The sequence below is a fragment of the Vigna unguiculata genome, chromosome 6, assembly GCF_037176805.1.
Source record: "Vigna unguiculata cultivar grain cowpea cultivar isolate G323 ecotype 2 chromosome 6, ASM3717680v1, whole genome shotgun sequence".
NCBI lineage: Eukaryota > Viridiplantae > Streptophyta > Magnoliopsida > Fabales > Fabaceae > Vigna > Vigna unguiculata.
In genome coordinates, this window is record NC_140797.1 from 44,594,307 (window position 1) to 44,662,749 (window position 68,443).

The following is a 68,443-nucleotide window of genomic DNA, read 5'->3' on the forward strand; positions in this document are numbered from 1 at the left end:
TTCCTTTTACTTCAAAATTACTGTTACTTCTATGTCAGACTAGTTAAACATTATCATCCAACTCAACTTTTATGTTCCAACAAGTTATTATGTCTGATCTGTGGTTTGGTTAGATAAAAAATCATAAACTGTTGTTGAGCTGTGTATATACAAGTTAACTACACGCAGAAATAAGCATCTGGTGGTGTTATACCATTATTCACCAAAATTATTTTGAGGATGAAAATGTTCAACTTTGGTAGTAACACAATGATGAGTGTTATTTGGATGTTTTCTGAACCAAGGTTTTAAAACTAATCACTTGGAGGATAAAGAGGATCGTTTTTAATTTTGATGCTGACACGGTTAAGAAACAAGTGTGCATGCATGCTTTGTTAAATGCAGAAACTAAATTGTTAATTTAGAGAAAAATAATGATAATGCCACCTAGCTACATGAAACTGCATGAAGAATAAATATGATGCTGGTGCTTTTCATTTCATTCACGTACGGGGCTCCCCAATTCAAGGATATTTTCATTATTTACCTGACACGCCTGATTTCTTTTGTTTTTTTTTTCATTTTGTTCCTTCATAGTTCTGCCTCTGAAAAATAATAATTATTGTTATTCTAACGCCAAATATGGATGATATTTTGAGCACGTCAAGATTTTGGTTAATTAACACTTGCTATCCCAGCAATAGACAAAGATGTCTCCATCAACTGAGGTGTCTGCACTTTTCCATTATGCAGTGGCCATAATCTGCATCAGAGTATGCTCATATCAAACAGAGTCCCAAGTGATTGGGTCTTTTACTTCTAATTTTGCTTTTTGGTCACAAAATGTTCTGTTAACCCTGTTTTTAAAAACTAGACCTCTAATCAAACCGCTCCATTAATTATCTCTAGAGAGCTCATAATTGTTGTTTAACGGAACAACAATACAACACCTAGCCCCGGTTTATGATTATTATGTCTCTGTTTTAATGGAATTATCATTGAAATATTTAAGCTGAATGCCACCAAATCAAATTCCTTTGAATGAACAAGGTCTTCAACTCTCTTACTAAATCTCCAGTTTCTGTGACTGAAAAGAAGTGTATGATATGGTTTCAACACAATTATTTCTGGCATCTTTCATCATCGGTTCAACCAATCATTCTGGTCAAATTAGCCCCACATATCGTTCAAACTTCAAATTCAATTAATTTTACTTTGAACTAAATTTTTAGTAGCAAAGCAAGGGACGGAACTAACTTTGTATACCAGAGTCCACGTCGTAGAAAATATTATATGAAATGTTAAACCACGATAATCCGCTGTTAAAGAAAGCATATAAAAACCGTATTAAGAATAAAAATAATAAATGGTTAAACTAAAATATTTAAGAGTGGTAGTCAGTGTAACCATCTAATGCCATCAAATCTCGAAAAGATTTATCTGGAAAAGCAAATCTCTTTTAAAAACTGATTCTTTAAGAAGATCTGATTGTGGGAGTGAATCTTTTAAATGTTTAATTGTGATTTAAAACTATTATTACGAGTTTGAGTAGAATGAGAAGGTAGAAGAGATGCAGAAAATAATAATATTTGGAAAAGCAATTGTTGTATAGGATTGGAAGTTACGTAGATGTTTAGAAGATTAGGGTGGAGGCAATGAAGGAAGAAGAAATGAGTTAACGAGCGTGGTGTGTTGTTGGTGTCTGTGAAGGAAGGTAGAGAAGAATGAAGTAAAAAAACATAACAAAATTGTTGCATATAATCATCGTATTCACTTCATAATGGCTACTATCATCATTCTTGGTTCCATCACCCGCATGCTCACACCTCTCTTCTAAACCCTACTTCCTTATCACTCTCACACACCTATAAATCCAAATCACCTTCCTTCCTTTCCCTCACCTTTCCCTCACCACCAACAACGCAAAAACCATTACCTTTTTTTTCACCAATGGCATTCGCATTCTCAGGTTTCGAAGGCTTCGAGAAGCGGCTCGAGCTTCATTTCTTCGGTGACGACCCAACCGTGCTTCAACTGGGTCTCCGAAAGCTCGACTTTGATTGCATACAGCAAACGCTGCAAGAGGTTCAATGCACGGTGGTTTCAGCCGTTGGAAACTCCTACTTCGACGCTTATGTCTTATCAGAATCGAGCCTCTTTGTGTACCCAACAAAGATCATAATCAAAACGTGCGGGACCACGCAGCTTCTCAAATCCATGACACCATTGATCTTCTACGCCCACACCCACCTCGGCCTCACGCTCTCCTCCTGCCGCTACACTCGCGGAACCTTCATCTTCCCTCTGTCACAGCCCTTCCCTCACACAAGCTTCAACGACGAAGTCACCTACATAGAAGCCACGCTCCCCCCAACCTTGTGCTTCCGAAAAGCCTCCATCATGCCCTCCAAGTCATCCTCACACGCCTGGCACGTCTTCACCGCCACCACCGACTCCCACGCGCTCTACCACCACAACTACACGTTGGAAATCTGCATGACCGACCTCGACCCCCTACTCGCAGGGAGGTTTTTCCGCCCTCCCGGCGACGGCAGAAGCGGGGACTCCGCCGGGAGGGAAATGACGGAGCTGACGGGGATCGACGGGATTAACCCGCACGCGTTGGTGTGCGACTTCGCGTTCGACCCGTGCGGGTACTCGATGAACGGCATGGATGGGGAGTGGTACTCGACGATTCACGTGACGCCGGAGGAGGGTTACAGCTACGCGAGCTTCGAGTGCGTGGGGTCCAGGTCGAGTGACGTGGACGTAGTCCACGTGTTGAGGAAGGTGGTGCAGATTTTCCGACCGGGGACGATGTCGGTGTCGACGACGTCGTTGGGGAACGAGGTTTGGAGAAAGGTGGCGGGTGCGGTGGAGCCCATGGGGATGAAGTTGAGGAGTTGCGCCATGGACCAGTTCCCGGATTCTGGGAGTGTCGTGTTTCAAACGTTTTCGCCGCTTCGTCGGAAAAGTGCACATTAGCTGCAGTAGTATGCGGTAGGGTGTAGGCGAAAATTTTAGGGGTGATGATGTGGCAGGAAGTGATTGGTATTGGTTGGTTTATTATGGTGGTGAATAGAGGTAGTCACAGAGGATTGGTTTTGGAATAGTAAGTGGTGGAAGATCATGATAATGCACCCCACTTAGGGTTGTCACGCCTCAGATTTTTTAGCATGTTTTAGTGGGTCTAAAAGTGCTCTTTTTTTTTGAGGTTATATATTCATCTTCTTTCTTTTTTTTTGCTTACTCCTTCTCTGTTTTAGGGTTTATCATCAACAATGTCTCTTTTATCTTTTCATTACCCTCTCCTACAGTGAAATGAACCACCCCTCATCATTTTGTTCATACGTAAATTTAAACAACTGAATCACACCCTTCATATTTCTCACACTGTTTTGAAGGATGCAGATGCATGTAGTAGGGTTTTACTTACGTGGAATATGTCACATTTTCTTTTGCATGACCTTTCGTCGCGTCACATTATGTAAATCCAAAAAAGAGTAAAATAAAAGCCTTGTTCATAAAAGAAATATAGGAATGTGGATATGTGATTCTCGTGTTTAAATTTCTATCCTTTTATTATACATATTCATAAAATATATTTTATTTTATTTTAAAATATAGCTATTACTTCTTTAAAAAAAGTTTGATTAATAAGTCTATAAGGTCGATTTCACCTAAGTTCATTTAGGTTACAAGTTAAACGGTTTAAGAAAAAATAAAATAATTTAATTTAAGTCGCAATTTTTATTTACCTGTCTTGGTTCGTTTGGTTGGTTTTTTGGGTCAGTCTATTTGGACATTCCATTTTTTAAGAGCTTGTCATCGTATAGAATAAAAACATTGAGGTATAGGTATTAAAGAATAATGAATGAAGTATTAAAATGGTAAGGTTTTTTAGTTTGTTTAGTGGAATGGGTCAAATGGTTTAGTGAAAGGTTAATATATAGGCTAAATGTTTTTCAATGTTCACTCTTACAATTTTAGACTCTTTAGTCGTTTAGATTGAGTTATTGTCTTTTTTTTTTTAATTGTTCAACTGTTAAATATATTTAGGGTGATGAAAAAATTGATGGTTTTAAGTATATTAATATGGTAGATAACATATTTCATGTTGTTTATAGTGTTTGAAAAAGTTGAACGTGGTTGGTTCATTCCATCGGGTTTATTGAAAGGTTTAATTGGTTTCATTACAAAGCTAAATTTGAAATCAAAACTCATCTCTAACTTTTCTTCAGTCAACAAGTTCACCGTCAATTTCTTATTTAAACAATTGCATCACGTATTTATCACTCAAACGTAAAATTATAATAAAATAAATTAATCAGTTTAATAATTAAAATTTACGTAAACACTACTAGAAGTTTTCATATTATATTATATTTTTTTTTACAAATTTATTAAAAATATTTGTAAGAAAATAATTTTTTCTATTATTTTTTTAAGAATTTTAATTAAAAAATAATTCTTTTGTGAATAATTATTTCTTACAAAATTATAAAATTTGTAAGTATTTTTTACAAAAATTTATTATGAAAAGTGTTTTATACAAAATATTTTGAAAAAATATTGATAATAATTTTCTGCAATTTTTTTATAAGAAAATTTATAAATATTTTTTTTAAAAGAAAATTCAAAATTAAATTGATAGAAAATATAAAATTTTTTAGTAGTGAAATATCACTCCCACCATGCAACTTCCTTTTACTATAGCGTAAATATAAGACAAAATAAACAAAAGTAAAATAAAAAATAAAAAAAAAATACAATCGTTGCATCTTCCCAGCATTAATTCAAATTTCATAATTTTATAATCAATAAATATTTTCCAAATGTAACAAATCCACATAAATCAAGTGAACATTTGGTGACATTTGGAAAATGAAAAACTCTCTGCTCCATTAGCATGGAGTGGTGGTCCTTCAACAAAGTTTCAAAGTACCCACAAAAAGCCCATTAGATTCCTCAGTTATTTTAAACCAGACCCTGCTACTTTCACTTCTCTTTTTTTTTTTTTTTTTTTCTTTCTCCTTTTCACTCACTTTTACAAAATGAAGCAAATGGTTATTTTATTCATTGAGAAAATGTGTTTTTAAGTTGGAATACATGATAAAAAAACACATTTTTATTTTCTTAATGCATGAAAAAATATTGTAATCTATATATAAAAGAGAGTTTTCAAATAAAATTGAGTGATAATAAGAGGTATACGAAAGAAAGAACGAAAGTTTTAATGAAGCCCACTTTACAAGCATTAGAGGGCTTTGTTTTATTCCTTTCCAGGAATGTTTTGAGATTAGATAAGAAATAGAACAATAATAAAAGTATTCAAAATATAATATTTGTAAATTTAAATTTAAACGTGCAGAAACAATATATATTTTATGAAGTATGGTATGAGAAAATATAATATTAAATTGCTTTGTTTAAGAAATATACTCATCGAGCTGGTTTGCCCGAGTGGTTAAGGGGGAAGACTTAAGATCTTCTGCATATAAGTGCGCGTGGGTTCGAACCCCACAGCCAGCACTTTTTTAAAAATTTTCAATTTTAATGCTTCTGAAAACACACGTTTAAATTTTGATTAATGATAATAAATGCCAATCATAATTTTGTAATCCAACCTATTTTCATTCTTTAAAATATTACTTTACTCGATCTAACTATTTATTATCAATATTAATAACGTGATTACAGTTATAAGAATTTAAATCAAACTAAATTAAATAATTTTAATATATTGTTTCTTCAAAATAAAATCAATTGGTTTAAAATCATTTTATACTCCTGCTGAAAAAGTTTCGATTGGAAGAATAATGGATCTTTTGTTATTTAAAGTTTGTATATAATCTTAAATTAATTAATTTTTCATTTTCCTAAAATATGTAATCTTATAATACATAATCTCTTACATTATTTGACGTATTTTAGTCTATTTCTCATATTTTTTTATATTAGATCAAACGAATTAGAAGGCGATTTTTTTCTTAGATTAAATCACATGACTAGAACGATCTCAACTTAGAATAACTATTTTTTCGAGATTCATTTCTTTTATTTGCTTGTATATGTGGAAGTTTCTGTGATCCCGAGCAATAAACTTTCATAATAAAAAATCATTTGTTAAGATTTGTTTGATGATTATGCTAAATCATGTGATTGATGATCATTTTAAATGTGTTAAACGTATAAATTTGAATCCAGAATACAGTATTTAATGATTTTGATTATTCAGTTGCGATTGTTTATTTTGTTTATTAATTAAATAATTTAGAAATGGTCGATTTATATACGTTGAATGATCTTGACAAGCTTCCTAAACATACTTAACTTGATTATAAAACGTCCATTTTTCTATTGTTTCGCCAATATTTTTTATGGACTTCATTATAATGTTGGATAATTAAATAATTGGAAATTGAATGAGTGGTTATTCTTCTTTTTTCTACTCCCCCATCACTATGTGATTTATTGTGGATAATTAACATTGCAATTATTGAAAATGATTTTTATAATTGTAATATTAAAAAAATCTCACAAGTGCGAAAGCATAGCATTTTGAAGCCATGATAATAGGAGGCATGAGATGGAAAGCTTATTACTTTGAAATATTTTTGTTTTGGAAAGTTTACTTTCCAACATGAAAGTGATTGATGTCTCAATAATTTGAGATTCAATGTGACATTGCAAAATATGAGGCAAGAAATGACGCAGCTCCTACCGTTAGTGAATTGATTAGAGAATGAATCAACGATATTAATTAATGGCTTCATTTTTTTCAATATATCTTCAACTGGTGACAGTTTTAGTGCAAATAAATGTATTTTTTTTTAAACAATTTTTTTAAAATAATAAATTATAGAGTTAAATGTTTATTCATCGGCAATTTATAGTAACTTTTTCTAAATGTTTTAAATCGCCAAAACTGTATAAATAAATACATGGTATATGTTTTCAAATTGACCAATTAATACCTATTGGAATCAACGCAACACCGTTAGATGAACTTAAAAAAGGAAAAATAATGAATACCCGTTAAGAGCAAAACTATTCTAAAAATGATAAAACTTTGATTAAACATCTTAAATTCCAAAAACCACTAAATCTTTTCATTACTAAAACGTGAAAGAAATTTTAATCACCCTTTCAAATATAATGTATGAATGTGTTGCCGTTAGAAAGAGTGGTATTTTGAAATAAAAAAACAAAAAAAAATTATAACTCATACTTAAACTTCAATAAGAGATTCTTTAACTAAATATAATAAAGATTTAACACTGATATTTGAAATAAAATTCTCACCTATTTCAAATAATTGACACGTGATTAATTTATTTAGTAATATTAATTTTACTAACAAACTGTATTATTTTTAAAGTCGCTCTTAAAATAGTATTAATACTTATAGTCTCACTCTTCTCATTTATTACACAGTAATACACTAATTAGAGTAAACAACTTTCGGAGTTTTTAAATTTATGGTATTTATTATTTATCGAGTGAAAAAATTACGAACGGATTGACGAGATTTAGGTCAAAGAAGTGAATGAGAAATAATTTATAAGAAGGAAAGAGAGAAATTTTGGTTTATATAAGGAGAAAGAATAATTGAATCGGAGAAGGAGAGGGAGAGGGAGAGAGAGAGAGAGAAGAGAATCGTGTGTTTGCTTGGAAGAAGGGCTTTCTCGGAAGAGAAAGAAATCCAAGCATGCACTCATGGAATGGGAATAGAATAGAATAGAATAGAATCTGGAATGGTGTCGCTGTAAGTGCGTGTGCGTGTGTCACTTTCGTTCTCTCGGGAGAAGAAACCACAAACCCATTCCCTTTGGAGTGTTGCTTCCTTCCACCATCTTCCTTCGATGCTATGCTCCCTCTCTGCTCCCAAACGAAAAGTACAATTCTTTCTTTCCCTTTCGCAAGCCCCACTCCACACGTTCTCAATGCCAACCCACACATTTTCCTTTGATCGAACCCCAAAATGTCTCTACCTTTTGGTGGGGTAACCCTTCCTCTCCCTCTAGGGTTCTCCTTTTCTCACCCCACACCCCCTTTTCACTTTGTGTGGCCTCCTTCAAATCATTCCCATTTTTTGTTCACTTCTTCATAATTCCTCACTCACCCTTTTCTTTTTTTGTCGCCCTCTCACCACAATTTTCTCATCGAAATCCCAATTGCCCCCCCTCCTTGTCACTAGGGTTTGTTTTTTGTTTCTTCTTGCTTCTCCAAGTTTCGACCTTGGAGCCACATTGACCTTTGCTTTCTGTTTTTTAATCTCCGGGCTTGTTTTTAGCTTCTCTGTTGTTCAAGCATGGGTTGTGTCCATGGCAAGTGCTGTACCCGTTACCCTTCACCATCAGTGGGTGGTTCCAGGGACTTCAGGGAACTTGGCCCTTACAGTACCCAGAGGAAGCACATTCTCACTCAGAGTTCGCTGCAATTTGTTCCTGTTCCTTCCCATAACTTCACTTTAGAATACTCTGTGCTCACTCAGAGGGGGTACTATCCTGATTCACCTGATAAAGAAAACCAGGATAGTTTCTGCATTAGGACACAGTTCCAAGGTAACCCGAGTGTCCATTTCTTCGGTGTTTATGATGGGCATGGCGAATTTGGTGCCCAGTGTTCAAATTTTGTTAAGGATAGATTGGTAGAAAATTTGTCAAGTGACTTTACATTGTTGGAGGACCCTGTTAAGGCTTACACTTCTGCTTTCTTGACCACAAATGAGGACTTGCATAAGAATGAGATTGACGATTCCTTGAGTGGCACCACTGCAATTACGGTGCTCGTCATCGGGGACACCCTTTATGTTGCTAATGTTGGTGATTCGAGAGCGGTGTTGGCTGTTAAGGATGGGAACCGGGTTGTTGCTGAGGACTTGTCCACTGATCAGACACCATTTAGGAGAGACGAATATGAGAGAGTGAAGCTTTGTGGGGCAAGGGTTTTGAGTGTTGATCAGGTGGAAGGGCATAAGGATCCCGATATCCAGACTTGGGGTGATGAAGAGAGTCAGGGTGATGATCCTCCTAGGTTGTGGGTTCAGAATGGGATGGTGCCTGGAGCTGCATTTACAAGGAGTGTAGGGGATATGTTGGCTGAGACTATCGGTGTAATTGCTGTTCCTGAGGTCTCAACGGTTCAGCTTACACCTAATCATCTTTTCTTTGTTGTTGCAAGTGATGGGGTATTTGAGTTCCTATCCAGCCAAACTGTTGTTGATATGGTATGGCCTGCAACCTCTTTCTGATTTATAAACTTTAGTAATTATTTTGATAATATCTTCATTGGTTGAATTGTACTTGTATTTATTGTAAGACCTATTTTGTGTTCCTTTTGAAGTTTTAATGATGTTGTATGTTTTCTTCTGAGGCTTGAAGCGTGCAAGTTGCAATTTTGTTATTATTTTTTTTTCGTGATGTAATTATGTTTTCTTGCTGTACAAGACTGCTAAAGATTTCCTGTTATGGTGTATTTTTCTCTTTTTATACTTATTTTTATTGGTTGCGTTGCGGGGAATAATGTTTTTAACCCGTTGCCGTATTCTGTCTTACAACTCAAATTGGTGTTTGCTAACATCATCCAACCACATGTCCTTTCACTCTTATTCTGTTTGTCATGCTTCGATTTTAGATCTTATGACGACATTGTCTTTTAGTGGTATTTAATGTGTAGTTATTCTTACGAGAGAAGGGTATATTAGTTAATGTAATCTCATAACTTTAGTGTTGTATTCTTTTTTGAGATGAATTTTTATTTTGAGGTTTCTCTTTTAAGGCCTATTGCTTTTCATGCGTATTAGCTCGCATAATTATGTAAGATTAATCTGTAAATGGCTCACAGGACTAAATATTAATTGTTAATAATTCATATAACTCAACCTGTCTAGGTTGTTTAGTGAGAAAAAAAAATCCATATCTTGCTTTTGATCATTTTTATTATTTGCATTAGCATACACAAATATCCAATGTTTGTTGTCCTGTTTAATACATTTTCACATTATTGTGAGTTGTAAGCACCTTTATTTTTAGTAAATCTTATCTTGATGAATTCCATGATTTCTTTTATCGCGCAGGCAGCAAGTTATTCCGATCCCCGTGATGCATGTGCTGCCATTGCTGGAGAGTCATATAAACTATGGTTAGAACATGAGGGCCGAACTGATGATATAACAATTATTATTGTTCAGATCAAAGGCCTGTCTAATGTATGATTACTTCTTTTGCCTTATCTTTTTCTTTTCTTCATTTAGTATTGGGTACAGATTTTAGACTTACAATGTCTCTAAACATTCTCAACCGCTCACTGCCCTAAGCTCCAAAATGTTTAGTGGTGGTAAGAATTCTGTGGAGCCCCTAAAGAATTTTCTCAGGTTATTCCTATTCTGTAATGAAGGTTTTAAATGTGTGTAATAGTATATTTAGATGTTATCAGAGGTTTATAAATGACCGATGATTAAGTTTAGTCAGCTTTCAGGTTTGGTTACTCATGACTACCATATGGGGATCTATAATTTACCAATCTCTAGAAACTTATACTTCTATCAACAAAATACTCAGCAATATTTTACCCTTTCGTGACTCAAATGCTTTTCCTTAATGAATGCTATCTTGTATTGAAGAGCCAAACTCCCTTTTTGATTAGATTCATTTGAATGTTTCTCATCTTATAACCTTTTTACCTAATTTTTTTATGTTTTTTGTAGTCAGGTACATCTGGACTTGGATCAGGAGAGGTCAATGTCAGCACTGTAACAAGGACCAAGAGCAAGAGGGTAAAGGGAGCATCTGAATTATCTGCCACAACTGGGTTAGATGTTTATCGTTCAGTCAGGAATGGCTTCTCTGATTTACAGTCCTGTCCACAGCATGTGGCTAGAAGCCCAGCCATAGTGGTCCCTTCTCCAGCTTGTCCAACATCTGTTACATCGGTACACTCACACTAGCATTGTATCATATTGATCAGTTAAGTGTGCTAGCAACACACTCCTTAGTGGTTAAATTTTTTTGAAAACTATAAAAGTTATGAATTAGGTTCATCTTGTGACCTTCACAATTTTCATGATTTTCGATAAATTTCAACTTGAGAATGTGTTAAAAAGAAGTTATGAAGGATTAAGTTGCTACCATTTCTATTAATTATTTTGGTTAGTATTTTTGTTATAGTTTCATTTCATTTCTCCGTTTTTCTATTTACAGTGATTGGAGAGAGGCTTTATGGAAGCTTCAGTGAGTATGCTTATACTTTCTCCTTGAAGGTACATTTCGCTGTCTACTCTTCTTCAATCTTCTGTGCATTACAGCCATAAACATTGTTTATTTGCCACTATGGTTCATTAAACCAAATTGCTGACCCAATTTGTCAGGCTGCTGAAGGTAACTGGTTTGAGGTTCATTATTTTGGCAGCTGAAGGATCCTTTTCAGAATGTAGAAAGCACAAATGATTAATAGTCATTTTTTTTTCTGTTCTCAATCTCTTGCTAATTCAAGTTGCCTGTCATGACCATACAGAAGCACTTCAGGAGTAACACTAAAACTTGTCCTCCTGAGTAGCTAGCTCTACACCTCCACTCCCCAAATTTAAACTTTGGAATGAGGTCTATAAATAACTTAGGAGAAAGGAGTTTAGCTGGTGACTAATTGACTACTAGGGTTTGTATTACATTGTAGTCAATGGTCAACTTGGAAGACAAGCCATGTGCTATTTAAAATGTAAATCCATTATCCTCGCTCTCATGCTGGATCCTCTGTATCTCTTAGAAACATCTGAATTCTTTGTATTGCTTTTGAAGATTAGCTTCACTTTACTGCAAATTAGTGACTGACTCAATGAATGGTTGGTATTACGAGTAATTAACCCATTTTAACACCTAAATTGTTGTAATTTACTGTTTCATTGTGTTGGGTTCCGTAAAATGAATGCAAGAAAATTGTTAGGAATATGCTTTTTAGTAATGACAGTTTTTTATTAGGTAAAGTTATTTTAAGAATTATTTTAAAATAATGGATTCTTACCTAAAGAATGAATTTTTATCCTGATGTCAAATTTTCTTTTACATTAGCATTGCATACCATTAATTGATATAATAATGGTGGATTTGTAGATTTTGATATTTTATTTATTCTGGCACTGAAGGCCATTATTGGATATAATAATGTGAATGACACTGGGGGAGAAACAGTCCTTGTTCAGTGTTTTTGTTGTGCATGGTTTAATGTTTACTTCTTTATTGGGAAATTCTTATATTTGAAAAATGGTTAAAAAAATTATTAAATGCAATGCAATGAGAGTGATGATGAGTCCCTCTGGCATGTATGGACCATACTGCAACATTCATGAACAACATCCTTAAAAAGAGTACCATGTTATTAGGTGTACACCATTATGGAAGGATTTCAAAGACACACAGGTGTTTTTTAATATGCATATTTAAGAACCCTTCTTTTATACTTCAGCTGTCTAAAATACCCCAATATTTATTTCAAAACAATTGTGGTTTTATAGATGACAAAAAAAAACTAATGTAAAATTAATAGGGAATGAAGAACTCCTTTAATCCAACAAGTATTTACAATTAACTTTCACACTTAACAACTTAATATCAATTCAATTCTTTTTAACTGGATTATACAGATTAATAATAAATGGATTAATTTATTTGATCATTTACAATGTTAGATACTATTTTATATATTACAACTAATATTATTATGTCAAAAGGATTTTATGATTGCTGAATTAAATCATATCTTCTTTTAAATTGATGGATGAAGTCGATTTTATTTATAAATGATTATATGGATATATTTTACATACAATATTGAATTAATATCGTTTTTCATATCTGAGCAGTGAAACTTAGAGAAATCCAATTTGAGACGGTTGTTTCAGTCATGGGTGGGTATTAGAAGAATCAAACACCTAAATTGTGTATAGATGCTAATAAATAGATTCAACGAAATATATAATGTAATACGTACTTACAAGTAGAAGAAACTTATCTTAATATATTTTCGGAGATACATAGGGTAGACAATGTACATTTCGAGATTAATTATAAAATTTAAAAAAAAAATGTTAGCAAACATAATTTTTTTAGGAAAAAATATTTTATTTTCTCATTTTATGAATACTAATGATTGTCATGGTTAGCATCACAATTCCATAAATTTTGATTTTATCAAAGGAAATGGAAAAAAAAATTACAATTAACTATTGTACAAAATTTCCTATGATCAAAATTTACTTTATAGTAGGATAGATACAAGAAATGGTAAGTAGAAAGTGACGTGGCCATTAGTAGTATACAAAAAGCTTCTTATCGATGCTATCCTGCAGCAAGTTACATTGCTCCAATAGCTTGCTTAACTTGTCGGCTTCTCTATTTGGTTTGGCATTAGAAAATGTTGTAGCTGAATCCATGGCAGGTGATTTATCAAGCGGAAGATTGTTTTCAGAATCTGTCTGGTTAACAGTTCCATGGAATACATCATTTGAAACCCTCCTTGGAAGATGTTGAAGTGGTTGATCCTTAACGGGAGGAGGAGAGTTGCAGCTAACACTGATTATTTCATCTAAAGAAGTGTCTGGATAATAAGAAAGCCATGTTTCAGGACTCACATTTGGAAGAGTAACATGATGATGTTCTGAGATGTAAGCCATGGAGATTTCCCTGCTAGATAAACCCATTAAACGCCAGTTGAAAATTCTACGAAAAATCATACCCCAGTGAGGAACTACATGGTAATTTGAGCCACGTAGCTCAAGCCTGGCGCAGCTTTGCATTGTGACAAAAGCCTCTTTTGTTGCCAAAGCAACTCCCATAGTCTTGCTAGTATGAGTCAAGTACTGTATCAAGCAATTCTCAAGCTGTTTTCTCTGGTTCTCAATCTCCTGTCCAACTTTAGAACCTCTGGCTAACCAGGATAAATCACCAGGAAAAGTAGGGAGCTTACAGTTTTGCAAAGCACGAACAATTGGTTCAGTTTTCTCGTTTGAGCTCCATCCCAAAGTTGGCAAGCACATTTTTACTACTCTATCTTCATCACAAAACTTGTCAAGTAAACCAATTTCTGGACAAGGCCAACCAGTGGGATTTGAACTGGCAGTAGCAATAATTTCCTTTATTGAGCGATCTAAGGCTTCATTGAACAATGATATGCAGTCATTGGGACCCAAGTTGGAGTTGATAACAATGCCCTGCATACCTGGGAAGGAATTAAGATGGGCGTAAACAAGTTCTCGTGGTTTCACACAGCCAATGTTGGGTTGCAAGGGTGATTCACATGCCAGCCATTCCAGTCCTTCCCTTAATCGTGTATCACTGAAAAATCCACTCAAGTGTTCCATCCGCTGGTTTTCGTAGAGGAAAACAAGCTGAAAGTTACTGATCTTCAATTTATCAATGTTTTGAAGACCCAGCTCATTAGTTATAGCATAAGAGAACCTTTCATCGTATGAGCTGCATAGAATCAGAAGAGGCAAGCAGGCCCCAGATGGAATTGACCTCAGAAGAGTATGAAGATGAGACCTTTGAAGCTCCCATGGGATGCTCTCAGACACAAGAAACATAACAGCACCTGCCCCAGATACTGCATCATCTAAACTACCAAATGCTGTATCCCTAACTACAGAGAGGCAGCAGGAAGGATTGATGCCAGATTGATTAGAAATCCATTTCCTCCATATTACTGAGCCAGGCGATGAAAAAACCACATTTTCATCACTTGAAGGCATGAACTTTGAGGTCAACCAAGTGCCTGCTGCCCCCATTTCATATCCAGTGTTCATCTGAGAGCATAGAATAATTTTCCAGCACAAGCATTTAGCATCTGGATTTCTTCTGCCTAGTATACTGGCGACTACATCAGAAACATTAAGTCTTGACCATGATTTCTCCTGTTTTTTATATCTCTCCCTCATAGCTATATCAATGTCAAACTTATCGAAGTTGCCAGGTCGCTACATCAAAAAAGGGAACCGCCGAAGTCAAAAATAAAAAAAACCAAGTCAAAGATACAAGTTCATAAAAGAATCACAAACATCCTGTCGTACTTACATCTATATAATGTTGAATTGGGGGACCCAACGGCATAGAGTCTAGTGCAGCATTTGATGCTAATTGCCTTCCTTCACGCAACATTCTTAATTTTGATGCTCGCCTCCTCCATAACCTGACAAGAAGACGTCAGTAAAACAGCATAAAAATAATAAATAGTACAAACATTTCATATGTAAGTAAAAATATAAAATTCTGAAATGAAAAAGGCATAAAAACCTTAAGAACAACTTCAGCTTGGCCTCAGCAATTTCTTCATCTTGACAATTTTCACTAAATTCATTAATGTCGTCTTCATGCTCTTGTTGAATAACCAGAGGCTCATCCTTGAATACACCGTGGGACACAGGAGGTGGCACTGAAAAACTAAAACCTAATGAATTTTCTGGTGGAGCTGCATTTGGTATAATCTCCAGTGGCCTTTGTTCAACACTAAACTGAAAGTTCGTATTTGGAGAGCCTCTGGCAATCAAATCTGAATTGGTACCATTGAAAATGCCAAATCTAGGAAGTTGTTGTTCAGGTATAATATTAGGAAAAGGAGAGCTCAGCGGTGATGGACGAGGACCAGAGATATCTTTATCTTGTGGACTGTCTGGAACATCCTTAAATGCCTTTCCTGATACCTCAGGGGAGTAAATAGCCACCGCGTCTGGAATTTCCTCATCAGGCTTCCGGACAGAACTATCATTTTTAACAGGTGAAGCTACCTGTGGTTCAGGCTTCCTCGTCTGAATCTCTTTCATAGTCTCAACATGTGGTGATTCTGCTTGAATTGAGAGTGAAATATCTTCAATTATCCTTCCAGACCTTTTCTTATGCACAAGTTTTGAACACTTGGTGGGATAGTCAACATCAACATTGAGAAATGGACCTTCCTTCACCATGTAAGGTTCTTCAAATACTTTTAGCAAGAACCCGTGATACTCCAGGAGACCCTCTATGCCTTCATCCTAATTAATACAGCAAAGGTGAATCTATGAGAAAGTTGGAATCAGGAATGCAATTTCCTGTCGTGCACCCTCACACCCACATTTCCCCTTGAAACAAGAAAAATGGAAAAATGAGACACACATATCCAAAGCTATCTAATAAACAAACCTCCATAGCAAGCCAGTTGGAAACATGAGCAACAGGGATTCCTTGGTTATTCTGTAGGCCAGAATGTAGAGAAGCAAGTGCCTGGGTACGCAACTGGTAAAGTAACACAGGACATAAAGGTTAGGATTTCTTATACGAAGTTGCTTATTCACATCATAACCAAAACCACTAATAAAGTGACTTCCACAAAATCATTTCCACTAATGTATTGCAGACTGAAAGGGATTGCATAAAAATAAAATGAAATTAATTTTACTTGGTTTATCATTTTGACATGTATCATGTATCTAGACAAAAATGAGCAAGATAAGATAGAGTAATTTTGTCTCCAATCAACTTCAGCAATTTCCTAATTGCCTGCAATGATTGAGTAATTAGATTTCCAGTCTGAGTGGCAGCCCTAAGCTTTACAAGGACAAGTCCAATCATAAGGTTTTTATTGAGCACAAAATAGAAGACATATCACATACCTTTGCAAAGTGAGCATGCATTAGACATGCTTGAAGATAAGTTGCTTTTCTTGCAAGACGAAAGAAGGCAATAAAATTACCAGTTCGGCATGCTCTGCAAAACAAAATCAGGGAATGGTCAGATTAAAAACATGATAATACACACACACACACACACACATAAACCTCAAAGGGAATTACGACCTTGCTACACTGCGAGCAAATAGAATTTCCGGAGTCTGCCTTATCTCTGGAGTCATCTTAGCAATTTCAAGGGAGAGTTCGGCAGGTTCAACCTAGCATGACTAGATTAGTTCCTTGGTGTTCTTCATAGCAAATGAAATCAGACAATCAAAAGCACTACAAAGGCTACTTACTTTATAACCAGGGTGCTTATCCAATTTAAGAAGAGCATAATAGCCTCGAAACTCTTTTTCAGTCAGAATATTCATTCCTTTCTTTCTATGATCATCATACATCTGGAACAGTTCAACTGAAGTTTTGTTCATCTGCTCAATATTGAGATGAGCATCAAAGCCCTCTGAAAATCCTTCTCCCTTAGTGTAATCACATAATTCATGCATTGCAATGATATGTAATTTTATCTGGGACCACAGAAATCCACAGCTCATTAGCCTTCATAATCATCAGATACTACTTTGCAACAAGCATATGCATGTTCTATATAATATAACCGATATTTCAGAGGATATTCTACCAATACACAACTATGAAAGTGATAACACCAAATATATACATTGGTATTGTCATAACCCACATAATTTTAATGAACTACGAGGAGAGAAACATGACATTATCACTTAAATAAGAGTAATAATGTGCCTTTTGTATGTATTATTGCAAGAAAAACATGAATATTTGTTTTAGCATGTGATCTTGGTTATACTATCACTATACTAAAAATGATTAGCCTAAAAAATTGAAAATCAAGTCATCTGACAAGCTATGCACGCTGCAGTGAGTCAGTGACTAATAACTCGTGGCAGTAATGTTACAGCACAAGACATGACTAAACCAAAAGGAAATTTTCGGAAGGAAAAAGCTAACAGAGGCTAAAGTTAAAAAAATATATAACGGTTGATACAACAAATCAAGATTAATTCAAATGTATAACTTTTAGACTAACAAGAGACACTTGACTTTTAGTCCAAACCATGGAAGGTCTTTAAGTGATAAGTTCATGATGCTAAAATTTAATAGCGCACAATAAAAGGGTTACGAGTTTCCATGTTTTAGGTTGATAATGGGATATGTGTATTTCTATTGGGAAGTTGTGAATCTGTATAATCTTGCCCGAGGTTTTTCATTCTATGCTCCTTACTGTGCACACCCATTCATAAAGGAATGACTAGAACCAATGCTTAAGAACATGTATGGAAAAAATAAATAATGATAACATGGCCACAAGGAAGTACCATCTGCTCCAGCATAGTAATAGCCCCTTGATTGAAAATGTGCTGCATTCTCAGGTCCATCCGAATTGCTCTCATTCTATCCCACAAGAAGTTATACACGCCAAGAAACCTCTCATCATAAGGCTGATCTAGCAATGTGAGTAGATAATCAATTGTATTCTGCAGGATGGGCATAGGCCGGATCAAACTGGCTTCCCTCTCAGCTGTCCTAGTATACTGACATGAATAACGATTTAAGTAACTAATAATACTTAAGGAGTAGAGAGCAATTTCATAGGAAAAACAGTACTATTTAATAATATGAGAATCACCTTCTTAACTGCAAGAAGTCTGCTAGTTACATTTCTATCCCCATCCACACGTTCATATTGGTCAAGATCCCCTTTTCTTTCACGCTCTCCCCTTTCTGACTCTGAAACACAAATCAAAATTTGGACTAAACTTTTCAGGCGATGTAACATTTTTTCCCTAGTAAAAGAAATACCAAAATGAAGTTACCATTGTGGTTCTATGAAAATACACTTCCCCATATTAAAAACAAATAAGGAATCCCAAATCGTTCTTGAGATCAGATCAAAATATAACAATTCTCACAGGTTCACTCTTGGATTTAAAATCTGAGAAAATATACCAGGACACATATCTGGACATAAGCCAATAATTACATTGGATGTTTCCAAGACTTCATTATCAGCAACAACATGGGCACCGCTAAAGTTGCTAGCTGAATCCACTAAATGCCCCCTCACATATTTCGGCTCTAACACAGACTGTTCAGGTCTACTAGCAAATGCCTTCTGGTCGGGAATATCAGCATTATTTTGTTCAGATCTGCTTAGCTCTACTTTGAACCGGGCTAAACGCTTGGCCTTGGCTAAAATTTCACTGCAAGCATACGAGAAAAGATACTTTAGAAATAAATAATGTAAGATAAAGTAAATGCATAACGGACAAAAAATAGAGCCAAGTTAATATTATACCGTTCAGAGTTATCTTCAGAGGAAATTGAGTTTCCTTCAAGGGTTTCATTGGTTGCAAATGACGAAGCAGGTGATCTTGTTCTTTTAGAAGCAGTGGAGCTCATGGGTTTGCTTACAGTGGCTTCAGGAACATTAAACCGAAAAGATTTCTGGTGAATTTGAGAATGAGGGACAGTCCTTGAAACAGTTGATGTGCTTCCCTGTCTAGGAGGAGACAAAGAAGGCCTGAAAAATGAACCATTAAACAGGCTCAGATAATTACAGATGGGACTTCACATTTTTCTGGGAAGTCCTGGATTTAGGATGATTCTACACATGCACATGAGCTTGAAGAGTCTAAAGGATTGTCGTGCTGACAACTCAATACAAGGAAACACCAAAAAGGGCAAAGCAATCCATTTGAATTACTCATTTTAGTTTATATAAAACCTTGAATTGAACAAACCGAGACTTGTATAGTATTTTCATGGAAAAAGGTTGTTCATAATAAAGTTCAAAACAACAGGGCAACTGAGATAATTGCTTAAACGCCATCCCAATTTCGGTTGGTCTTAACATATTTCTGCTCTATACATACCATATTCCAATCAAAATTCCTGATAAATAATAAATTTATAGAATCATGATAGTATTACAGTTTATAGGTGATATTGTCTTACTTATTTATCGTAACAGGTTGATCAAAATTTCCCAAATCTTCAACATCTGCATAAGATATAGGAGGCGATCTTCTCTCCGGATTTGGAAATCCTGAAGTTCTGGCTGTAAGACCAGTAGTGGAATCACGAGGCGCAACAAATGTTTTGACTGGGGAAGGCCCTTGAGGGATATTGGTCTCCAAATCTTTATAGAATATTTTCTGTCCATCACTCCAACTGGAAGAATCAATGGATCTGAAAGAGAATGTGAACTATGAAAATGCATCACGCAATGAACATTTTAAACATAAACTACATCCACAAAAAGAATGTCTAGTCTAAAATAAACATTCGTTGAAAAAAAAAAAGATGGTCAAAAAGTGCTCTTAGTTTTGCCATAACATATGGAATGGAACTGTTTCAGTGTCTGAGAAGAAAAAAAAAATGAGTATCACCACCAAAATTGTACATGGAATTGTTTGGATTTTATCCAAACCTAGTATTAAATATTACTGTAACCATATTATCCCTGACAATATTTTCAGGGTTTAATGCATTAACAGAAGTCAATACAAGGACATTAACCTGGACTTGAACAAAACAACGCATGCATTAATGGCCAAGATTTATCTCACTAGGCTGTGCTATTTTAAACGATGTTATAAAAAGTATGGGCTATTTAAATGGTTTACACAGATCGAATTCAACAAGTTACACTGATATTTCACTCCGGTAATATACTATCCAACATTCACTATCCCGAGAAGAGTACCATTAGTGTTTTAGTTGAACAAAAGAAATTCCATTCACAGATTCACTGATAAAGACACTACACTATCACAGATTACATCTGAAGCATTTCTCTATTTTATCTATCCAGCTTAAATCCTACCTATGTTTAGCACTACATCCCCATCAGTTGAAGGGTATTAACTCCAGATACCTAAATCATGCAATTCGTGGTATAATGTGATGTGGATCCCCAATTTTCACCTCCAAAACACTGATAACATATAACCTTTCTTACTTCCTATTCAATAAAATAACCCGAATGCAACAAGCAGCCAAAAACGCTTGAACCCTTCCAAATGCAAGCAACAAATTACAGATGCCAGACACCTTCGCTCTTCTTTAAGAAAAACAATTCAAATCAAAATATAACCCTTTGCGGAAGATTCACATATTCTAATATACAAGAAACTCTCGTAGCTACAGAAAACACGCAAGGGAAAGGGTTAAAGGCTAATTGATTCAAATTCCTCATCCCATTTCAACATGAGTACAAAACCCACTAAAAAGATAAAGTTTTTAGGGTTTAAATTCAATATATCAATGAAATGGAAAAAAAAAAAAAGTTGTAGAAGAATTGACGTACCTGGGCGTGGATTGTGACGAAAAAGCAGGAACAGGTGAAGAAGTGGGAGGGGTAGAAGAAGGATTGGTGAAACCAAAAGAGAATGGAGAGTTGGAACGTGCGTTGGGTCCTGAATCCTTCCCGAATCCCAAATACGACATTCTTCTTATTCTTCTTCTATGAAACAACTATTCTGCTTTGGCACAGAGCAGAAGCTTCTTCTTCTAATGACCTTTTCACCTTCTTCCCTTGGATTCAGGATAAAGAAGAAACCTAAAAACCAGGTACCGTTCTTCTTCCCTTCCCAGCGGGAGTGAACTTTTAAAACTTTGATGGGTCTTATGAAAACTCGATGTAGTGATTCCAACACGATCCTCAAGGTGATGAAGCGAGTGAAGGAATGAAGCAAGACTATTCAGCCAGGTTAAAATTTAAATTTAAATTCTTTCAATTTTAATTAAGTTTATTTAGAAGAGTATTTATTTTATACACAATGTGATTTTGGAGCTAAAAAGATAATCCAGATAATTTTGAAATGAAGATAACATTAGGAGGTAGGGTGAGAAAAAAATATATAATCCAATTAGAATAAGATAAAATATAATCTGTATTTGACGAAAAAGTAAATAAACAAAACTTATAGTAAAACAAGATAACAGACTAAAATAATAATAAAATATAAGTTTAATTATTATGATGGAACCCACTTAGGTAGAGGTGTATCAATTTGGTATCCGTTCTTAAATAGATATATCAAAATGGGTTTCAATCCATGAGTCAACCTGCCTCACCACGGGTTGGAGCTATGTTGGATTGAAAAAAATTTGATTTTTTCAAAAGTGAGTTGAATTCAACTCGGCTTACTTAGCTCACGTGTTAAAGAGCCGAGTTGAATGTGAATTGACCCACTTAACTCACCAACATTTTTTTACAGTTTTTTTTATTTTTATTTTTATTTTTTAATAATTATTTACTACTCCTATTATATATGTCACAATTTCATACTTTTAAATGCTATAATGTTGCTCAATAATATTTGAATGGTTTGAATGTTTAATTAATTTGATCGTCAAGTTATATATGTTGATATTTTAATCTTTAACTATAATTTTTATAATAAATTACTCAAACAATCGTCTTATAAACATTTTTTTCTAAATTAGCATCACAAAAATGTATAATTTTTTTATTTATACTTTGTTGAATATCATGACAGAAAACATGTAATATTAGTCATATTTTCTTAGACTGTATAGATACTTTTTTGGAAACAATTCATCATATATTGGTGGTAAGCATGATCAAGACATTGGTTATTGATTTTATTATGATTGTCATCTTATGGGTTACTTAAATATTTGAATACTAATAAATAAATAAATAAATAATTTTTTTATGTGGATTGGTGAGTCAATCCACTTAATCCAATAATCCGTGGTGGGTTGAGCCGGGTTAAAAAATTTTAGCTCACCATAAAATGAGTCGGATTGGGTTCAGTCATTTTCAACCCGGCTCGTGGTGAGTCAACCCATGTGAGTCGGGTTGGCTCACTCTGACATGTCTACTTTTAAAAAAGTGTCAATGCATCCAAACTTTTGAAAAAAAATGCTTCAATTAAGTCTCTTTCAAACATAAATTATTAACGTTAACGTGTCATGTGTCATATTATGTTTTTTTATCGCTTTTATTCTTTTAATTTTTTAAATTTTTTTAAATTTTTATCAAAAATAAAAATAAAGATGTCAGGTATTAAGTCTATGGTGTGACACGTGGCATTCTCAGTGTGATGTAGCAATGCAATGTCACATGTCAATGTTGCTGTCAAATGTCATTGTGTTGATTTCAATTTAGTCCCCATATAATCTTTTTCACTCAATTTAGTCTCTACTTATGTGTATTTGATTAAATTTTGTTCCAATTTAGTTCTTACATACATACATGAATGCATCAAAACATACATAGATTCATCCATACATCCATCCATGCATGCATGCATACATACATCTATCCATACATGCAACCATTTATCAATCCATCCACACACCTATACATCCATACATACATATACTCATCCATATATACATACATACATACATATATACATACATACATGCATGCATAGAACATCCATGCACACATAGATACATACATGCATACATACACACATACATACACACATATAGACATCCATCCATACATGCATACACACATACATGCATGCATGCATACATACATACATACATCCATACATACATGCATACATACATACATCCATGCATTCATACATACGTATATCCATACATCCATTCATCCATACATACATACATCCATATATACATACATACATTTATACATACATGTATGTTAACGTGGCGAGTACGATATCATTGTACCCGTATCCGTGGATACACATACTTATGATACTCTGATTTTAATTAAAAAATATGATTAAAATATTAACACATTGATTTTGAATAAATTATTTTTTATGAATTGGTTTTAAAATTCGTCATTTATTTATAAATGAGTTATTTGGATTTTGTTTGAAATTTATAAATGTTATATATTTTATTTTATTTGAATTTGTGGTTAAAATATATTGTTAACTTTTTGTAAATACTCGCGGGTACCTATGAATATCCATGAATTTAAAAAAAACATTCGATTACCCACATGAATACGTGACGTATCCGAAATAGATATCTATCAAAGAGGTAAATTACAAAGAGCTACTACTCGTATCACGCCTCCTTTGACATCCCTAAATGTGATTATCATTTTTTTTTAAATTAATAGAGGTAATTCACTATTTTATTTTAGAATTAGTAAAAACATAAATGTCATTTACCATTAGAAAAAATTATAGTATTACTTGTTGTTATTTTTTCTTTTTTTATTTTTATATAATGAAATTATTTTTAAATACTTATTTAAGTGAATTTATTGTTTGAAAAACACAATTTAACATCAATTTTGTGCCTTTTCGCATTAGCAAAATTATTCAAAATATTAAAAATTTGTAAAATAAATATTATAATTATTTCTTTTATTATTTAAAATATTTAAATACTGAAAAAATAATTGTTAGTATTTTAGTGACCACTACAATTAATAACTACTTTGCAAATATTAAATATAAAAAAAATTATTCTATCAAATTAAACCTAACTCATCTCCCTTCTAAAGATAAAAAAGTTATACGATGTAATAAAGGATCAGATGATATGATAATTTCATCTTCAGACAACAAATAACAAATAAAAAGGCTAAAATAGGATAGGAAAACTTTGTTATTCTATCTAACCTTTGATATATATATATATATAAATTCACTTTTAAATTTTAAAAACAATATTCCTAAGCATATAGGAATAAAAATTACATATTTTAGTATTTTGAAACCATTTGTTTAACTAACAATTATAATTTGTCCAAAGAAAATTTCTGATATGTTATGGTGTTTTTATTTATTTTTTCTTCAGGAGTAGAGTAACTCGTGCTGACACAAGCAAGAGAAAGTAAGCGCAAGACCGTGTCACTACTCTTATCCCATCTGTCCCTGTCTTGACCCAATTTTCTGTCCAAGTTCATTCTCCTGGAAAATGTTTATAGTATATATATATATTCCCCTGTTGTTGCTTTCCAATGGAACTGGGCTCTGTAATTTGGGGATTTCACCACTCTTAGCATCAGCGAAAAAAATGGCAGCACCAACGCCTATTAATAAAACAGAAGAGGAATGGAAGGTGATTCTCTCCCCTGAGCAGTTTCGGATCCTTCGCCAGAAAGGAACTGAGTAAATTCCTAATCTTTTATTTTCTTAATTTTTCTCTATTTCTTTCATCCGCTTTTGGGGGAGAGGGGATTTGAAATTTTGGGTATGAATTGAAGTGCACGATTTTTCAAAAGGTAGAAATTGAAGGTCGTGTTCATGGAGAAGGAAGATCCTTAAGTGTGAAGTGTGGATAGTATATTGAGCACTTCATGGTTGGTGATGCTCTTTTAGGGGTAAATGAACGTGATAACTCTCGTGTAGATTCGTTTCTGTTTTATGCAGATTTTAGTTGGTTTCATGAATTCCTTGTCTGTAGTGTTTAATTTGAAAAAGACAAATGGTAAGCTTTTGTACATTTAGTTCTCCTTTTTAAGTCATTGGCCTTAAGAAGAAAGGTAACATTTACTTTCTGTACAATACTTTTGTAACAGTTTATCACCCCTAAAAAGTTTGGAGCTGTGTCAAGGTTTATCATTTTGGTGTTAATAGCAGGGACAAAACTTATTTTTTATGCAGTGTAGGAATTGAAAATTAAGTTATCTCGGATAATATTTTGTACATATGTGTATTGCATGACATTTACGCCTACATGATTCAATTTTGTGAGCTTAAACCCCGTTTAAGCTCTTAAATTGGTTTACATGAGTTGGATTGTAAATTTTCTTGCACTGAGAACTTGTGCAGATTGAAGGGTACGGGAGAATATAACAAATTTTACGAAGAAGGAGTTTACAACTGTGCTGGCTGTGGAACTCCTCTTTACAAGTCTTCAACAAAGTTTGACTCTGGTTGTGGCTGGCCTGCTTTCTATGAGGGTTTTCCTGGGGCCATCAACCGATCTGTGAGTGGCTTTTGAAAGTTTATTATTCAACACTCATTTTTCCTTGTGACTTGTATTGCAGTATAATTTTTGGTTGGACATTGTATTTGTGTTGAATTAATGGAAGTTGTGATTTTCAGCCTGACCCAGATGGGAGGAGGACAGAGATAACTTGTGCAGCCTGTGGTGGGCACTTGGGTCATGTTTTCAAAGGAGAGGGATTCAAAACCCCAACTGATGAACGCCATTGTGTGAATAGTATTTCTGTCAAATTTGTTCCAGGAAATGCTACTGCTTCAATATGAAACCTTCTACCTTCTTCTATTCGAGGTGTTTATTGAATAATTTGTCTTGTTTGTGTAGTCTTTAGTTTGGATTTTAAAGATAGCTAGCTTAGCCCAGTGGCTAAAAGCTTGAATAATTGAGCATGAACTGTAGTTCTTGAACCAATAAAATCCTGCTTGTGTTTAGTCTTCTACATGGCTTTCTGTTTCGTCATTCGTAATGATTTTGGTAGGTCTTCGCATGAGTCATACATATCAACCTTAATCATTTACATTGTACACATATTTAAATATAAAATACATTATACGGATTAACTAAAAACTAGTTTCAATCAAATTTAATGATTCTAGATTATTTTTTGAAAGAACTAAAATAAGCATACTCTAGCCTATTTGACCTCAAAAAAGTTGAACCTGTCTCAGTTTAAGAGCAGGAGCTTCTTGCATCTGAAAAATTTCTGGGATCATCTTTCGTCAATTTCAAAACGAGTTTTCCTTAATTGAAAAAGCCATCTGGGAAAGCTTATACTAAAAGATAGCATACGACCTATCACTAGTTTTTATTTGCGATTTGAAATTAACCTCGTTTGAGGCCATGAAGTAAAGATTTGAAATTTGTGCCAAAATGTTTGATAAAATAGCTATTTTATCAAGTCTTGTAATCACCCTGCTCCTTGCACTTAAAGCTATAATTTCACTTGTACACTACTTCATCAGCCTCATGCAAAATAAACACATGAAATTAGATCAAGATCAGGGTGCCAAATTGCAAGGTGCTTGCCGAGTCATTCATGTTTCCAATTCCTGTTTGATCGAACAAACAATCCTGTAAAATAAGGGCAAAAAATAAAAATAAATCTTTGAATCATAAATTTGAGGGTTTAGGATTTTAGTTTAGTGGCACAAATGACAAATTACAATATAATAAGATTATATATTATCCAATCCTATTACATCATGTTCTCGAAAGCCTAGCCGTTATGTTCAGTTTTTTTATTTATTTATTAAAACCTCTTTAATTTTATTCAATTTAATATTTATTTTTACAAATATAAATTATAAAAATATTCTTAAGAATACAGGGATAGAAACTACATTTTCGAAAAAAAAAATGTTTTACTAGCAATTAAATTTTCTTCAGAGAAATTTGAAAACAAGAATGAAGTTAGTAACCCTCTGAAATATATTATTGAATAAAAAATGACAAAAAACATGTTAATGGCCCAAAAGTCCCCTTCAGTTTCTCTTCGAGCCCAAATACTCGCCCACTCGACCTTTTGATTTTTGTTGTTATTTTTTTTACCAAAAATCTGTTTATAATTTTTTTAGCAGGAGTGTAGTAATTTTTAATCCTTACCTTAAACAGAGGTCTCAAAAGTGGATTGAATGAAACTCACGAACCACATTATGGGTCTAAGTAATTTAAATGAATTCGAATCAGATTAAAATTCAGTCACTAACAATATATTTTTTTATTATAATTATTTATCATTTTTAGTCATATAAATTGGTAATTTTTTTTTCATACTAAAATATTACTTTATAATGTTTAAATAATTTAAAAACTTAAAATTTTTCCAATTATTAAATATGTTGATTATATTAAATGATCGATGAGATATGTAAATATTTTAATTATTATATGGTAAATATATTAGTCGAGTTAATTTTCTTAATTATATTATAATCAACATATATAAAATAGATTGAGAAAACAAAACCATGCCACCTAACCTATTGATATGTAATAGATCAAACTAAATTATAAAATTTCTTACTTACTAAAAATTAATGAGATTAAATTAACTAATTTTTAACTTATATGCATGAGAAAGTAAGCTCAGAAGCTTGCAAACGTGCCATGGTGCCACTCCTATTACCCCATCTGTCACTGCTCCCGAATTTTCCATCCAAATTCATTTTCCTGGGAAATATTTCTGCTATAGATTCCTCTGTTGTTGCTCTTTTCAATGCAACTGTGCAATGCAACGAGGGGCCTTCCCGGTCTGTGTTGTTGATTTTTTCAATGCACCTGGGCACTGTAATTAGGTGCCTTCACCGGTCTGTTGTTGCATTTTTCAATGCAACTGGGCACTATATTAAGGTCCTTTCTGCAGTATTACCATCATCAGTGAAAAATGGCAACACCAACCCCCATTAATAAAACAGAAGAGGAATGGAGGGTGATTCTCTCCCCCGAGCAGTTTCGAATCCTTCGCCAGAAAGGAACTGAGTAAATTCCTAAACTTATTTTTTAATTTTTCTCACTTCTATTCGTCCATATTCGAGGGATTGGGGATTTGAAAATTTAGGGTTGAATCGAATTGCACGATATTTTAAAATGGTAATCTCTTTTGTGGATTTAGTCCCCTTTTTGGCCAAAAAAAACGGGTGACATTTACACAATTTTTTTTTTTAACAGTTTGTCACCCCTAAAAAGTTTTGTAGCTGTGTCAATGTTTATTCTTTTTGGTGTTTAGGGACAAAGTTATTTTTTTATGTTTGTATTGGGATTAAAACTTCAGTTATCTCGGATAAGATGTGCATATATAATGTCCAATCTTGTATTTAAGCTATGAATTTGATTTACTTGAGTTAGATCGTAACTTGCATGAGAAGTTGTGCAGATTGAAGGGTACGGGAGAATATGACAAATTTTATGAAGAAGGAGTTTACAACTGTGTTGGCTGTGGAACACCTCTTTACAAGTCTTCAACCAAGTTTGATTCTGGTTGTGGCTGGCCTTCTTTCTACGAGGGTTTTCCTGGAGCCATCAACCGATCTGTGAGTGGTTTTTGAAAGTTTATTATTCAACACTCATTTTTCCTTGTGACTTGTATTGCATTAACATTTTTAGTTGGAGATTGTATTTTTGTTGAATTTATGGAAGTTGTGATTTTCAGCCTGACCCAGATGGGAGGAGGACAGAGATAACTTGTGCAGCCTGTGGTGGGCACTTGGGTCATGTTACCAAGGGAGAGGGATACAAGACCCCAACTGATGAACGCCACTGTGTGAATAGTGTTTCTGTCAAATTTGTTCCTGGGAATGCCACTGCTTCAATATGAAACCTTCTTCTATTGGAGGTGTTTATTGAAACGTTGTGTTGTGTTGTAGTGGTAATTTGGATTTTCAAAGAAACCTTGCTAGCTTAGCCCAGTGCTAAGAGCTTGAATAACTGCGCATGCTGCACTTTAGTTCTCAAAGCAATCAAATCCTCTGTGTTTTAATCTTGTACATGCCTTTCTGTTTCACCCTGTATTGATTTGGTAGTTCTTGGCACGAATCATATTCATCAACCTTAATCATATATCAATTAGTTAAAAACTAATCTCAGCACGTTAATGGTTTGAAGGGAGTTGAAAAGTAAAAAGAAATTGATTAATGAATTTCAAAATAACAATTAAATATTTTGGAGAAAAGATATTAAAACATGGGGAGTTGTCTACAAAGAAGGATGTTTGAAGGTGAGTTGGTTAAAATTTAACAATTGAAAGGAGATGTGAATATCATTTAACACAATCTTATTCGTACAGTTTCTTCTAATATAAATCATTTTTAAAACATCATTTACCATTAAAATTACATATAATTTTCTAAAAAAAAAGTTTTAGCTTATATTTTTCTTACAATTTTTTAAATTAGAAAAATATTAACTTGGCACAATAAATTACAAGTTAGACAACAATATAGCATAATTTATATTATCCAACATCAGGTCAACCGAAAATTAGCTAATAATTTTAATTTTCTATTATTTTATGCTTGAAACGCCTTTATTTTTTTTATTTAATTTAATCTTTAATTTTCATAACTAAATTTTAAATTTTAAAAACAATATTCTTAAAAATACAGGATAGATATTACATTTTTTATCATTTTGAAAATAATGTTGATTAACAATTATTCTTTTCTCCAAAGAAAACGTGACAATTCAAACGAAGTTAAAAGGTGAAAAGAATGTAAGTTTAAATGAAATTATTGAATCAAAATAACAAAAATACGTTAATCACCCGACATCTATTTGGGTTTTTTCTCTTTGAGCCCACATTACTCGACCACTGGGCCTTTTAATTTCTTTTTTACCAAAAACCTATTTTCTTTTCCTATAATTTTTCTTCGGCAGTAGCGTAGTCATTATCGCGCGGTGACACAAGCATGAGAAAAGAAGCTCAAGAGCGTGCCACGTGCCCTTTAATAAAATGGCAGCACCAGCTCGATTTATAAAACCGAAGAGAGGGGAATTTCCCCCCGAGGAGTTTGAGATCCTTCGCCAGAAAGGTACTGAGTAAGTTCGTAATCTTTTTTTCTAATTTCTCTCTTTTTTCCGTCCATATATTGTTAGAACAGGGGATTTGAAAATCTTGGTTATGAATTGAAGTGCATGATATCTTAAAAATTGAAGGTTGTTTTCTTGGAGATTCTTTTTTGTTTTGTGAAGCTTTACTCAGTTTCATGCATTCTCTTGTTGGTATGTTTTATGAGTTTTGGTTTTTGTGAAACTGTTGCAGTTAAAATGGAGCAATTGCCGGAGAACCTGAGCGAGACAAAAAGATTGGCACCATCGCCTCCGCCGCCGGGAGGCATTCACCACCAGAGGGATGTGGACGACGATGACGAGAACGTAAATCAGCTCGATGAATGTTCTTCTCTCTATCGCTTGATGCAGGTTAACTTCATTGTCTTTGTTAATTACTTATTTTCCCTCCCTAAAACCCTAAACCCTCAGATTTAAGATTCTTTGATCTGGCCATTCCTAGAGGATTCCTTTTCTTTATTTTTCAGGATTGCGTTGTTCGATCAAACAGGAATTGGAAAGTATGTCAACCAGGTATCCATCTTTCAAACTTCTCTGTTCCTTTCTGCCCACGTGACATGTTATCCATATCTAATATTGCAGTTGAGAGTGTGTAAGAATGATTGTTGGAATTCATGGAAATTTTGTTTTGAAATCCAAATAACTAATTATTCAACCTTTTTTTATTCAGAAAGTTTAAGTTCCATAATTGTATTTGAATTAACCATCGTTGAACTCTTAACAGAAGTACATGCTTTGAGGGAATGCTTTGAAAAGAGAAAAAACATGCAAGGAAAGTAGAACTGTGCCGAGACTGAATTTGTTTTTAGTTGCTTATGAGGTTACATCCTGTGCTTCCTAGATCTTCTTAACAATTATGTACACACACTTCCCTCACCAGATGAATATTACTTCGCTCACCAGATGAATATATATATTTTTTTTAGCGTAGTTCAATTGAAAGTGATTTACGGGGGAAAGGGATCTTTTACATACAGAAATGTATAATAAGCAGGGTTTTCCGATTGAAATGCGAATATGTGTTTTTAGGTTAGAGAAATCACGTCCCTAACTTGTTCTTACTTCTTAAATTCACTTGGACTGTGTACTTGCTGTTTGATGATATTGTTAACTGCATGATAACAGGGCAAGCACTCTGCAAATTCGCACCCTGTTCTTGATCTAGTTTCATATGTTTATTATGCATGATGCTAATGAAGTACGGTAACAGGTGAAATTATTGCTTTAAGTGCAAGGAGAGGGTGGTTATTCTTAACAATAGTTGTAGCAGTAATTATAAGACTTGACAAAATAGCCTTTTTATAGTCACACATCTTAAAGGATTTGAAACAAAAAAAACTGATCTTTTAAGAAGTACAAATCTATCATATATTAAGAGTATGGATTGTTGGACTTGTGTGATGCAATTTATAGTTACCCCTCTGATGCATCAAACCGTTTGTCACTTGGGGCGCAATGGTCCAATTACCTACCACAATTCAATTAGTCCACTCAACTATAATTTGTCTCTAGGGAAAATGTCATTTATGATGACTAATATATAATTTATAAAAGAGAGATGTAGCGCACTAGTAACACCCCAATACATTTTCGAATTTTCAAGGACTATTAGAATTTTTTATTCATTGAATTTGGGAGAAGAAACAATTACACCACTATTACAAAATGAGAAGACCCTTAAAATATACTTAAAGGTGAGCTGGTCCTGCAACCAAGCTGGACGAATTGCCTGACGAACTCTCGTGTTGTAACTGCATAGGGCCTGATAGTGAACATGAAGTAGCATGAGATAGCTGTGTGTGATGCACACTTACTGCCTATGTTAGTATATGCATCAGTGACCAAAATTACGGGTCAGTTGCGTGTCTGAAGAACCACCGACTGAACTATCTTATATAGAAATTCCAAAACAGTAGATAAATTATGAACTTTGGGGTACGCTTTAGTTGCTGCATACTAAGCTTTAGTTGCTGCATACTACGTCAGCTTGGTCATTGATTCCTTTTGTACTCCAGCTCACAGATAACATGTTATATTTCGGTAACTACTGGTGATAGAGTACATGTAAAATTTTATATGACCATTGGAAGAACTTTGCAACTGTAATAAATAGTTAAAATAGTTTGTCCTTTTGTACATGGAGAAATCAAGTATGTCTTTTATACAAGGAAGAACTTGACTGCATGTTGCGATCGGGTCAACTAACCTCTCAGCATGTTCTCACTAGCTATGTTTATTGTTTATTAGCAAAGGATAAATGATTATAGATTAAGGATTACTATTCATTTTCATTACTTCTCTCTGGTCTATAACTCTAACCTATTACTAATGAAAGTATATGCAGTTTTGTGGTTATGTATTTTTATTAAATTAAATAATATAGTTTTAGAAAATAAGCAATTCTATAGAAATAGTTTAAAAAATTGTTTGTGAATTTTATTTAAATTAAAAACGTTAGGTAGTTTTTTTTGTTTTTTTTGTGGCAAAGGTGTCCAATGTATGTATATTTTATTTCTTTTATTTATTAAGGTATAAAATTATTTAAATAAAAGGTGAGTTATTAAAGGATGTATCACTTATATATATATATATATATAGTTTTTGTTTTAATTTAAATCAAATTCTTTTAGAGAATCTTCATTGTAAAACAAATTAATGATAATACTGTCATAAAACATACAAAATATTCAAATTACCAGGAGGAGATGATTTTGTCGTAAAACATAAAACTTGAAAAACATTTATCTGAAAATTCAGGGGTCTACCATACCTACCTAAAGCATCTGGTTAAACATTTTGATCTCTCTAATAGTATGGTGAGAAGAGTTGAGAAGATTTTGGATGGGATGGGATGGGATGGGATGGCATGTGATGACATTGGGCAAGTTAGAGTAGGATAAGGAATATGGTTTGGAAAAGACTAGATTGATGAATTTGCAATCCATCAAAAACTGCCTAATAGTCAGCCAATGCAAAATCACATACAAAATGCTCATTATCATTCCTAAAACAAAACTTATACGACTTTTTCTTACAGAGATCCTAAACATCCTAAATATTATAATATAATGCAATTAATAAATTTCTCTATTTATTTTCAAACTTATCACCATATAACACTACAATACTTTTTACCTCCCTTCTAACCATGGTATTTATTTATTTTTAAATTAAGTTAATTGTAAAATGGAAATAACGATTAACTATAAGATATGAACTTTATTGGGGGATATTATACTTCATAATGATAAATACACGTTAAAATCTCAATTTACAACATGCATATCAATTTTTAAAAGAAAACTTGCAAACTACTTTTGCAACATAGAAGAATGATCATTTTAACATGTATTTATTATATTAAGTTACTGTCTATCATTATAAATCTTCATATTTACATCTGTTAATTTATCAGAACTTTTTTCCTATTTTTTATTCACCACTCTTCACTTTAGTCCTGTAAAATATCCTTGAGAGGATAATAATAGAAAACAATTTGGTTTCGATCTTTATTGATGTTACTCACAAATGATTTTTGCTTTTAGTTTCTTGTTAATTTTTTCGTTAAACATGATGAACTCAGAATAATCACATCAAAAAGAATGTTACATCAATATATCATATCATTAAAGGCAAAAACAAAAATATATCTATATTGTGTGAATTATTTTTTTCTTTTGTTGTGATTTGTAAACATAATATATTAAATATACAGATTTAAAAAAAACTTAATGTGTTTGTATTATATAGTTTATACTTTATAACATATTTGAATTGTGTTTAAGTATTATATTTAAGTATATATATATATATATATATATATATATATATATATATTGCAGAAATTATAATTTTATTTTATATTATGCATAACTGTCATATAATATATAATAAACATTTATATTTTATATTTTTAATATATTGGTATAGTACATGTGAATTATATAGAATAATTGATGGTAATTAATTATATGATTTCAATCAAAATTTAATAACATGTAATTAAAATCATAATGATTTATATTTAAAATTGTGAATAGTGGATTAATGTTGTGTTGTGAGACTTTACAAAGAATTACTTTTATATATGACTAGACTTTTACATATAAATACACTTTTATATATTTATATTTTAACATTTTATGATATCAAAAACAATAGAATTATTATTATTATAATTATAAAAAAAGTAAAATGATTTTTACAATTTTATTTTTAGCTTTTTTTTTTTTAATTTTAACTATTTCTTTTAATTATAAAAAGTAGTTAAAATTTACAGAAAAATGGCCAAATTAATTAAATATTAAATTAAAGAAAAATATCACTTAAAAGATAAAATTGGTAAAATTATTATTTTTTATTTAAAAATATACATACAAGTAAAAATTGAAAATAAAATGTCCAAAAGAGAAATCTCTTTATATAATATAATATAGAAATATAATTAAAACTATGATTTCTAAATAAAATATAAATAAATATTAATACAATAGTATATTAGCCTAGTCGTATAATAAATACAAATAAGTAAAAAACTAAATTTATTCCTGCTTTAAAAAAATAGAATTATATTTAATTATAACTTGAATTAGACTTACTACAGATTTACAAGTAACATTCTTAATATACAAGTTTAATATACTTCAATTAAATAAAAGGAGGAATTACAGTTAATTTATAAGTTCCAATAACATTTTAGTCAATGTAAGGGTGTTTGTGATTTTTTACTTCAATTTATTAAATACTTATAGGAAAACACAAAATTTAAATGCAGTTGGATTGGGATGCTTCAATCCAAATTAAATCAATTTTCTGCGGATTAGATTAGTTTTTTTTTTTTATTTTTTAATTATGCAATGGTTAAAATTTAAACAAAACTATTAAATATTTTATCGTGTAAAATTGTCAAATAGAGAGTTATGTATTGTATAAAAAATTATAGTTAGAATATAAAAACTAAAATTGTTTATTATGTTTTTTTAGAAAATTATTTTATAATCATTTAAAATTTATTTCTGTTATTTTTCTCTCAAAAGAATAAACTCATTATTTTTTTAAAAGTTTAGTTATTTTAATTCAAATAAGTAGACTCCATTAACCCACTAAACTAATTTGTGCAAACATTTGTAAAATGAACCTTGTTAGGTTAACCTATTTGTTAAACCGTTAAGATAGATAAAATCCAATAAGTAAGCTTAGTTCTTTTGACAATTCTATATCTTATTTCATATGTTTTTTCTTTTTTGATATCTGAATATTATTTTTTTATATGTTTGATTTTAGGCTTATACGTATTTTAAATATGTGATGATGAAATTATTTAATAATTCATATTTAAAATTGGAAATTCTCCATTAATGATCTGAAGCTCTATCAAACTTTAATCTTATATATACACAAGTAACTAAAGTAATAATCTTTTATATATAGAGAGATTCAGAGAGATCATTAGTAATAATTTACCAATATTAGACATTGAAATGAATGCTAAAGTATTACATTATTGCAATAACCACTATTTTATACATATTTTATACATAAAATATGTACAAAGATAAGAAGCAATAATTTATTAATAAAAGTATAAAACAATATTATTAATATTATTATAATGATACGTCAAAAACATAATTACATAAGGAAATACTAAATGTATTCTCACTTAAAGTAAAAAATTATTATAGTAACAGCCTTCTTTTATACACAAATATAAATATATATCATATCTTAAAATTAGATTAAATGTTGATTCATAGCTATTTTATTTTTAATATATTTGAAATGCGTTAAATAATGAATCAAAAGTAATTCTATAAATTTAATCAATGTTTAATGACATATAATTAAAAAGATATACTTTAATGCTTACACAATTAATTTAGATTTAACATTTTACAAACACGGTCTCACAAACTAATGTTGGAAAACCTTGTACAACCCTTACTTTTATATGTACAAAAATAATTTAAGCAATAATTTATTAATTGAATATAAATTAATATTACAAAATAGTATACGAAAGACATAATAAATATATTAAAGTGAAATGCCAAATAAAGATTTGGAAAAAAATCATGTTGTGACAACTTTAAATACATGGATATTTAAAGGTTTTGTGTTAAATGAGTTAATTAAATTTGAATATAAAATTATATTTATTAAAGGTAGAATATTAAAAATGTCTAACAATAAATTTAAATAAAAAAATATCTTTATTCTGTCAAACAAATATCAATTCCACGAATAAAATTCCTCACAAAACGACAGTAGCTTATCTTCTGCATTTTTTCTTCTATGAAATTAATTGTCATCTAAAAAAAAAAAAAATCGATCTTGTTGTGTTTTTGTATTAACATTACATAGTGCTAAGCTAACCTAGTTACTATAGAGAGACGTTTCTACCCTTTAAGCCTTTTTAAGGTCTCAAGTTGTTGCAGCCTCAGCATAATAAAAAATAAAGGAAAAAGAAAAAGAAAAAAAAAAATTGTGGATTTCCTTTCTGATTCTCCAATGTTCTGAGATCAATCTTACCTTTGATTGTTCCAAATTCTGCTTCAATCGGGTACGCCCCAATCTTCCAATACTGATCATAACTCTGTTTTTCATTAACGCCTGTTGGGATCCTTTGTATTCGGGGATGCATGTGCTATAATATTAAAAACACAATTTTCTATGATCACTTTTCTGATCTGTGACTGAGTGCGAAGTATCCACATGTATTTGAATTCATTTGGGTACTTTCAGTATTTTCTCTTTTTCATCTGGGTATGTTTGTGGCTCTGTGAGTACCGGGTACATGTTTCTCGGTGACTTTTGATTTTTTTTTTTATTTCTCTTTCATGTATTCTTTTTGATAATTCATTGATGGGTTTCTTTCTATCTAAAAGTTTCAGGAAGTTATATCTCTAGGCTGTAATACTGAGATTCAGAGGTAATGGATTTTCTTCTTAAATTCAAGCATTGGATTATAATTCAGTGTTAGTTATCTCCTCTTTTCTTTTTCCTTGGTCTGTAATATTAGAAGATTTATTCTGAATTTTCCTCCTCGATTCTAATTTTCACATTATCATTTTAACGGAACTTGTATTTGGATTTAATAAAATTTGGATGATTCTGAAGATGTTAAATGAAGTAGTGATGCTTGGCGAGTATATTCATATATTTTATGTTTTTTTTCTCCGTACTAATATTGATTTGCAGATAAATGGCATCACTGGTGGCCGGTGCTAGCAGTCGAACAACTCCTTCGGTGTCTGTCCAAGAAAAAGGGAGCAGGAATAAGAGAAAATTCAGGGCTGATCCACCTTTAGGAGAGCCAAATAAGAGTATTCCTTCAGCTCAACATGAAAGCCTAAGTTATGAATTCTCTGCTGAAAAGTTTGAAATAACTCCAGGTCATGGGCAAGTTAGTACCTCTGACATGTGCAGTGTAAACCAAGATCATTCTGATGGATTGAAGCTTGGCCTTGGATTGTCTAGTTCCGTAGTTTCATCTGAGTTCAGACTCAGCCAACCTAAGGAGGAATCCGAGGTGGATGATGAATTCCATGACGCTGATTGGAGTGATCTCACTGAAGCCGAACTAGAAGAACTTCTCATGAGCAGTTTGAACATCATTTTCAAGAGTGCTATTAAAAAACTTGTTGGATGTGGATACACCGAAGACGTAGCTACAAAGGCCATCTTAAGGTCGGGCATCTGTTATGGATGCAAAGATGCCGTGTCTAATGTAGTTGATAATGGTTTAGCATTTCTTAGAAATGGCCAAGAGGATCCTTCAAGAGAGCATTATTTTGAAGATTTAATGCAGCTAGAGAAGTATATTTTGGCTGAGTTGGTTTGTGTTCTTCGAGAGGTTAGGCCATTCTATAGCATCGGGGATGCAATGTGGGCATTGCTAATTTCTGACATGAACGTGTCACATGCTTGTGCAATGGACGGTGACCCTTCAAATAGTTTTGGTAATGATGGCTGCTCTTCTGTTCAAACTCAATCACAATCAAAATTACAATCAAAAGGTCCTGAATTGAGTCTTCCAAGTCCTTCTAAATCAGCTCCCTCAGGTTCTCAACCTGAGAAGTCCTCTGTGGCAGGACATACTGTTTTGGACAACGCAAAGAATTCTCAAATTCTTGGACTATCGGGGAAAGAGGTTACTAATTCTGTGCGTGATTCTATTGATAAATCATCTAGTACATCTGGAACACCTCAATCTCCTTTTGTTGAAGAAAGGTGTGGGAGTGTTAGAAAGGTCCATTCCAGTGGCACAAAGAGAGAATATATTTTTCGACAGAAGTCATTCCATGTGGAAAAAGGTTATCGAACATATGGGTCTAAAGGGTCATTGAGAGGTGGAAGACTGAATGGCTTGAATGGATTAATCTTGGATAAAAAACTTAAGTCTGTATCAGAATCTACTACGATAAACTTAAAGAGTGCATCCTTAAACATAAGTAACACAATGGGAGTTGATGCAACAAATGACAATTTGAATGCTGTTTTTTCATCTAACGATGGGCCATCTACCCCCGCGGCATTTAGCTTGGATTCCAGTGACACCGCTTCTCAGTCAAGAGATACTTCATCTTCGGTGCCTGAAGCAAATTCTATTCTCGCTGTTGGTAACCCAAATGCATTACCATCTATGGATACTGATCTTTCTCTTTCTTTGTCTTCAAAAAGTGAGTATCCTGTTACATCTATCTGCTGCGATAATGAGGCACCCAATAGTAGTTGTGTAGGGATACCACGCGACAAGCCCCTAGGACAGTGGATACCCCAAGATAGAAAGGATGAAATGATTTTGAAGCTAGTTCCAAGGGTTCAGGAGCTGCAAAACCAGCTTCAAGAATGGACAGAGTGGGCAAATCAGAAGGTTATGCAGGCTGCTCGGCGGCTGAGCAAGGACAAGGCTGAGCTTAAGACACTAAGACAAGAGAAAGATGAAGTTGAACGGCTTAGAAAAGAAAAACAATCACTAGAGGAAAACACAATGAAAAAGATTTCAGAGATGGAAAATGCCTTGTGTAAAGCAAGTTCTCAGGTAGAACGAACTAATGCAGATGTCCGCAAGCTTGAGGTAGAGAATGTTGTGCTGAGGAAAGAGATGGAGGCTGCTAGGTTACGTGCAGCAGAATCAGCCACAAGCTGTCAAGAGGTCTCAAGGAGGGAAAAGAAGACCCAAATGAAGTTTCAATCATGGGAAAAGCAGAAATCCTTGTTCCAGGAGGAGCTAATGGCTGAAAAACACAAATTAGCTCAGTTTCAGCAGGAATTAGGGCAAGCTAAAGCACAACAGGATCAAGTTGAGGTATACTATTTCAAGCATATTCTAACTACTTTTTCTTGTGCTTTCTATCTTGTAAATGTTCACCTGATGTCTATGCTAACGTACATGGTTCGGCTTGTAATTTGCTCTCATGTTATGCTTTCATGTTCTCTTCAATATAAAAAGAGCAATGTCCGTGAAATGTCAGAAACTGTGGTTAGGGAGCAATGATCCGAAATTTCAAAATTTCGCAACTCTCATTTTATGCACAGGATTGTATCAATTAAATTTGGATTGACACATTGACATTTTATTTGTGGTTTGTTTCTATGCATGGTTTAACTATTTTTCATTAGAATGGGAGTGGGTGGGCAGTGCAATTTATGTTAAATGAATCAAAGTGTTTTCCCCTTTCCATGGTGTTAGATGACAAGGTACTAGCCTCTTTTTACCGTCTAAAGGGTCAAGAATTGAACTGCCTTCCGTCCGTCACCAAGAAATTAAAGCATATGGTCTATCATCCTTTTTTCTGTCCTGGTGCATCTTGTTTGATTCATACTTTGAAGGTTCTATTCATCTTGTGGTTGCAAGACTTTAAAGTACCGACACCTGAACCACAAAAGTGTAAATATTGTTTTACAGAAGTGAAACGTGAGTACAGTTTGCTACACATACATCACTTGTGAGATTCTGCAGTTGCCATCTTATTCAATGTGTAAATGCCAAATTAGTTTTGTTACCGAGTATTTTCTCATTGTAAAGGAAAATATCACAGGCTAGGTGGCAGCAGGTAGCAAAGGCAAAAGAAGAACTCCTTTCACAGGCCAGTTCTATAAGAAAAGAAAGGGAACAAATTGAAGAGTCAGCAAAATCAAAAGAGGATATGATCAAACTGAAAGCAGAGGAGAATCTGCAGAGGTACAGAGATGACATCCAGAAACTTGAAAAAGAAATTGCACAACTGAGACAGAAGACTGACTCTTCCAAAATTGCTGCACTGAGAAGGGGAATTGACGGAAACTATGCCAGCAGCCGTGTGGACATGGAAAATGGCTCTGTTCTGGAAGAATCAAGGGCCACTTTTATCTCAGAACTTGCTACAGGCTTAAATGAGTACTCTTTGACCGGGGGTGTTAAACGAGAAAGAGAATGTGTGATGTGTCTCTCTGAAGAGATGTCTGTTGTATTCCTCCCATGTGCTCATCAGGTTGTTTGCACAACCTGCAATGAGCTCCATGAGAAACAAGGTATGCAAGATTGTCCTTCTTGCAGGAGCCCAATCCTGAAGCGTATTTCTGTTCGTTTTGCCCATACATAATTATTTACTTGGATGAAGTGAGTGTTTTGAATAATGTCCGTGAGACGCTCTTCAAAAGAATAATGCATTCAGATCATGCATTTCAATGAGTTCAGATACATTATGTTGCTTTCAATGCCAAGGTTGATTCTTGTGTTACAACTTCCTTTAATCTGCTGTCGCAGTTTTATTTGAAGCTCTTCTCTCATCTCCTTTAAATGAATGCTCAGCTCCTCATTACATCTTCATTCTAATTACTTATGTATAGTCCTTTGTCTCCGAAAGAAAATTGAAAGTGTTTGAACACTAGCTTAACTCTATTAAGTCAGAGTGAAGGCTTTGATCCAACCACAAGGTAATCTTCAAAAGTAAAGCAAAGTGAATAGAGAAAACATCATGTCTGTAAAGATATTCTTACAATGTAGTGTGTCTCTTAATATGATTTTTGCCATTACATGTACAATAATAACCGTTATGACTTATTCAAATACAAAAAACATGCAATAAGAATCGATGAGCAAAAACTACTGAAATTGTATACAGTGATCTTTCCCAAGTTAAGAAAAATGTCTTTAACACAGAATAATACACGTGGATTATTGTGTGATGTGACTGTAACTGCATTAATGCTTTCTATCATTACGGCAGTAGTTGGGTCTGAGATTTGTTTCTGTAGTAGCCATTCATCTGAGATTTGTTTCTGTAGTAGCCATTCATCTTATTCAATTGTACATGATTATAGAGAAATGAGTACAAATTTTAGACAATAACAATGTGGAAATCTCAGTGAGAGAATCCACACGTTTGCAGAAGATATTTGTGAGGCGGAGACGACAGAGATGCTGCCCCTGTGAATTAACACCAATAGCATATCTTTAGAAAATATTTTAAGAGTGTCATGTACACAAATTTTGGAAATCCCAAATACATTAAATTTTAAATAATTTTTATTAGGATATTAATTTATATATATGAAAAAAAAAATGGGAGAAGACCCCTCATGCATAATAAAACTCCCCCACTGGCACGCTTATTGAAAGTGAAGTTGTCTAGTTTGGTATATTCAATAGTTTGACGGCATGATTTCTAAAATTTGACTTCAAATATTTGAATCGATTTGGTCTAGTCTAACAAAACAAACAGGTCAAAATGTGTAAAAAATAATGCTAGTTTGAAATTCACCAGACTCGTTTAGTCGGAAATATTGTTTGTCTAATTTTATTTTAAAATTTATATCAATATATATTAAAAAAACAGAAAACTTTTAGTCTAACTTGATGGGCTAATGAGTCAGATCAAGAAATATATTTCTAAGAGTTTTAAACTAGGTCAAGTTGACTACTTTCCATTTTTGATTTGTTAGATTGAATTTGGTTGTACTTACCAATAATATGATTAATTATATTTGTTATCCAAAACTATTAAGAAATATCAATATAATAGATTTTATAAGAAGCTTATTATTACCGAATATCCCGACATATGATTTGTAAAATCTAACATGATCTGTTAAAAAAATTAGGCAAATCTTCTTCAGATACGTGTGATTTTATAAGAATCTTGTATAAAGTTACAATTATTTTTAAGTAACTGCACATATCATTACACCCACATAAATAACACACATTAGAAAACCACTAAAAATATAAAGCCTGGGTTCCAACAAAAAAGAAACTCAAGTTTGAAAAATAACATAAATATCTTGTTAGCATTATGCTCAAGGAGATAAAGAATCTAACAGAAAAAAAAAACCCAATGATGTCTAGAATCTTATCCGGAGAAGAACGTTGCAAAGAAGATGAACCATGCGTACTTTGTAAGCTAGTTCAGAATCCATGGAAGTGCATATAACACAGAGTGATGGCAAAGAAATTAAGTAAAAAGAAGGTGATTTGAGAAAGAGATAGAGTATGGGAAGCACATATAGCAGCAACATATCAAGAGTTGAAGTGTCAAAGAGCCCTAATTTCAAGGACCAATCTGTGGTATACTCAACTCCCGATTCAAGAACCTGCACCCTTCATGCGAGCGTGGGCGTGAACACTGCGAGTGTCTCTCTCAGAGACTACACTTTCGACAGAGAAGGAACCAGAGTGGACATTAGGGTTCGAGACATTGAAACCAACAAAGAAGGTCGTAAAGGCGTTGGCGCCATTGATCTCAAATACGGAGGCTCTGCTTTAGACGTTCGCAAAGACGCGGGGCAGTTTAGCATCGGATACGGCGTTCCGCACGTGAGGTGTGGTTATCTGGTTGTTACCAAACACGACACCACCGCACACGGCGGCTCTTTGTTTGTGACACACGTGTGCGGCACCGCGGAACAAAGGTTGTCTCTCGTTGTTGTGCAGGTTTGGTACGATGCTGCTAAAGGCTCTTTTGTGTGTAACATAACTGGTCCTTCCCGACACGCTTCGTTTATAGAGGTGGTGGCGGCTATGAAGAAAGCCTATGGTGACTGTGTTGATTCGCCTAGTTCCACCGCGCATGGAGCAATCCCCAACACACGCATCATAAACAATTCTGGTGAATTCCATGGCCATCTCAATGGTTCTATGGTCAGTGATTCCATGATCAACTTTTTTAATGTCTACATGATCAGTAGTAAGTGAGGACTTGAACAGTAGATTCATGTAAAACTCACTTCATCTTGTTCATGATGTTCATAACGGGATTCAGCATCATCATTCGTGTCTTAACTTGTATCTGTGGAGATTGTGGTAGTAGTCTTGTTTTGTTTCCTTCCCAGTAATCAAGCTTTCAGATTTCAAGTTAATATTTAAGGTAATCTTCACTTATTGAAACAGATGAGGTGAATTGTTTATGCCAGCATTTTTATTTATACAAGCAATAATAATTGTAGAATTATGAAATTAAGCTAAACTTCTACGTTAACAATTTTAATTATTTCAGGGAATTTTAGGCAAAATTTTTAAAGGAAAATAATAGTTTGATATACTCTTACGTAACAACTCTGTTGATTAATGTAAAAAATAAAATAAATATGATTAAAATTTTATTATCTTGTGTTATTAAGTGGGTATAATTGATTTTATGAGTGCCAAAATATCGCTGTTTATTTTTAAATTTGTCACATGGTAAGATTTGCAAAATTTAAATTTTAACCAATCATAGTCTTCTATTATGGTAATTCGTATTCATATGTCAACATTTATATGAATTTCATAACTAAAATAAAAAGAAAAAAACACTTTTATTCGTCGACAGCAGGGTTCGAACCTGCGCGGGCGAAGCCCAACAGATTTCAAGTCTGTCTCCTTAACCACTCGGACATATCGACTTTTAATATGTTATGCAACATATTGGCCTATAATACTCATAGGTATAATAAAAATAAAAACCATTCGTCGACAGCAGGGTTCGAACCTGCGCGGGTGAAACCCAACAGATTTCAAGTCTGTCTCCTTAACCACTCGGACATATCGACTTCTGCAACTACACAATTTTTTTTTAAACTAGTTAGTCATGATAAATTATCATTTTCTGACATTTTCTAAATTATTACAAACTAATTTTAAGAACCTACTCTTTTTTATTCAGTTAAGAGAAAAATAAATATTTTTTTAGTTTAAGGACTTATCTAAGCTTTGTCAAATAGTTTAGGAATTAATCGAGTATTTAAAAAGAAACAAACCTTTGATTAATTATCAATTCAGAAGCTTTCTATGTTGGATTTCACTCATCATGAGTTACACTAATTAATGACTATTTTCGGTTGGTCTCGTCTATTATATAAGACCTTACTTGAAAAAAAAAAAAGACAGTCAATATTGAGACCATGTAGAGATTGCTATTTTCCTGCATTTTATATAATTTTTCATCATCCAGGATTTTTAATATTGCTAAATTTGAATTGTGTTTAGGAATTCTGCACGATTATCCATATCATTAGGATAACATATATATCTCTATATTATAAGACTAAAAACATGTTAAAGGCATTATTTTACTTTAAATTATTATTACTTCAAATCGAGATTTTTATTTTATTTTCATGTTATGTGCTATATTATCTTAAAAAAAATCAAATTAACAAGAATCGCAATGATTTGGTAAAAAATTTCTTTTAGAACTGCAAACTAATTTCCATTGATATAGACGATCTTCAAAAATAAGAATATTTTCAACATAAATTCTGATGTATCGTTATAAAGTTACGTACTTTCAGCGACCGTTACTCTTAGTTATAATTGTCGGAGAAACGACAACATTTATGAATTTATCTTATATGCGAAAGTTTAAATCACTTAAACCCCATTTATGTGTTAACATGGTTAATTGTCCTAATTACTTTATTTCAACATTTTCTTAACATTACATTTACAGTTATATTCTAAAGTTGCATTATTTCATAACTTTTGCAAAAAAGAATAATCCAACCATATATATATATATATATATATATATATATATATATATATATATAACAAATTTAAGAATAATTTAAGTTATTTATAACTTGTTCAAAACTTAAATTTATTCGCAGTCATTCATAAATCAAAACTCATTGTAAACCATTAAAACTTCACCAATTGATGAAGGGCTAAAATCCCATCCTTTTGATATCCATTAAAAGAACTTTCCTTAACCTATAGTATAAGTAAAACTTATTTAAAAATATCCTATGTCAAAGATATATTATTTTTCTTTAATGTTGTAATTACTAATTATTGAAAACAAAATCTTTGGGCACCCACCAAGGCTCACAAGTTCAATGTTTCCAGCTTAGAGTTTATCCAATGCTCACAATTCAATTTGTGACTCAAATGTTCACTTCAAAGTTAAGTTTTTTTTTTTTCTATGTCTAATAAAAATGTAACAAAAGTCATTAGTGGTAAGTATTAGTATAATGCATGGAATTTAAAAAAAAAAAATAGCAAGAACTTAGAAGGCATCAACTGAAAGAGTAAATATATATAATATTGAAGGAGTAAAGATATTCAAATTGAAAAGTGACTTAATTAGTTCCATCAAAAGAGAATTTGAATTGAAACTAAAGAGATTAAAAAAATATATATTAAGAATAACACGGGGTTAGGTGTGAGATTACTCTTTTTCGAGAGTGCTAAGAATATTCTCTACAAACCTCTGTTTAATAACAAAACTCCTATATTCACCACTAACATAGTTTATTCGCAATAGGATAAAATTAATTTTTTTTCACATAATTTGTGAAGTGCATCGTAGAAGTTTACCTACTGAAACAGCTGCATGCTGATCTTGCATAGGTGTGGTTATATCAAATCTTGTCCAACCATGTCCCACTTTCTCTACCTAAGTCATTGACTTTTGTTCAGTGAAAAGGACTTCAAAAATGTTTGTTTTCCAACTACGTTTTTGAGGGTTACAATAGCTCAATCAAAATTACAACAACACAGACAAATTTTATTCAGAGGTATTAATGTAAAGTTTATGATTAAAAAACTGAAAGCAGGATCTACCATTTATATAATAACTACAACTTTTTATAATACATTCGAGAAAGCTAAGATTTCAACTCATTACATAAGAAAAGTATATAAAGCTGCATCCGTCAAAAATGTCTGCAACTCACGGGATGTATTCCACTGGACAGTGGCTGACCCCACCAAAAAAATCATTGGTTACTTTATGCAGATTTTTATAATGGTTGTTATCATTAACACATATAAAAACAAGACATTAGTTAACTTCTTCTGTTCTTGTTGGTAGCAGTTGGCCTTGTTTTCTTGTGTTGGAAAAGAAGCTCAACAACATTGCACCATTGTCAACTCTTCTCACTCTCTCTATCTCCCTCCGTGGAGTAGTTAGGACCTAATTTTGTCTCCACTTATTCCATATATTTGCCTCGTTTGGAAGATGTGCCACTGATTAAGCTGGTGAAACAAATCATGATGAACGTGTCATGAAAAAAAGAGACATCGAATTTATATTTTCCTTCCCAAAAGCGAGTTTGTGTGAGATGTTTAGTGTCATTAGAAGAAAACTCCGGCACTTTTATTCAAGGATATTGTGGCTACTATGGAAGCGCCCCAGGTGTAAAGTTGTGATCAAAAGGTTTAGAAAATTGAACTTTAAGGGTCATCAATTGAGTAAGAACAAGTCTAGAAGTGACTCAAATGGCCTCTTGGTTGAGTCTGAATCTGGAAGGCCTATTAGGATTGCTACATTCAATGTTGCCATGTTTTCACTTGCACCTGCTGTTTCAGAATTTGATGAATGGGTTGTCTCCAATCACGAGCATGGATCTAAGAAGAAGAATCTCAGAAAGGGTGACTTTCCCAAGAGTATACTGAAGCAATCTCCATTGCATGCGTCTCTGAACAAAGCTCAGAGTCTTTCTGACTCCAACATTCTGCCACGATCAAATTTGAAGGTTTCTATTAATCTTCCCGAGAATGAGATTTCACTGGCAAATAGTAGATTGGTTGCTTCGATGGAGAGGAAAGAGGGCACATCAGATAGAATGATGGGAAATGTTTCTGGCAGGCATCAGGTTCCTGCAAGATCTCCTGTGTGCTTTCCTTTCGTTATGAACTACTGTGAGGGCAGTGAGAGATTCACAAGCAGCAGAAGCATCTTGGAAGTTCTGAGAGAGATTGATGCTGATGTGATGGCCCTGCAGGATGTGAAAGCAGAAGAAGAGAAGAACATGAAGCCTCTTTCTGATTTAGCAGCTGCTTTGGGGATGAAATATGTTTTTGCTGAGAGTTGGGCTCCAGAATATGGAAATGCCATCTTATCCAAATGGCCAATTAAGAAGTGGAAAGTTCAAAAGATTGCTGATGATAATGATTTCAGGTGTTTTATTCCTCCCACATTTCAATGATGATGATAATGATTATTATGTTGTCTTGTTGAAAGACAAAAACTGTCATGCCTCTGTCATCTTCTGATATATTTATTATTGTTGTTTTAGGCTATAGAATTTTTGGGTGTAAAAGTGCAATGACAACTCTTTGTGTGATTTAGGAATGTTTTGAAGGCTACAATTGATGTGCCTTGGGCTGGAGAAATAAATTTGCATTGTACTCAACTTGACCACTTAGATGAGAATTGGAGAATGAAACAAGTGCAGGCAATATTTCGCTCCAATGACTCTCCTCATATCTTAGCAGGAGGTCTCAATTCTCTATATGGAGCAGATTACTCATCTGAGAGATGGACAGATATTTTTAATGTAACATTCTTAGTTCTCTCCACTGTTTACATTAAATTGGTTTTCTTTTCCACATCCACCTGAGATTGTTTGTTTGTTTGTTTTTGTTGCAGTACTATGAGAAACTCGGAAAGCCTAGGCCAAGGTCAGAAGTCATGAACTTCATGAAATCCAAAGGCTACGTCGATGCAAAGGATTATGCAGGAGAATGTGAGCCCATTGTCATCATTGCCAAAGGCCAAAGTATATTTTTTTTCACTTGTTCAACTGCTCTTTCTAACTTAGCTTAGATGATTATCATGATCATGATCAGTGACGGATCTAGAACACTAAATCAACTGAACAAGTCAAGTGAAGTATTTGTACGCTACAATTACACACAAATCTATCATAAAACTACTGTCAGCATGTTCAAATACACAAGATTAGGAGAGAAAAATAAACTTTTTTGAAATACCTAATAATAACTTTAACAAAATCAGGAATGTACTTACATACCCTAATATACACGTAGGTCCGTCACTGATCATGATTGTTGAAAAACTTTGAATGTGTAAGTTGAGTGGTGAAATAACAGATGTGCAGGGGACATGCAAGTATGGCACAAGAGTGGATTACATTTTGGCTTCCCCAAATTCTTCATACAAATATGTGCCAGGGTCCTACTCAGTGATTTCTTCAAAAGGAACTTCTGATCACCATATAGTGAAAGTGGACATTGTGAGAGTAAATGCATCTGCTCAGAAAAATGTGATGAGACAGTGCAGGAAACTAAAGAGTAAGGTGGTGAAAATAACACCACCATGTTCTGCAACAGGTGTAAGGGAATCAACCCCACCTACCAAAATACTTGTACCATAGGAAAATTGTGTGACAAAAGTGATGAGGCATATTTTGATGAACACTGTTAGCTGGGAAGTTAAAATGGCATGGTCATGCAGTAGAGTTTGACATTTTCTTGTGCCCTTGTTCACAACTGCATTAATACTGCTCTTTACCTTTTCTTCTCTGTCCTCGTCTGCATATAAATAATTCATCTCAGCATCAAGCATTTCATCATTCCTACTGCATATACCACTATTGACATTCATTCCCACAATTTATGATCACCTTTCATGTTCAGACAAGAAGCAATAAATCATAACAACCCAAAGATATAATTGCAAGTCTCCCGGTCATGAAAAGTTCTGCAAAAGAAGATTAACGCTCACAACATATAAATAAAATTCCTATGTAATATCCCTTCCCTGCAACAACATTTTGCATCATATTGAAAGTAATTTAAATATTAAATTAAACTCAAAATTGCTTCAAGTTAAATTTGTGTTGGAGATTCTTCGTGAATTCCGGACAAAGTTAAATTACAATATATAAATATAAAGAAAGAAGAAATGAATTAAAGAAAGAAATCAGATGATTTTTTTTTTTTAATTTTGTTTCAAGTTTTATAAAAATTAATTTAAGTTCGTAAAAAAGTAATTTTATTTACTTTTTTTATGTTTCATGTATTTATATTACAAAAAAAAAGATACGTACCTACAAATAAAAACTATAATTAATAAAATGTGATAAACGTAAAAATAAACTTTTACGGTAAAAATATTAACTTGTACTAATGTATTAACTATGCATAAAAGTCAAAATAACTATGTGCGGTAGTACGGATACTCTTATTTTAAAATTTTAAACAAACATGCAAGAAAATAAAATCTATTTTTTATTTTACGAATAAAATTATTATGCTTATTTTAATTTAAATCACATGACGATTAAAATTATTAACTAATATATTTCCCATAAATAATAACATTCAATCTCTGATGTATAAAAATTTAATGAATAAGGATGGTAAAGTGGGACAACGGCATAATCAAGCTACCTGTAACAAAAAATCATACCAAAAAATTGCATTTCAAGTCCATCGGTCCGCATAGGCCTACAATCTGTGCTGACTAGATGGGATAAAAATCCGTTTTAGCTCTGATCATTTGTGACTCCCTCAAAAACAGATAAGGTCGAGTTGATCCACTGAACGAAAACAGATCGACAATCATAACTCGTTTTGCACAGAACAGGGCAGGCTACCCGTTAGTTTTTTCTTTTCAAATTTTTATAACTTTTTTAATTTGTTTTCAAATTTTTTATTTTTTTAATTTGTTTAAATATTAATATTAAAAATATATTTAATCAAATAGAACATTTTTTAAAATTTTAATTAATTAGTTAATGTTTTTAATTAGATAAATATAATTAATTATTACATTTACATATTAAATTACTCGATTATAACTAATAATCGATACTTAATTTGTATGTATTAATGATTTAAATTATAACACAATTATATATTTATATATTTAAAAAATATAATAAAAAAATAATTTTTTTAATTATTTATATGTATCTTTTAAAATGGGTCAACGGGTTAAGATGGACTGAACCATATTTTTAGTCGTCAAATTGAAGGGTTGGTAATAGAGATAAAAAAAATACGTGCATATCTGCAGATAAAATTGGTGATGGATTGTTAGTACCTACGGTTATTTATTACCTACTACTATTCGCAGATAATAAGTAGTGGTTATTTTAATACCCATTTATAAATAGATTGAGTGCGGGTATCATATTATCCATATCTGTAGGTACACATTAGTCGAAAAAAATTAAAATTAAAATTTAATTTATATTTTATTAAGTTAAATTTAATTAAAATTAAAACTTAATTTATATTTTATTAGGTTAAATTTAATTAAAATTAAAAAATAATTTATATTATATTTTATTATTTTATAATTTTATTTTAAAAATTTATAAATATATATCTGTTTTAAATATTTGTGGATATTCATGAATTTTAAATAAATTTGTAAATATTTTTTAAACAGATACACAACAAATAAATGAATGAAGAACGGATGAATTTTTTTTCTTTTGTAGATCGAGCTCTAGGTAGGCACTATCCATGGCTACCCCAATCGATATCGCTCACCCGTTGTCTCATACTATTGAGTCTATAAAATAAGTCTATTTTACGAGTCCTAATTATTCATTTCATATATAAAACAAAATAAAAGATAAAGATTTTATTTATAAGAAAGAAAGAATTCAAAAGAGCATGTATAAACTATACATAACTGTAATAGGTAAAACAATTCTTTAACCATTAAGAATAATTTGACAAATTGGAAGGTGCATATATTATGCAGATGTGGAGATGTGGACATATATCAGGTCTTAGACTTCTGAGAAGTATCATTGGAATCAGAAGTGGTAGGGTATCCGATTCCATGACGATTATTTGGAAAAATAACAAAGACGGAGCTAGCAACTACTCCAATAACCGGAGGCAACACCTGCATCAGAAGCTTCTCACCGGACTCAAATTCAGGATAGAAACAACGCACACTGTTGGTATCAAGCAATCCCAGCACAGCGAACACCACCAACGAGAAGAAAGCGTGCACGAAGTCCCCGAACCGGAGCTTATATACAGACAAGTCGAGGGAATCAGAGGCGGGCGAAGGCCACAGCCCCTTGGCGGTGACGACGCCGTAGTGGCGCTCACCGTCGCTGCCGGTGTAGCTGTCGGTGAAGGAAGCGAAGGCGCAGTTGAAAGCACAGACGACAAGGAGCGCTCCGGTGAGGTACTTGTTGAGAGTGGTGCAGTGTCCGTTGTTTGTGACGACGGGAATGAGGAACTGGAAGAGGAAGACGGTGCCGGTGGGGAGAAGCTTGACGAGGTTTCCTAGCGCCGAGAATGTTTTCCCCGACATGGTTGAAGCCCGTGTTTTCTGGGAGGTTGTGTTGGAGGAAGAGGTTATGAGGCCTTTTTCACTCATTGTGTTGTTTGTTATAAGGTTGCAGAAGAAGTGATTGATTACTCAGTCCCACAATTCATGGTTAATGGGTGCTTGTGCGGTTTTTATAGAAGTGCAGAGAGAGAGAGGGAGTTAGTTGCTTCTACGCGATGTGGGATGTGGAGAAGAGAGTTCAATTTGTGATCGATAAATGAATGCTTTTGCTTCTGGTTTTGGAAAGACCCACACCCACCTTCAATTCCAATTCAAGCTTTCACGTTTTTTTAACCTCTCATAACCCTTTAAATGTCACACCTCTCTGTTCAGATACAACACTCTCCAAATACTTATTTCTTCTTTTAGTTATCATTTTTCTTTTGCCCACACGCTTCTTTCCTGCATGAAAAATCATTACTCATACGAAATTGTTAATGATACATAGCATGATGTATAATTCAATATTTTTAGTAAAAAGATATTAAGATTTTATGTTAAATAGTAGGATGGAATTGTGGTCTTTGTATTATCCCTTTAGCTGGTGGGAAGTATGCTTCGTGTAATGCGTGTTGGATAACCCAACAACATAATTAATGCATTGTAATTTTTTGAGGAGGAAATGATGTTCATCACAATTTTCATATTTGGTTAACTAATATATAGTGTTAAGTTTTTTTGAAAGATTCAACTTGTTAATTTTTCTATTTTCTTCTTTTTAACTTAATATATATATATATATATATATATATATATATATATATATATATATATATATATAAACTTTTTCATTGTAAACCAAATGTTTAGTTATATTGTATCACTTACAAACTCTGTGTGAAAACCTTTCGAGTTAGTAATCTTAGTTGGGAAGTATATATATGTGTAAGAGAGTTAAGAAGTTGAACTTCATCAATGTCTAATGATTACATTGAAAACAAGTTTAAAATGTTTTAAGTCTCTACTAATAATAAGATGTTATTTAATTTCATTTCTTGTAAAAAAATTGTTAAATTTAAATTCTAGATATTTTCTTTATATTTTTTAATTCTTATTTTTAACAAAAGTTAGTTGATATTTAAAAACGAAAAAAAGTAATTAAGATAATTGAATTAATAATAAATATTGTAGTTGTACTTTTCTCATGTAATTAATTGATATATTATTATTTTATAAAAAGAATATATGCATATAAATTTTAAGATTTGCTCAATTTTAATATATTATGAACAATAAATTCTGTTAATTTAGTGATCTTATTTATTTTCTTACATAAAACAAATATTTGATTTGTATCGATTTCATACTTACAAATATTCATTAAGGGAAGTATGCATGTTGTTATGAAACTGGTATTAGACGGTAGTAATTCAAAAAAAATTTCCTGTCACTGTTAAAATATGATTTTTTTCAAGATGATTTCAAATGGAAAAATGTTCTTTATCGCTATTTGATAATCATTTAACCATTTTTAGAAGGGTAGATAGTTTTAACATTAATTAAAGAATAATTTTAACAATAGTTAATTTTTACATTTTTGAAAGAAAGAGAAATTAAATAGTAACGAAAAGTTATGTCAAATATTAATAAAAAAAATGTGATATTAAAATATCAGTGACCATTTCAAATACTTCAACACATATATAATTATAAATTTTATATTTTAGATAAGTGTTATAATCTGAAGGAGTGAGAAAATTAGTGTTCTCCACCACTAATTAATATATGACAAGGACATATACATACATAATTTTAGACCAATTTTTTCATAAGTTCAAAATAGTGATAAGATATCCAATCTCAAATGGTAAGAAATTTAATTTAAAGCTTAAATTGTGCTTACATTAAAAAATGTTTATATTTTTATTGTTGTTTGGGATAATAGCTGAAATAAAAATAAAAATAAAAAAGTTGATTTTTACGATCTGAAATTTCGAAGTTTTATCTTTGTAATCTTGAAACCCTAAAAACATGAATTGTAGCAAAAGAAGAAAACAGACTAGAAAATGAACAACGTGTAAGAGAAATAATTTGATAGAAAGAAATTTTTTTTATAAAAATAAATAAATATTTGTTACAAGGGAAAGTTCTAAATATATCTATATACTGAAATTTAATTTCTCTCCATATCCGTTTTGTTTGGTGTACCCATTTTCTAACAATTTTACTTTTTACTTTTCGTATTTTATAACTATTATTTTATCATTTTATCCTTATAAATATAATTAAACTTATTATTTTTAAAATCTACTAAAATTAATGAGAAATATTATTTTTTATGACTACGTAAACGTCTTTTATAGGTTGTAATATAAATTTTACTGATATTCTCTCCATATGCGTAAATGTATGTTATTCATTCATTTACGTGGTATGCGTAAACGTGGACTTCTACATATAAATATATTGGGCCACTCTGTAACTAATGGGCTACACACAACTGGGCTGAAATAATCACTCCATACAAAAATTCTAAGAAGGGTAAACAGAAAAGAAAAAAAAAAGAATTAATGATTTAAAAAGATTAGAAAAATAAAAATAGAGATGAAGAAACATAATATGAAAAGGTATAAATTATCATATAAATTTTCTCGAGTAAGTTAAGCGTTTTAATGATTTTTATACTTGAATATGGTACTAATGCACAGAATAATGAATTCAAATCCCCTTTCAAAAGTTTGGGGATTTAATTTAAGCAATTCAATGCACACAAGACTGCAATGACCTAATCCCAATCATAATAGCAACCAAAACATAATTAAGTTATTGTCAGCTTATTTTCAATTTAATTACAGTAAGTTATATAAGTCAATAACTTATGACAAATCAAAAGTTGCTACAGGTTCGATGTCAGGCTCATTTTGAAAAACTTGCAATTCTATTGAAAAATTTTTTTGGCACATAACATTTATAATTAAAGCTGTGGCAAACAACTTCTGTTTTAGAAATTAAAGAAAAAGTTAAAGCTGACGCAAAAGTTTGTTTTTAGAAAACTGGATAGATATAAGTCTCAAATTCTGCATTCCATGTTACTAGTTTTCACGTTTATTTAGATTATCATTGAATGGCACGGTCAGCTAAATTGGATTTTAAATAAAAGTAACTTTTAAATCCAAAATCAATGTGAAATAAAATAAAACGGAATCAGAGCAACTTAATTTGAGAGTTTATTTAATTAAAATATATTTCATAAGATATTTGTTTGGGAATCATTTAACAAATTTAGTGACACGATTGATGATTAAAGGAGTGAGACAATATGAAAAAGAAGGGGAAGAAAAGTTAAAGTGGCACAAAAGTTGAGTTTTGAGAAAAGTGAATCATGATTCTCTATGTCGAGGACACCTAAGTAGTGTTTTAAACAGTTACTCTAAGCAAAGCATATACATGTTCTTTTGCTGTGTCTTTGAATTGAAGTGAAATACATCTTCTGCTGCTGACATAGGAACAATACATGATACATGTGACATAACTCTACAACATTCTTATCTTCACCAAATTATAGAACTTAACTTCTCTTCTCTTTCATCAAATCCTCCAAACTCCAACCCCACCTTATCATCATCCCTACCCAAATCCATAACCAAAAAAAACCAAAACGAAAGTAATTCAGGATCATCCATCTTATTCTTCTCCTTTGTTTCTGTAATTTAAATAGGTAATTTTAAGATGAAACAAAATAAAAGGTGAAACCATGGATAAGAAATGAAAGATGATTAGAATCTGGCCAAATTTCCCTATTTAATTTTTTCACTTTATATTACAAAAGGGTACAGACCTAAAGACGCTCTCTAATGGACCACAGAGCAGAATCGAATTTTAGCCCACATAAAAACCAATCCAAACCAACCCACCCATTCACTTCCGGATTTTACAAATCAACCCCCATCCTCCTCCCTTCTTTCCTTTATTTTTTTTTTTAATAATTTAGTTTAATTTATTGTCCATCTCTAACCTGAAATTACAACCTAACCTTACCCTTAAAAAACCCAGCCTTTCACCGCAGCCACAACATCTTACAATCTTACACGCCATCCAAACATAAACTACTCCAAACTTCTTTTATTAAGACTTCGGCCCCCAAACTTTCCCCAATTCCAGAACCGCCCTCCCGTTTAAAAAAATCACGGTCGGGTCAGGACTCCAAAACTAGAGGGGCGTAACGGAGAAGTAGAAAAGGATTCTAGAATAAGGAATGGAACGAAGGAAAGGAAGACAGGTCGGTTATATCCGGGTCTCGCCCGACCCGAAATCCGGAAGCGATCCTGCCGCGGCTTACTCAAGCCGGAGCAAGCGCCTCAGATCCCTCGTGGCGGAGTAGTCAACCACCGCCGCTGCCACCTGCCTCTTCGAAAACGACGGCAAGGGAAGCGCGCTGGGGGAAGGAGACATGGCAAACGCCGATCCAGCGTAAACATCGCGCCCGGACCAGAAATCCACGATTCGGATCTGCTTGGTAACCTTTTCCGGGTCAGGTCCGAGTCTCTGAGTCCCAACTACCACCAAATTGTCACCTTCCTTTCTCAAGGCTCCGCTTTTGAGCTTTGAATCGAGCGACTCTCCCCTCCGGAGAATCGTCACCTTTTCCATCACCATCCCCGTGCTCCTCGAAACTCTCGAATCATCGGAACTCGGTCTTTTCTCGACGACCCGTTTTCGTTGTTCGGGTCGGATGGCCGGCTTCCGTTGAGCGCGGTAAACGTTGGCGTTGTTGGCGTAGTGTCTCCGGCGGGAAAATCCCGGCGACGGAACACCGATCCGGTGGGATAAGCAATCTTGTGGGCGCAGAACCTCCGTGCCCATAATGAAGAAATTTTAAAATTTTGAGAACAAAAAAGGCAGAAGGGAACAGATCTGAAAGGTTGATTCCTAGAATTTTTTTGTGGTTGGTTTGTTGTTTGGTTTGGCTTGGTTGATGTTGTTCTTCCTTGTTTAAGTTATGTTGTTGTTGATGTTGGAAAACAAGGAAGAGAAGGGTATAATGGGTAACGAAGGAGGAGGGGTTGAGTCTGGGGAGGGAGTTGAGGGAAGGGTGATATATAAGAGAAGAGGAAAGAGACAAAGGTGGGGGTGGGTTCCACCGACTTGCGTTGCGCGTGAAGAAAGAGAAAGAGAGTGGGTCTTTCGTTAATGGTCCACGTTTCTAACAGCTATATCAATTTTTCATCCACACCCACCCCTATCTGACGTGATCTAACGGCACCGTCTGCTCTCGCTTGGTTTTCTCCATGGCCCCGATTCCTGGACATTATTATTTGAGGTGGGCTCCAGCTAGGGTTGCCCAATAATTATGCAATTTCCAAGATTTTTTCTAACAATTTTTTTTTTTAAATATTAGTGATATTATTTTTGGACATTGCTAAAAATATAAAATGAAAGGAGTGGTTAGTACGTGTGATATACTGCTAAACCAAAATCCCAATATAATCAAGTAATTAGTGAAAACAACATTATCTTATAGGGGCTAATGAAACCACACTTCATAATACCATTAATTACAAACTAATTTATAAAATAATTTGCACTTCACATGCCCATGTTCATGCCCTTAATGAATTTTGTTGAATAATTCCCTCTTATCTATAGTTTTTAAAGAGAATCTCACCTTGCTTGTTCCCTGCCACCCATTTATTTTCTAACCTATGATCATTCTCTAACCTATTTTATATTATTGTTATAATATTCTTCAAAACTTCTTTCGTCTTATTATTTTATACTTTTTTTCTTAATCTGTCTCACAATTTCATTATACGAAAAAATTTGTCAATGGTGTAAGAATAATCCATAAAATCAAAAGTCAATCTTTGTAAAATATAATAAAAAGAGGTTAGTCATGAAAAAATATTATAAAGCAAGGGCTGAAATGGACATTTCACCTCCTTCATGGGTATGAGTGTTTGAATGATGTAGGCCAACTCAGTCAAGGTTCCATTGCTTACTCAAACAGAAACATATGCACATTTAGTGGCCGCTAGTCTCAGATTTTTGTATTTAAAAATATCTTTTAAAATATAATTTCACTTTAAAAAATAAAATTGTTGAGTAATGGTCAATTCAAAAATTAATATTATAATTGTTTAGTCACAATTTTACGGATTAACGTCTTAATGACGAAAAAACGAGACTATGATTATGTTTTAACTTCACTGTTTATTTGTCAAAATGCAAAATTGTGTTATTTTCTACTGTTATAAATCGTGGTGGTTGTAGCATAAAGTCTTTTGCCACCACAGAATAGTTGACATGAAATATCATTTCAAATTAAAAAAAAAATTGAGAAAATATACTGAAATAAAGTGCTGATTTCTCTATTTTTAATTAATGAGTGAATTTCTATTTTTTATGAGTTAAAAAATAAGAGTTAAAAAACTGAAGATGGTAGAATAATTGTTTTCTTGTTTGTATTTTTCTCTTTATTTGGATAAAATTTTAGTAGCAGTCGCTTGAACTAAAATAAGATTCACACTTACATAAAAGAAACTTCATTATATATATATATATATATATATATATATATTTTAATAAAATTTCACCCCATTAGCTCTCACAAAAAAATGTATCACAATATTTTAGGGTGTTTCTGGCCAAAAATTAAAGATACTCATGTGTCATGTGGAAGGCTCCTAGTAGCACACACCCAACAGTTTGGAAAAGAGTGATATTAACCATTAAAGAGTTAAAATTGATGCTTACAGATACCTTATTGCTATACCTCCAAGGTATCTCTACTGTACAAATACCTGATTTTTGTACAAATACATGGGTTTTGTACAAATACATGATTTCTATACAAATACCTGGTTTTTGTACAAATAACTGATTTCTGTACAAATACCTATATCAATACTGACGCTATTATTCATGCAGGTTCTGGTCATAGTGGATGCAAGAGGCAAACTCATAATCACCATGCTCAAAAACTCATAATCACCATGCTCGAGGAAATCAAAGTTTATTTAATGAAAAGGTGGGCCACCAAGAGAAAAAAGGTTTAACTTTTGAAGGAAACATCTGCCACGAGGTCCTTGACATACTACCTAAGGAAAATGAGTTAACCAAATATTGGATCACAAGGTTAGGTTTTTATCTTTTTTTAACACAATCAACTTATTCATGTACTGATATGTGTAATGATATTTGCAGCTGGTCAGGAGAAAAGCTATTTGAAGTGAGGCACATATCCATGGTTGGAGAGAAGTACACAGTGAATGTGGATGAGTGAATGTGGATGCTCAACATTGCAGCTGTAGGAAATGGCTTCCTACTCTTATCCCTTGCTGCCATGCTATTGCAGCAATGAATTTCATCAATGTCAATGTTGAGGACTTCATACTAATCTGCTTCAAGAGATCCATCTACGAATAAATATATCAATCCATCATCTTTCCGGTCAATGTTGAAGTCTTATGGGAAAGAACTCCCTACCCTAACGTCCATCCACCACATAAGAGGATCTTACCAAGAACACCAGAGAAAAAAAGAAGGTTGGAAGAGTGGGAGTTGAGAAAGGATAACACACAAATCAACAAAGGAGGTCATAGAAAAAAATGTAGCATATGTCGTCAGATTGGACATAACAGGAACAATTGCCCAGATAAGCCTGTGGATGAGCTGACTGCAACACATGCTGAGACTGTACCAGATGCCCAAACTGCTGAGAATGCACCAATTGTTGAAACTCAAACAACTCAACTACCAATAAATGAAGTGGAGAGTCAAGCAGCACCACTACCAACACCAGAAGAACCATCTCAGCAGTTTAGGATGAAAATTACAGATTAGGAGGAGGCCATGATAGCGGTTACAAACATTGATATAGTGCATTTTGATGAGGATGAATTAATGTTATGAATTTAACTTCTTCCACACTTAGATCAATTTAATTTTTCCCAAGCTTAGATCAATATCACTTACTTCATTACTTCAATGCTCAGATTAAGATGTCATTTTGAACATGTTGACTAATATCACCATAATCAAACTAATTCATTTCTTCATTTAACAATAGTGTACAAAACAGATTGGACTTTAAAATATTACACACAATAACATTACGAATAATACAATAACAATACAAGTGAATCTTATTACTAATTGCTGCCTCTTCTCAGCAACCTTCAATGACTTCTCTAAATTATTAATCTGCCTCATTTGTGTCATGATGATGACATCCTTTTCATCAACACCACCATTTGAAAAAGTTGCAACCCACATTATTGGAACCACCACTTTGTAAATCAATAAACCAAAAATTAAAACCAATTTATTATTAACACAAAAATAAAAAACAGATTGTACCCAAAATTTTCTACCAATATTCTTTGGAGTTCTTGTCATCCTCAAAGTTGTCATCTCTCCGCAACTACAAATCAGAGTTCATCCATTTCTCGTTGAACCACCAACAGTGCACGAAGTGATACAACACGGTTGCCTCCAACGATTACAACCAGAGGTAAAGGAAGAAGATTGAGACCGTAACATACCTATATAATGGGATTGCAAGAAGAAGAAGATTGCAGCAACACCAATTGGGAATGGAGGAACAAGATTGCCAAAACTCACCAACTGCCCAAACACTCCTTACCAAAACCCTAGCTCACTTATTTATCTCCAAATATCTAATTACCACATTTGTAGCAGACCAGTACATGTAACACACGCTAATACAAACCGTGCCACCTGTACAATGCTCCGTTAATGATTTAAACGACGTTACAGAAAATGACCACATAAAACACGAATTGCGAAAATGAGAACCATTTTAAACATTCGTTAAAAATGAGGATCATATTAAATATTCTATCAAAATAAGGACTATCTGCAACAAATATTTCAAGAATGATGACTAAAAAGGTATTTAAATCTAAAAATATTTACCAGACGACATATAACAAAAAGGTTTTCTTTATAACATTACACCTCCTTTCTATATTCTTTTTCCTTTTTTTTTATAAGGCATTTCCTTCTTTATTTTTGTTGTACTTAACTCTTTTTATTCAGAGTTTGTTCGGTAAAAAACAAAGATCATGCAAATTTATAAGAGAAAAAAAATATTCTAAAAAATAGAAATAGTTGTATAAACTAATTAGTAAAAATTTATTTTAATAACTTGAAATAAACTTATCTAGTAATTTATATTTTTGTCTTAAAAATAACTATGGAAAAAGTGTCTTCAAATTAACTTTTTTTATACCTATATGAAAGCAGAGTTTTATCCGTTTTCTTTTTATAAATAGTACTGCTAACACTATAAATGATTCTCGATTCTCCACCTGTCTCTTTCAGTATTTCTCATAATAATTAATTAAAAAAAACAAAATATGGTATTGAGTTTTGTAAATAAGGTGTGGGGTGGAATAAAGGTTTTCCACAATAGTTAATTAATTAAAGAAATATATGGTGTGTGTTTAGTCTCCTTTTCCCTATGCAGTTTAGAGACATGGAATCATAAAAAGTAATAGAAAATAGGATTTGGAAATATGAAAAGAAGAGAGGTAGGTTGAAAGGAACATGGTATGATTCAGAGGATAGGTTCTCCTCATTTGTCAATTCATCTCCTCATTCTTTTCATTATTATTTATTTCGTCAACAAAAATAATTGGGGCGGTCCATTTTTCATTTTTTTAATGTATAAATTAAGGTTATATGCATAGTGATGTTTAAGTGTGGTTGGATTCAGACAAAACATCTAATTATCCCAAAACCATATCTTCTGGAAATGAAAATAATAGGAGAGAGTAATAGAAAATCTAGTTGTCTTTCTGGCTCTAAATGTTCCGCTATGGCCATAGAGAAGCTTATGAGCAACCAGGCCCATTAATTAATTATGTCAATGGCCCTTGCGGGAAAATATCAAGTTTTCCTTTTCTTTATTATTAAGGTCAATTAATTATTATAAGATGAATAACTATTATATATTCGAACTGACAAATTTAAATTTAGATTTTTAGTATAGTTTTATTTTTAAAATGTGTATCGAAAAATTAGGAGATGAAAATATATTTAAATTGTTTTTTGGTCTTAATTTTTAAATATATGAGATTTTCGGATGTACATAAACAAATCTCCAACTTTAGGTTTAAGGAGAACAAATTAATTAGTTATCTTTGAAATCACTTTTTTATATTATACATAAAAATGCTAATCATTATATTTAAAATTGAGATTTAACTCTTAAACTCGTGAGAACCTACAATTTTATATTATATTGTATTTCTAATTCAAATCTCATATATGATTGTGATCTTACAGTAAAATCATTATAATCATCCAACAAAATTTATAAAATTGTGTGATCACCGTTATTTCTAAATCGTGGATGCACCACTCATTCATTTCTTCAGGTCAGTACATTCAGATCAAATAAAACCTAAATATAATTAAAATTTAATACAATTAAAAATTCACTTTTCGAATTGAATATTAAAGTCCATGAACAATAAGTGATATTAATAAAAAATAATACTTTGACTTGTATTTATTTGTTTCTTGTTCTTTATTTTTTGATATAATTTAGTGTGACCATTAATTTTTTGAAAATAAAAAGAAAAGAAAATAATATATTAATGATCAATGACTCTCACAGAATTATGTAAAGAAGTAAAGGATGAGAATAAAAAAAAGGGAAGTTATAATATCATTATTTATGTTATTAAATTATTAAGATCGATCAAATTTTTAACTCATATTTTTAATGTGATATTTAACTCATTCTCAGTAGACTAGACAAGGTCAATGTTAAAGTGATTTCAAAAGAGAACATTTAAGCATCTTTCCTTGACGTGATTTTGAGAGAGTAATTACATTTTTTGTATTTTTCATTATATTTTTAATGAATTAGTTGAAGATGAAAAAAATTAACAAGGTGATTCATATTTTTACAATGAGAAATAGTGTGAGAATAAAAAACACTAATAATCAGAGCTAATTACTAACGGATATTAAAAGTTAATTAATAATAATTAATCATAAATGTATAGAGTTTCACCTGATTCACCTTATAAAAGGTATATGGTCCCCTTATTTTACTTTCAATTTTTTTTCCTTATGTTATAGAATGGCAGGTATTTGTGCTAAAGGTATTCCTTAACTCAATGCATATCACACATTGTTTATTAAAAATTTTGTTTAACAAATGACAAGGAAATTAAAAAGAAAAAAAAAAGAAAGTATAAAAATATAGTAATAAAAGATAGAATATTCTATGAATATTAGAAAAATCACACTATAATTGCGACAAGAGAGATGGAGAAAAAAAATTGGTAAAAAAGAAAATTAGTAAAAAAATTAAATGAAAGAGAATGAGTTGAGTAAAAAAGAGATGGAAGAGAATGAGTTGAGGAAAATGAAATCAAAGTGACGGATTTGAGAGAAAAAGGAAATGAAGAAAATGAGTTGAAAGAAAAAAAAAAAAATCTAAGTAAACAATATAAAAAATGAGAAAATAAAACTAAACTAAGATTGAACCATAATTAACGATAAAACTTTATCCAATTTGTTTAATTATAGTGATTCAGGATGAGACAGAATACAGAAACTATAGAGAAAAGGGTGACGTCAATAAATGATTTCATAGTGAGTTTTGGGTCACAGAAATTACAGACCCAATATCCACCACTGTGTCTCCTTGTCTCTCCCTCAACTCCTATCTTCATTCAAACGTTACAAAGCCACAAGTTTTCAACAAACCAATTCATAAGATAAAACGTCTTCCCAGACACTCACACTGTCATCTCACTATCCAAACCTCTGCCATTCCTTCTCATTTCGTCAACAAAACATCATAAAAAAATCCTAAAAATATAAATTAAACAAAAAATTGTACTACATTATACAACTATGTAACGGTGCAGCAGCGAGCAAAGAAAAATGTTGGTGGTTGAATCCAGTGGTTCCAGGGTGGATCTTCCGGAGGAGTTGCTACAAGTTCTGCCGTCTGATCCTTACGAGCAGCTCGACGTCGCCCGCAAGATCACCTCCGTTGCGCTATCCACACGTGTCAATGCGCTCCAATCAGAGTCGTCGACTCTGCGCGCCGAACTCGCCGATAGGGAGCGGCTCATCGCCGAGCTCCAGGCTCAGGTGGACTCCTTCGACGCCGCTCTCTCCGAAGCCGCCGATAAGCTAGCCAGAGCCGACCAGGACAAGGTCCGAACCGGTCCCTCAACCCGGTTCAATTTTCAATAACCAATTTTATTTATTTATTTATCTGTTTGTTTGACCTGGGATTACTAATTACAGGAGAGTTTGGTGAAGGAGAATGCTTCTCTTTCCAATTCGGTGAGAAAGCTCACCAGAGATGTCTCTAAGGTGCAAATTCTGAATTTTTATTCTATCTATTCTCTTGAAGTTTGGTTCTATCTATATTTAAAATTAATTGGTCCATGGAATGTGGTTAGAGTTATTGGGCTAATGGCTTCTCAATGTAATTGCAGTTGGAGAGTTTCAGAAGGACGCTTATGAAATCACTTCACGAGGATGGAGATACTTCTGTACGTTACTTTTACTTATTAATACTAATATTAATATTAACATTATTACAAAAAAAAAAAATGCTCTCAAGTGTAGTTAAGGTTTTAATAAAAATATTTTTTTTTCATTAATTATATATTTATTATTATTTTTTAATTAGTTTATCTTTACTAGTATTGCCCTATTTCGTATGAACATACATGTTTTGTTTTTTCTTGGTTGGCTGAATTTATTAGTTTAGCAATACGCGACTATATACTTTATATAATGTGTATGTGTGACATAATTAAGTGTTACCAAACAAATAATAACTTTTTCTATCGAGCTTTTCTCCGTGGTTTTTCATTTATTTGAGTTTGGCACAGGGAGGAGCAGCAGACATTGCCGCTAAGTTGCAGAGTCAAGCAAGTATCAGTTCCTCGTCGCAATTTGGAGGTACTTTAAAGTATAATTGTGAGAAATGGCACCAAGTTCTGGGTTGTGATATAAATTCTCATTTCATTTGACTGCAGATGAAGATGCTTCCGCGCCTTCTTCTAGATCTTCTTCAATGCGATTAAACACTTCGGATTCGCCAAATTACTCTGCAGAGGATCGTGAGTCTGATGGTGTGTGACGGGTTAATAAAAGTGTACATATGTTTGTGCATGCATCTCCAAAACATGTTGGTTTTGTTGTGTTCTTGAAAAGTGTGTTGTTGTGTGCAGGATCAAGATCTGGAGCATCACATAATGTTGTGTTAGCATCGCAGAGTAGCACCCCTCGCATTACTCCTCCAGGTTCCCCTCCTAGTAAGTCTGCACTGGTATCCCCGACAAGAACATCGTCTAAGCCCGTGTCTCCAAGGCGCCATGCAATGTCCTTTTCAACCTCCAGAGGAATGTTTGATGATAGGTCTTCCTCACAGACTGGTGACTCCCTTCAAATCCATGATGCCTTTCTACTTCCATTTCTTTTACGTTTTTTAAAATAAATGCTTCATTTTTTCACTTACTTTTTTCATTGTTTCAGCTCGAACACGAGTGGATGGAAAAGAGTTTTTTCGTCAAGTTAGGTCAGTGAAGTTGCTTCTATCTAATTTAACTGTAAAAGATTTGCAAATTAACATGACATGGAGGGAAAAAATCAAGTTTCATGTCCTTAATAATAAAGATGAAGCCAAAACAGTCATTTATATAATTGAATTAAACTTACATCTACATTATGAAACAATTCAAAATTCATACTAAATCCATTAAAAAAATAACTTTACTTTTCCTTAATATATGTATGGAGGGAAAGTCGAATCTCATATCTCGCATGTGTAGATAGTTTGTAAAAAGAATATATATAGACGAGAACAATTAATATTCACTGTCCAAATAGTTTCATGGAATTGAATCACACCTCATGGCATAATATTGGATATTTTACTTTTGAATTCTTTTACGATCGAAGAGATTACATTACGATAAAATATCAAATTAACAACGAATAATAGTGACTATTAGTTATTATAATAATAATTTCGATATTAATTTATTAAATAAAAAATTATTAATTAATAAAAAAAATGTAACAACCAAATTTTTTTTAAAAAAGAAATTATTTCTAAATTAACGATTAATTATAATTTTTTATTTATTATAGTAAATATTTTAATAATTAATAATTTTTTATTTTGTAAATTGATATTTAAATTAGTTAGTAATTGACAATTTTTTATCATTAATTTTGGTTGTTAATGAAATATTTTCTTGTAATGTTACTAATTACGATACAATACACTTTTAATATTAATCTTATATAATACACGATATTTGAACTTTTTTTTGGAGGGGTTAACCATGCTGAATTAAACCTTTAACATTTTGTAAAGTTATATAAATTTATCTTTTGATGTTTCCCTTCTGTCTTTGAATTTGAAGCAATCGTAAGCACAAATTAAATTGTATTTGATATCAATTAACTAACAATTATTGTTGATTCAATTGGTGGTGTTTGTTATCATTAGGAGTCGTTTATCCTATGAGCAGTTTGGTGCATTTTTAGCAAATGTGAAGGAACTGAATTCTCATAAACAAACCAAAGAGGTATAAATAGTAATCCCAATAATATGCTTTCTTCTTTTTCCATGCTTCCCTAATTTTAGTTAATTAATCGGCACTCGTGTGAAATTGCAGGAAACACTGCAGAATGCTAATGAGATTTTTGGGACTGAAAACAAAGACCTCTATACTATATTTGAGGGATTGATAACGCGCAATGTCCATTAGCTCTCCCTTTACTATACTTTACTACTCAACTTTTTTCTTCCAATGTAACAACTCATCATATTTCATCTACTTTACCAACTTCTTCCCATAATACATTTCACAATATTTCTTGCTTCATAAAACTTTGAATTCCACAAGTTTTTTTTTTTCAATAAAAGATCATATTCCCAAGCAATGATTTTTTCTATAAAAAAATGGGTTCAAAATTCCCGCAGATTTTTTATGTAGAAGAAATCAGCATGCTTGAAAAGTAATCAACTTTCACGATGATTTTTTTAATCAATCACGTGCATATGAATCTTCTGTATTTAACTTGTTGTGAGTTCCAAAAGAAAGAAGTAAAGCTGGAAATGTAGACCTTATAATGAACAATAATCGTGATTGATTTTCCTTCAATATTTTTCAGTCTGAGTTGCTTCAAACCCACGCATTTTCTCCTTTATGCATCTGAAAGCGAGGCTTTCATTAAGTAACAAATATCCTATGTTATATGGTTTCTTATTAATTCCTCTACCATTTATATATTCTTAAATTTTCTTTAAAACTATTCTCTTTTTATTATTTTTTTTTGTTGATGTGTTGTTTGAAGAATGAAAGATTATTTAAAGTTACATTAGAAGTTAAAGTGGTTGGAGTATGTGGAGATGATAGTGAATAACAATGGGTGTGGTGGATGAGTGGTGAATATATATATTGAAAAATGAAGGGACATTGAATATAAATTCTGTGAGATATTTATTCACTAACTTTTAAAAAAAAAATAATAATTAAATAAGGCGCATGAGCTAGCATGAATTGAAAATATTATTTTGGATTCAAATAACCAAGATAAATATTAAGAAAATTTGAAGGTTAAAAACGGTGTAAAATTGATTGAAATGGAATATCTGTAGTATCTTATTTTTTGGAAGAACTCCAACTTGGAAGCTTCAATTTGTTTGGAATGGAGGAAGCTAATAATAATATGGAAAAATGGGGTTGGAAGTTGTTTTTTTATTTGAAAAAAAAAAGAAAATTAGCAAAGAGATAAAAGTTGAAACGTAGATATTAAAAGATAATATTAGTTAACAAAACGGCTAAATTGGGTAAGTATCCTTTTGATTGGAAGCTATATAATTAATTAAAGTCATTTGTTATTATGGCAAAGAAAAAAAGTGGCATGATGGGTTGGCTTGGCCTCTACGTGCATGTTCATACATAAAGCCTTTCTCAAACAGCCACAACATTTTGATTAAACTCTAGTACTATATTAATTATTCTAACACAAACTTCTTTATTCATTTAATTAGTAATCTATATATTTCTTTGTCATAAAAGGGAAAAAAAAGAAACGACGAAAGCCGTATTTTGGGCATAAAAAAACGGTTTGAAATAATGACAACGTTGTAGTGTTATCATAGGAAGTAGGAAAACAGAAAAATCATGCCAACCGCTACTTTCATGTCTTTCCATCTCTCTTTCTCTTTCTCTTCCCTTTCTTTCTGACTCTACATGCGTGCACGTCATTCCCGTGGCCACCCTTTTGGTTCTCGGAAACTCGTCTTGCTCTGCCTTGGCCACCATGAACGATGAACGAGAACCAACAGCTTCCTCGAGGTACTACTATCTTTCATGCACTTCTTCAACGTTCTCTTTCTTTTTCCATGCAACGTTTCTCAATATTTCTCTTCCTAATGTTTCACGTGCCGATTCCTTCTAAATAATTTTATGTTGGCAGCAATGGCGTCCCCAGAAAACAAGTAGTTGAAAGGGATAAATCTATTTTTAGAGGCAGGCGTCCACGAACTGGGTTTTCTGATTCATTCTCAAGTATTGGTAATTAAATTTTCCTTTCTCTTCTTTTCTTTTCTTTTCCTGTTTCCGACAATTGAATTGAATTGTCGGAGGTTGTTCTTTAATTTGTCTACTGATGCTGAAAATGAATACGATATTAGAATTGGAAACAATAGACCATGATGAGGGCGGAGCACCTGAGCACTCTCCTAGGAGTCAAGGGTCTGAAA

At 32.7% G+C, this 68,443-nt stretch overlaps 12 protein-coding genes and 3 non-coding genes across 23 annotated transcripts in view; 10 read left to right on the forward strand and 5 right to left on the reverse strand.

Annotated features, from left to right (window-relative positions):
- Positions 1-1,513: 1,513 nt before the first annotated feature.
- Positions 1,514-3,327, forward strand: BUD2 (Adenosylmethionine decarboxylase family protein). Its single transcript, XM_028075813.2, has one exon. The coding sequence runs from the start codon at positions 1,930-1,932 to the stop codon at positions 2,962-2,964; it is 1,035 nt and encodes a 344-aa protein (XP_027931614.1). The 5' UTR covers positions 1,514-1,929; the 3' UTR covers positions 2,965-3,327.
- Positions 3,328-5,428: 2,101 nt separating this feature from the next.
- TRNAL-UAA (transfer RNA leucine (anticodon UAA)) lies at positions 5,429-5,511 on the forward strand. The gene has a single exon. It is a non-coding gene; the product is annotated as a tRNA-Leu (tRNA).
- Positions 5,512-7,586: 2,075 nt separating this feature from the next.
- Positions 7,587-11,860, forward strand: LOC114187998 (putative protein phosphatase 2C 35). 4 transcript variants are annotated; one of them, XM_028076472.2, is made up of 5 exons: positions 7,587-9,211; positions 10,061-10,192; positions 10,695-10,915; positions 11,184-11,242; positions 11,351-11,860. In XM_028076472.2, exons 1-3 carry the CDS (start codon positions 8,294-8,296, stop codon positions 10,737-10,739), a joined length of 1,095 nt encoding a protein of 364 aa, XP_027932273.1. In that variant the 5' UTR covers positions 7,587-8,293; the 3' UTR covers positions 10,740-10,915; positions 11,184-11,242; positions 11,351-11,860. The 4 variants fall into 4 exon arrangements, with proteins under 4 accessions (XP_027932273.1, XP_027932266.1, XP_085531309.1 ...); XM_028076465.2 differs by having other exon boundaries at positions 7,588-9,211; positions 10,691-10,949; XM_028076469.2 differs by having other exon boundaries at positions 7,589-9,211; positions 10,691-10,915.
- Positions 11,861-13,134: 1,274 nt separating this feature from the next.
- On the reverse strand, positions 13,135-21,403 carry SAC3B (SAC3/GANP/Nin1/mts3/eIF-3 p25 family). Its single transcript, XM_028076341.2, has 13 exons — positions 21,024-21,403; positions 19,670-19,903; positions 19,011-19,235; positions 18,662-18,915; positions 18,342-18,442; positions 18,031-18,246; positions 16,972-17,199; positions 16,799-16,890; positions 16,616-16,709; positions 16,146-16,238; positions 15,264-15,997; positions 15,045-15,159; positions 13,135-14,947 (listed from the first exon to the last, which is right to left on the reverse strand). The coding sequence occupies exons 1-13, from the start codon at positions 21,161-21,163 to the stop codon at positions 13,283-13,285; spliced, it is 4,191 nt and encodes a 1,396-aa protein (XP_027932142.1). The 5' UTR covers positions 21,164-21,403; the 3' UTR covers positions 13,135-13,282.
- Positions 21,404-24,688: 3,285 nt separating this feature from the next.
- Positions 24,689-26,075, forward strand: LOC114188169 (peptide methionine sulfoxide reductase B5-like). Its single transcript, XM_028076720.2, has 3 exons — positions 24,689-24,798; positions 25,462-25,618; positions 25,738-26,075. The coding sequence occupies exons 1-3, from the start codon at positions 24,704-24,706 to the stop codon at positions 25,900-25,902; spliced, it is 417 nt and encodes a 138-aa protein (XP_027932521.2). The 5' UTR covers positions 24,689-24,703; the 3' UTR covers positions 25,903-26,075.
- Positions 26,076-27,879: 1,804 nt separating this feature from the next.
- LOC114188170 (peptide methionine sulfoxide reductase B5-like) lies at positions 27,880-29,118 on the forward strand. Its single transcript, XM_028076721.2, has 3 exons — positions 27,880-28,114; positions 28,509-28,665; positions 28,785-29,118. Exons 1-3 carry the CDS (start codon positions 28,020-28,022, stop codon positions 28,947-28,949), a joined length of 417 nt encoding a protein of 138 aa, XP_027932522.1. The 5' UTR covers positions 27,880-28,019; the 3' UTR covers positions 28,950-29,118.
- Positions 29,119-30,012: 894 nt separating this feature from the next.
- On the forward strand, positions 30,013-31,363 carry LOC114188172 (Cox19-like CHCH family protein). 2 transcript variants are annotated; one of them, XM_028076722.2, is made up of 4 exons: positions 30,013-30,162; positions 30,393-30,550; positions 30,667-30,712; positions 30,924-31,363. In XM_028076722.2, the coding sequence occupies exons 1-4, from the start codon at positions 30,084-30,086 to the stop codon at positions 30,977-30,979; spliced, it is 339 nt and encodes a 112-aa protein (XP_027932523.1). In that variant the 5' UTR covers positions 30,013-30,083; the 3' UTR covers positions 30,980-31,363. The 2 variants fall into 2 exon arrangements, with proteins under 2 accessions (XP_027932523.1, XP_085530985.1); XM_085674859.1 differs by having other exon boundaries at positions 30,021-30,169.
- Positions 31,364-36,566: 5,203 nt separating this feature from the next.
- Positions 36,567-40,960, forward strand: LOC114187191 (putative E3 ubiquitin-protein ligase RF298). Of its 5 annotated transcripts, none has more exons than XM_085674817.1 (4): positions 36,567-36,761; positions 37,087-37,130; positions 37,400-39,509; positions 39,894-40,118. In XM_085674817.1, the coding sequence occupies exons 3-4, from the start codon at positions 37,404-37,406 to the stop codon at positions 39,906-39,908; spliced, it is 2,121 nt and encodes a 706-aa protein (XP_085530943.1). In that variant the 5' UTR covers positions 36,567-36,761; positions 37,087-37,130; positions 37,400-37,403; the 3' UTR covers positions 39,909-40,118. The 5 variants fall into 5 exon arrangements, with proteins under 5 accessions (XP_085530943.1, XP_027931158.1, XP_027931160.1 ...); XM_028075357.2 differs by lacking the exon at positions 39,894-40,118 and adding an exon at positions 40,243-40,960 and having other exon boundaries at positions 36,568-36,761; XM_028075359.2 differs by lacking the exon at positions 39,894-40,118 and adding an exon at positions 40,243-40,960 and having other exon boundaries at positions 36,616-36,761; positions 37,087-37,176.
- Positions 40,961-43,983: 3,023 nt separating this feature from the next.
- Positions 43,984-44,065, reverse strand: TRNAS-UGA (transfer RNA serine (anticodon UGA)). The gene has a single exon. It is a non-coding gene; the product is annotated as a tRNA-Ser (tRNA).
- Positions 44,066-44,130: 65 nt separating this feature from the next.
- TRNAS-UGA (transfer RNA serine (anticodon UGA)) lies at positions 44,131-44,212 on the reverse strand. Its single transcript has one exon. It is a non-coding gene; the product is annotated as a tRNA-Ser (tRNA).
- A 2,256-nt stretch (positions 44,213-46,468) lies between these two features.
- Positions 46,469-48,930, forward strand: LOC114187316 (DNAse I-like superfamily protein). The gene is made up of 4 exons (XM_028075534.2): positions 46,469-47,565; positions 47,737-47,944; positions 48,037-48,166; positions 48,501-48,930. The coding sequence occupies exons 1-4, from the start codon at positions 46,670-46,672 to the stop codon at positions 48,782-48,784; spliced, it is 1,518 nt and encodes a 505-aa protein (XP_027931335.1). The 5' UTR covers positions 46,469-46,669; the 3' UTR covers positions 48,785-48,930.
- Positions 48,931-50,981: 2,051 nt separating this feature from the next.
- Positions 50,982-51,833, reverse strand: LOC114187423 (protein DMP2-like). Its single transcript, XM_028075678.2, has one exon. It carries the CDS (start codon positions 51,760-51,762, stop codon positions 51,151-51,153), a length of 612 nt encoding a protein of 203 aa, XP_027931479.1. The 5' UTR covers positions 51,763-51,833; the 3' UTR covers positions 50,982-51,150.
- A 3,180-nt stretch (positions 51,834-55,013) lies between these two features.
- On the reverse strand, positions 55,014-56,738 carry LOC114188023 (uncharacterized). Its single transcript, XM_028076506.2, has one exon. The coding sequence runs from the start codon at positions 56,515-56,517 to the stop codon at positions 55,990-55,992; it is 528 nt and encodes a 175-aa protein (XP_027932307.1). The 5' UTR covers positions 56,518-56,738; the 3' UTR covers positions 55,014-55,989.
- A 6,652-nt stretch (positions 56,739-63,390) lies between these two features.
- Positions 63,391-66,562, forward strand: LOC114187663 (uncharacterized protein At4g15545-like). The gene is made up of 9 exons (XM_028075971.2): positions 63,391-63,861; positions 63,955-64,023; positions 64,149-64,205; positions 64,551-64,620; positions 64,698-64,793; positions 64,893-65,096; positions 65,197-65,239; positions 66,179-66,257; positions 66,348-66,562. Exons 1-9 carry the CDS (start codon positions 63,583-63,585, stop codon positions 66,438-66,440), a joined length of 990 nt encoding a protein of 329 aa, XP_027931772.1. The 5' UTR covers positions 63,391-63,582; the 3' UTR covers positions 66,441-66,562.
- Positions 66,563-66,714: 152 nt separating this feature from the next.
- Positions 66,715-68,443, forward strand: part of LOC114187625 (Protein kinase superfamily protein) — a 4,370-nt gene continuing 2,641 nt past the window's right edge. The window contains exons 1-3 of the mRNA XM_028075920.2: positions 66,715-68,036; positions 68,158-68,255; positions 68,375-68,443. The exon at positions 68,375-68,443 is cut by the window's right edge and continues 324 nt beyond it. Of these exons, the coding sequence (XP_027931721.1) occupies positions 68,002-68,036; positions 68,158-68,255; positions 68,375-68,443 (202 nt within the window). The 5' untranslated portion in view covers positions 66,715-68,001. The remainder of the gene's footprint in view (positions 68,037-68,157; positions 68,256-68,374) is intronic.

Bases quoted from the DNA above. Each gene is read 5' to 3' on its own strand.
- BUD2 (XM_028075813.2), top strand. From the start codon at position 1,930: ATGGCATTCGCATTCTCAGGTTTCGAAGGCTTCGAGAAGCGGCTCGAG.
- LOC114187316 (XM_028075534.2), top strand. From the start codon at position 46,670: ATGAAAAAAAGAGACATCGAATTTATATTTTCCTTCCCAAAAGCGAGT. The intron at 47,945-48,036 runs GTAACATTCTTA...TTTTTGTTGCAG, and splicing joins GATGGACAGATATTTTTAAT to TACTATGAGAAACTCGGAAA. The intron at 48,167-48,500 runs GTATATTTTTTT...GTGAAATAACAG, and splicing joins CATCATTGCCAAAGGCCAAA to ATGTGCAGGGGACATGCAAG.
- LOC114188170 (XM_028076721.2), top strand. From the start codon at position 28,020: ATGGCAACACCAACCCCCATTAATAAAACAGAAGAGGAATGGAGGGTG. The intron at 28,115-28,508 runs GTAAATTCCTAA...GAAGTTGTGCAG, and splicing joins CTTCGCCAGAAAGGAACTGA to ATTGAAGGGTACGGGAGAAT. The intron at 28,666-28,784 runs GTGAGTGGTTTT...TGTGATTTTCAG, and splicing joins CTGGAGCCATCAACCGATCT to CCTGACCCAGATGGGAGGAG.
- SAC3B (XM_028076341.2), bottom strand. From the start codon at position 21,163: ATGTCGTATTTGGGATTCGGGAAGGATTCAGGACCCAACGCACGTTCC. The intron at 18,443-18,661 runs GTATATTTTCTC...TTTGTGTTTCAG, and splicing joins ATGTCCAGATATGTGTCCTG to AGTCAGAAAGGGGAGAGCGT. The intron at 18,247-18,341 runs GTGATTCTCATA...TATTCATGTCAG, and splicing joins GACTTCTTGCAGTTAAGAAG to TATACTAGGACAGCTGAGAG.
- LOC114187191 (XM_028075357.2), top strand. From the start codon at position 37,404: ATGGCATCACTGGTGGCCGGTGCTAGCAGTCGAACAACTCCTTCGGTG. The intron at 39,510-40,242 runs GTATACTATTTC...AAAATATCACAG, and splicing joins CACAACAGGATCAAGTTGAG to GCTAGGTGGCAGCAGGTAGC.
- LOC114188169 (XM_028076720.2), top strand. From the start codon at position 24,704: ATGGCAGCACCAACGCCTATTAATAAAACAGAAGAGGAATGGAAGGTG. The intron at 24,799-25,461 runs GTAAATTCCTAA...GAACTTGTGCAG, and splicing joins CTTCGCCAGAAAGGAACTGA to ATTGAAGGGTACGGGAGAAT. The intron at 25,619-25,737 runs GTGAGTGGCTTT...TGTGATTTTCAG, and splicing joins CTGGGGCCATCAACCGATCT to CCTGACCCAGATGGGAGGAG.
- LOC114187663 (XM_028075971.2), top strand. From the start codon at position 63,583: ATGTTGGTGGTTGAATCCAGTGGTTCCAGGGTGGATCTTCCGGAGGAG. The intron at 64,024-64,148 runs GTGCAAATTCTG...ATGTAATTGCAG, and splicing joins TCACCAGAGATGTCTCTAAG to TTGGAGAGTTTCAGAAGGAC. The intron at 64,794-64,892 runs GTGTGTGACGGG...TGTTGTGTGCAG, and splicing joins AGAGGATCGTGAGTCTGATG to GATCAAGATCTGGAGCATCA.
- LOC114187998 (XM_085675183.1), top strand. From the start codon at position 8,294: ATGGGTTGTGTCCATGGCAAGTGCTGTACCCGTTACCCTTCACCATCA. The intron at 9,212-10,060 runs GTATGGCCTGCA...TTTATCGCGCAG, and splicing joins GCCAAACTGTTGTTGATATG to GCAGCAAGTTATTCCGATCC. The intron at 10,193-10,690 runs GTATGATTACTT...TGTTTTTTGTAG, and splicing joins AGATCAAAGGCCTGTCTAAT to TCAGGTACATCTGGACTTGG.
- LOC114188023 (XM_028076506.2), bottom strand. From the start codon at position 56,517: ATGGGCACGGAGGTTCTGCGCCCACAAGATTGCTTATCCCACCGGATC.
- LOC114187423 (XM_028075678.2), bottom strand. From the start codon at position 51,762: ATGAGTGAAAAAGGCCTCATAACCTCTTCCTCCAACACAACCTCCCAG.
- LOC114188172 (XM_028076722.2), top strand. From the start codon at position 30,084: ATGGCAGCACCAGCTCGATTTATAAAACCGAAGAGAGGGGAATTTCCC. The intron at 30,163-30,392 runs GTACTGAGTAAG...AAACTGTTGCAG, and splicing joins TGAGATCCTTCGCCAGAAAG to TTAAAATGGAGCAATTGCCG. The intron at 30,551-30,666 runs GTTAACTTCATT...TTTATTTTTCAG, and splicing joins CTCTCTATCGCTTGATGCAG to GATTGCGTTGTTCGATCAAA.